This window comes from Puma concolor, chromosome C1 (genome assembly GCF_028749965.1).
Source record: "Puma concolor isolate L17-30 chromosome C1, mPumCon1.1.hap2, whole genome shotgun sequence".
In the NCBI taxonomy this organism is placed as follows: domain Eukaryota; kingdom Metazoa; phylum Chordata; class Mammalia; order Carnivora; family Felidae; genus Puma; species Puma concolor.
The window spans coordinates 95,616,279-95,677,226 of record NC_141674.1 but is presented as its reverse complement, the minus strand read 5'-3'; the positions used below and the strand labels follow the sequence as shown (position 1 = coordinate 95,677,226).

Sequence of the window (60,948 nt, the reverse complement as noted above, 5' to 3'; positions counted from 1 at the left end):
TCCATCCACGAAAGGGTGGATCCACGAAAGGGTGGGCATGTGGTCTCTTCATTCCGCTACCACCCAGCAGAGTCGGGGCCTTCCTTCCACCACGGCCAGGTGGCCTATTTGCCCTTCTCTGATGCGCGTGCCCTCAAGTCCGTGCATCTTCCTCCCACGGCCTCTCCTCCCGTGTCCCCACACCCCCACCCCAGCCAGCAGCTGCCCTGGTCTCCCTGCAGATGTTTCCAGTTTACAGATTGCATGGAGGGCACGTTGGTCATTTGTTCCATTTGCTCAGAAACAACAGCCAGCATTATTGGCAGGAAATGCAGAGGTCGTGCCAAACTGCAGGATGACACAAAACACCCTAGTCATGGGCACTGGGCGCGCTGGGGGTGGGGGGAGGGAAGGAGCGCAAGCTGGATTGTCTCGCCGTGACCTGGAGCTCTGTTGTCGCGGTCACTGAAGCAAGGTCCGGCTCCCCTCCGGGAATGGCCCGAGCGGCCCGTTGACTCATCGTGGAGGGACGAGGACAGAGCGAGATGCTATCTTGGATGCTGGGAGCAATCGGGGCTCGGCTCCGCAGCCCGGCCCTGAGGCTGAACCTCGACCAAGAACAAATTCTATTTCTTTGTTCCTGCGAAATCAGGAAAGATTGCAGGGGTAATGAAAGATTAGATGATGTTTGGTGTTGAAGGTCGAGAGCAAACACAAATAAATGTAATGCAAACTAAATTGTGGGCCTCATGGGCCCCGGATGTTTGCCATGCAGCTATTCTGGCCAGAGTCGGCTGTGTGTTCAGCAACCCTCACACCCTGCTCAGGCGGGGGCCCCTTCATAGCAGCAAGTAGTGCCAGAATGAATGGCACACGAGAAACGGGCACTATGATTATTGCTCAGCGTCATCTGGCTCTCGAGACCCAGGCTGGAAGAGTTTCGCTTGCAGCAAATTGGGAGCCCAAGCGGCTTTCAGGGGGTAGTGAGCTGGCAGGCTGCCTTTCCCCAGGCCCAGAGGAGTCATGGGTGGGACTGCTGGTGAACCCACCGGGCAGGCCTGCTGATGCTTTCCTGGGTAAGCAGGTGCCACCTCCAGTGTAGACAAACCACTCAGAATGGCATAAGCAAGGGACTTCCTGGCAAGTGTGACGAAGGGAGAGAGAGGTATTGTAGCCTCTGGAAATCTCCTTTGCACACTTCTCATTTCTGAAGCCTGGGACACATCAGGCAATGGAGAAGAGCCCCTTCAGTGAAATACTGAGCATTGCACTGGAGAAACAGGATCCACGGGGCACATCCTTAATGGATTCCCAACAACCCTGTATCTCACAGTTTGTGGCAGGGTGGTAGGTATGGAATGTGGGGTTTTTTTAATGTTTTTTTTTTTTTTTTTTTTTGAGAGAGAGAGACAGAGAGACAGAGCACGAGCTGGGGGAGGGCAGAGAAAGAGGGAGACGCAGAATCCGAAGCAGGATCCAGGCTCTGAGCCATCAGCACAGAGCCCGACATGGGGCTCGAACCCATGAACTGTGAGATCATGACCTGAGTGGAAGTCAGATGCTTAACTGACTGAGCCACCCAGGCACCCCAGTAGGTATGGAATGTTCTAATTCAGTGTTTACCAGGTACCTCCTAAGTGGAGCTCCCGTCTGGGTGCTGGAGAGGCCCTGACAGTAAAACAGCTCCCCCCACCCCACGTCCCGGAGCCCTCACGCACACTGGGCAGAGAGTGGAGAGCCAGCACCATGGACCAGTTTCCGTGACACCTGCTGTGCCTATGTCACTTCACTTGGTCTTCACTCAAGTGTCTTTGTTACCTATCAAAGGGGCAATTGGAGACACAGAGAATAAACAATTTGTGCAACATCATCCATGTAGAAACAGAACTGACAACAAGAAAGACGGGTGTAGTTTGAAGCCCATGGCTGGCACTGATAGCATGGAGGCAGGAGCGCGGCGGAAAGGGCCTGCCCCTGTGTGAAGAGGCGTCTGGCTGTGGCTGAACACCCATTGGGCGCATCTGGGGGGCTCTGGTGTGGAAAGGCACTGTCAGTGTGGGACAATGTAACTTGCAGCACCCACTATTCCCCCGCTGGCGAGGACTGACAGGAAGACAGTCAGGAGTCAAGCACGGTGAAAGACCAACCCACCCGTGGGCTTGGTTGGAGGCTCCCAGGCTGCGTGGCTGGGGATTCAGAGAGTTGTGGACCGGGATGACCGAAGAGCCAGCAAAACGGAACAGGCATACAGCCCCTCCAACAAGTCACTGAGAGAATCAGCCCTGCAGAATCACAGGAACTGGGGAGGGCATTTTTATGGATTCCCAACCATAAAGGTCCCTAACCATTTCCTGGCTGCTTCTCCAGGTCTGACCTTGAACTAGCCACTGCGGGCATCAGTTTCCCACAGTGCTCCATCCCTCCCCAAATCCCCGTGTCCTGGGACCCCTACACTGAGCACAGCGATCCGGGGCCAGTCCCCCGACTTCCTGAGTCCTGTTACATCATGTGTCAGAATGAAGTGGCCAGCCAGGGCCAGAGGGGGCTCTGGGTCCTGCAGACAGAGCAGTGACGAGTAAGGAGGGGATGAACTAGTTCTGATGTGAAGGGGAAATGAGCAGAGTGAGACAATGAAAAACACGTGTGTGAGCTTGTGTGTATGTGTGTGTGTGTGTGTGTGAGAGAGGACACACCTTAGATCTACCACAGAGATGAATGGCACAGGCCGTTGCACGTACAAATGCAGAAACCACAAAACGCAATGCAAATATCAGACATTCTCTCTGAAGATCCCTTTCACTAGAGCTAACTGGTCACACTCTATTTTCTATCTGTACTGGTTTGAGACTGAAGTTAGATGCCAAGAAAACTATTTCTGCTGAGGAGGAGGGCTCCCTGCGTGCCTCCTGATTCCTCACTGGACGTTGAGAGGTGCGGTCAGCACTCTTGCGGGGCGAGGAGAAGACAGGCTCAAGACTAGCATGTTATATGTGCCGCGAGGATTTATCCCAGGTCTCGTTTGGGCCAGGTTCTATTTTAGGCTCTTGGTACTGTGGGGAGAAGGGGAGTGGGAAGGAGATCTAAAGATGAGGAAGGCATCATTTCTTACAGCGTTTGCTTAAGGAGTTTACTAGCTAGTGGGAGAACAGTCATATAAATAAAATCACTACAAATGGTGTAATACAGGCTCGAATAGAGAAACGTGTCAGCTGGCCTGAGCGTACAGAGGAGGAAGCTATTAACTCAGTCTGGTAGTGACTTCAATCCTTTGTGGAAGTGGGTGGGGTGTACATAAATTAAAAAAAAGTCTACCTGGGAGAATCATAATATTAGACCCTGTACAGCACCATTCCTAAGGGAGTGTTTACTAGATAGCATTTGCTGGAGAGAGATGCTTCAAGAGTTGTACTGAAAGCTTTTCTCCAAGAGCTCAACTAACCCCAGGGAGCATTTTCAGCCCCATCATTTTTTTTTCCCTTTTGTCCAAACTGATCATCTAAAATAATTGCGGGGGCGCCTGGGTGGCTCAGTCAGTTAAGTGTCCGACTTCTGCTCAGGTCATGATCTCGCGGTTCACGAGTTCGACCCCCGCGTCGGGCTCTGTGCTGACAGCTCAGAGCGTGGCGCCTGTTTCGGATCCTCTGTCTCCCTCTCTCTCTGTCCATCCATCCATCCATCCCTCTCTCTCTCTCTCTCTCACACAAAAAATAAATAGAAATTTAAAAAGTAAGTGAAAATAAAATAGGATTGTGGACCACCTGTTGAGGAAAAGAACCTCACTCCAAAGTCACAGAGGGACTGGCGAGCATCTTTGTACAACAGCCTGGAATGATCACCCTGCAGACCTGCCTCCGAAGTGAACACCAGTGCTCTTTCTAATGTTCTACGTGTTTATTATTAGTACTTAGCCTACTTCCAAACAGGATGGGAGGTCGCTCCCAGTAAACGAACAGGGTGTGACAGAATCACTCCCACAGGGGAAGCCCAGGGATGACGTGGGACCTCAAGATGCCTCAGGAAACCACAGCCAAGCATGGTCACGGAGACAATACCAGCTCCAGCCTCTTGGCTGCCCCTGCACACCTGAGTTACACAAAGCTCCCCCAGTAGGCAGTTACACAAAGCAAGCTAGTTTATTAAGAAAAGCCCCCTCCTGGCTAGCACTCAACTCCTCAGTGAAATTTACCCTAAGAAACTTTCTACAAGGAACAGGGCAGCAGACCATCCCCCTCGGTCATGATGAAATGCTGAGACATACTTCTTATGACAGCTTTCTATATTTACCTTTAATAAGCAGCGGAGAGAATCAGGTTATCTGGGAAGGCGTTTAGCAAGGAACGAACGTAATATGGTTTCACGACGCTGCTGTCTGATCACGGGCTGGGTGCAAGAGAGGCACACGGAGAACGCAGAGGAAGAGAGGTCGGCTGCCCACAGCGGTCCCGAACCACCGTCTTCTAAGCGGAGCTGGCGGGGGGTGGGAGCCAGACGGTTGGTGTGATAACACACTGCCCCTGATAGCTGGCCTGACCTAGGACACGAGACTTACCCCATTGGGACACTGAAGAATTTCTGCCTCAGATGACAAACTGGGTTTTGGCATAACTGATACAGTATTCTTCTCGTGGGGTTCACTGGGAAAAGCCAAGGCTTTGAAGCCAAGACAGACTTGGGTCCGGGCCACGGCCCTGTCGTTCACTGGCTTTGTTGCTCAGGTGGCTCACTGGCCAAGTCACTCAGGTGTCACCGCGCCTTAGTTTCCTCCTCTGTGCAATGGATCCAACAGTACTTACCTCCAGGACGGCTATAGAATCGTCAGCGACACCTGGCAAAGTGCCCAGCCCATGGTGGTTGGCGTTGTCTCCATGGCAGCCGTCATGAGAATAAATACGAAAGGCCTTGTGGAGTAGGAGGGGGAAGACACACGTCAGCAGGAGAGGGAGGTTGCTCATCTCCTGCCATGGCAGGAGGGTTTGCACCCGATTCGTTAAGGAGTGGCGCCACATTTGTTCGGTGGAAGGTTTAAAAAAAAAAAAAAAGAGGGGTTGGGGGTAGGATACGGCCCCGCTGTAAACATTTAGGATCAGAGTTCGTTCCTGCACGTTCTGGTGTGTAGATAAAGGGTTTAGGATGTACAGTTGGCTTCTGAGTCCTGCCCGCTTTAGGACTTGGGGGGGGGGGTGACACCCCGCGTGGGTGATTAGAAGAAGCCGGGGGCTGAGTTGTGAAGACACCCAGAACGTTTTGAGAAATCACGGGACAGGAGGCTCACCAGCAAAGGCCAGCAAAACTGCCCACAGAAGGGAGATGACTGGTCAGAGCCTGGCAGGTGCCAAGGGAGGGACCGGTGATATAGGTATGGTGGGGAGCGAAACATCCCAGCGGGACCTCACCTGACAAGCCCTCTCCCAGTCTTCACTGTCCTCTCCTGAGGTGAGGAGGCCGGTGAGAGGCTCCTGTCCCCGAGTCCCCTCTGATGTTGGTACAGGGACAGTCCTGAGCAGACCCCTCCAGCCTCCGGGCCTCAGCTTCTTCTGCTGTGGGCAGAGATGAGTAAGATGGGCCTCTCGGGTGGTGGTTTTGCTGAGTGAAGCAGAGTGTGTGAGCGGCGTTGTGCACTCTACAGAAAAACACAGATACTGTTTTTCTTGGAATACTCACAAGCTTGAATAAGTAGAAGCAGCTTCTCAACCTTCTTGAGTCAAGAGCATTGAATTTAGTGCGGCCCAGAAATATTCCATGGGATCAGGTTGAACTTAGGCAGTTGCCAATCTATCCCTATCTCCTTTGCCCTTCATTCTCGATTCCTTCGTGTTCGGCACCATCTGAGGTCGCTCTAAGCAGCGCTGAAAGGGGGTGCCACCAACTCCTCCCAGCTTCTTGTTTTCTCGCTCAGCCTGCGGTCTGGGAGGCAGTGGGAACGTGCTGCCACCTGGTGGTCACTGCTGAGCACAGAGCCCCTGCCGACGCTCGGGAATAAGCCTTGTGGACACTGGAAGCTGGTGCGGGGAAGCCTCTGCCCTCACTAAGAGTCTTGTAGTATGAGCATCTCCTTGCTTTCTGAGTGCCTAGAACCTGGAACCCTAGAACCTAGAATCTAGAACCTAGCTGAACCCTTCCCTGGACTCTCCATTAGGGCCTGGAGGCCTCCTGACACACGAGGTGCGGTGGGGTGTCTGGAGGGTGGGGCGTGCACCCCCAAGGAGTTTTCCTTTGTTGAGCAGGATTTCCTGTTGCTCCGAGTGAAGGGACCTTGACCTCCCTCCGCCCCTTGTACTGGTTCTGAGTATCCCGAACTCGGGCCACAGTTCCTGGCTCCTTGGCCAAGCCGGTGTGGCTCAGGTCAATGGGCCCTAGTAGGAAGCCCCCTGGGGACAGTGCCTCCAGATCAGCCCCTAGAGGAAGGCTTCTGGAAAGGCCCAGTCTCCTCCTCCTGTGCTGACCGAGAGCAGGGAAGGGAGGGGTGCTGGGAGAGGCCACCTTCTTGGCCACCTCACTCTTTTTAAGCCTCCACTGCTGGCTAGCAAGCAAGAAGCTTTATAAAAATATAAGGTTTTGGGGAAGTGGTGATGGGGCCAAGAGGAAGCGGACAAACTGATTTTGTGCAATTCTGCAGGCAGCAGTGGAGTCCATGTGAGCCAACCCCAGGCGGGAGCCCCCACCTCCCAGCTGCCTGACATCGTGTCTCAGCAGCCTCCTGGACCAGTTTCTAGGACTCCAGAGGGTGCCCCCCCCTGCCCCCCCCCGGGCTCCTGCTCAGACAGCATCTTGCTGTGAGTGCAGGGTGGTTGCTGGGGCTTCTCAGGCTTGTCTGGGAAGCTGCAAAGGAGCAGATGAACATCTGTCTGACCAGCCTCTCCTGACATTAAGCAGAACCCCAAGGGCAAGGTTGCAGCCTTGTGGCTAAGCTGTGTCCAGGGGTGTCGGGCCAGGGTTTGGGACAGGTGAGGCCTTTCCCTAGGACTCAGATGCTTTTCCTGTGGTTCAGGTTGATGGATTCCCTCCCCGATCCTTGCCTCTTCCATGGAGTCCATGTTCTTTTAATAAAACCGAAACAGACATGGCCCTTCTTTTAGATGGGGAGATTCCCTGAGCCACATCTCACTTACAATTTATTATTTAAAAAAATTTTTGTCGGCGGGGGGTGGGGGGGAAATGGGTGTCTCAGTCAGTTAGATGTCCGACTTCAGCTCATGTCATGACCGGTTTGTGAGTTCGAGCCCCGCATCAGGCTCAGAACCCGGAGTCTGCTTCAGATTCTGTGTCTCCCTCTCTCTCTGTCCCTCCCCTGCTCACACTCTATCTCCAACTCTTTCTCAAAAATAACTATTAAAAAATGTAAAAAAATTTTTTTTGGCACTCTGGTCCAACAAAAGGTTTTCTTTCTATTCCAGATCTCCCCCTGAAGCCCTGCCAAGTGCCCTGATCATTCTTTCACCTGTCTGTAATTCAGAGCAGCTACCAGACCTACACTATGCTGGTGCTCTGTTCCCATGATCTTGGTCACCTCTTTCTTCTCCATGCGTTGAGGCTAGAACCTCCCAATGATAATATGGCAACGTCAAGTTCAGGGACACCTTGTACTTGTGAAAGCTTCACGTGGCTATTCACTTGCCCACTCATTTACCGTAGCCAGGAGCCTGGGTTTGAATGCCGGCTCTGCCACTTTCTAGCTGCGCAATCCTGGGCAAGTTACTTCACCTTTCTTTTCTCCTTTCTTTCTTTTTTTAATGTTTACTTAATTTTGAGACAGAGAGAGACAGAGCGTGAGCAGGGGAGAGGCAGAGAGAGAGGGAGACACAGAATCCGAAGCAGGCTCCAGGCTCTGAGCTGTCAGCACAGAGTCCAACGCGGGGCTTGAATTCGCGAATCACGAGATCACGACCTGAACCAAAGTGGGACGCTTAACCTACTGAGCCACCCAGATGCCCCACATTACTTCTCCTTTCTGAGCCTCAGTTTGTTCAGCTGTGATTATAGTAAACATTTCATCAGAGAGCATTGAATGAGACCATGAAAGTAAAACCCTCACCATGGCAGGTGGTATGAGAGAACATGCTCAACCGGTCCTAGCTGATTCTATGCTTAGTGCCAAGCTGATGCCCCCTGGTTCACTGAGGAGCTTTCCTATTCATTCATTTATCAGAAGTATACTTGAGCACCTGCAACCTGCCAGCCATGGTGGTGGGGCTAGAAATGATGAGTGGAGACCCCTATGCTCCAGGGGCGTAGATAGCAGGGGAGGGGCTTATAAACACAGCATAGTGAGGGGATGTCTGGGAAATTCTCTTCAGGGTCCTGTTCGAGAATAGTCTTGAAGGAAAAGTGCTTGTGTTCTAGGTGGACACAGGGAGAAGGGCTTTCTAAGCTGGGCACACGTGGGGGAGGAAGAGAAATCATGGTGGTGCTTGTGGTTTTGGAGAAGAGGGGGATCCAGGCACCAGGAGGCTGCAGGGGGCTGGGACACCCCACCTCGAAGGGTCTCGTTCGTCATTCCAAAGGGGCCGGACTTGATCCTGAGGGCCGCATAGAGGCTGTGGGGAGACTTGCTTCTGGGGATGGCTCAGGGGGTTGAGACGGCGTGTCCATGAGAGATGAGGGAAGTTACCCAAGAGCAGCTGTGGGGCGTGTTGGGGGGGGGGGGAAGACAAGATGACCATCTGTCCTGGCCTCTCTGTCTTCTTTTCCAGCCTTCTCTCTCTTCTTTTCCAGGTTGCCTTCTGGCACTCGGTCTGGAGTGAGAAGTTGGCTCAGGGCCCAATACTAGGCAAAAATGCTAAGTAATGTGGAAACCTCTCTCCTCATCCCTCCAGTCACGCCCCTGAGCACGGATAGGTTCAGCCTTCCCTTGGTTCCTGGACAGGAAATGTCCAGAGAATTCAGGAGACACAATTCCCAGGTGGGAAAAGGGGTCTAGGTCAAGGTGTCTCAAGTGCGGCCCCAGCCTCTCCTTTTCCCCCTGGATTATTCTCTCCCAGGCTATTCTGCACCCACCACACTGCTCTTGTTACAGGTGCAGGGACACAAAGCCCTCTCCGTGGCTTCTCTAACACAGCCGAGATGGGCTGGTTAGAAAAGGACTCACTCAGGTCCTAAGGGAGGATGAAAGGGGTAAAGATCAGGTTTCCAGCTCTAGCTGTGGAATCCATCCCCAAAACCTTGCTCCGCTTTCTGTGGCTGGATCCGTGGCTCAGGTACTTTCCTGGCCTCTGCCATCTTCTCCCTCCCCCAGCTTCTGGCTCATAATGACACAGCCCCCCTCACCCCACTCTCTCTAAATGTGGAAGCTGTCTGTTGCCTGACCAGCTCTCGAACGTGGAGCGAGGCAGACCTGGGTGGCCAAGCACCCCCCTGGAAACCGCTCCCTTACTATACATTCGCCCCAACGTAGCAATATGACTGGTCCCTACCCCAGAGTGTCTTGCTCTCACATATTGGCTGTTTGGTCCTACCGGGTGGCAAGGGGCCAGCAGAGAGGGTACTTTTTTTTTTTTTTTTACACCCTGTCACCAAAATTCAACCATTGCTTTAGGGTGAGAGCGACTTCTTTCGGTAGCACGCAGCCTCCTAGAACTTGCTCTCTGTGACTTCCTCCCTGAAGCAGAGATAAAGAAAGCAGTTGCAGTAGATACTCTTGTGAGAAGCTGCGCTGGAGGCTGGCGAAGCTTCTCAAGTTCCCACGGTGCAGGGATGTGGGCATGGTTAACACTGGAAAACGTTGGAAAGGCAGCGATGCTGCTGGACAGGGCCGCCGCCCCTTAATGTCTGGGGGGTTGGGCCAGGGTGAAGTGGCAAGTCCAGGAGGCATGGGCAAGGTTATTCAGACTTGGGCCAACTTGAGATGGGGGGAGGGGGCGTGGGGGGAGCAGAGGGTGACGTGGAAATGCCACGGCCCCGAGGCGTCTCACCGGTGCCCTGGCAAGGATGTGAGCAACGCTGTTGTCGGTGTTGAATTTTAGTTCTGGCTGCGCATAGATTGGGGTTATTTAAGGCAAATATTATAAACCTTCCAATCCACTGTGTGAGCTCGGGTCCACCCATCCCTTCTTGCTGTGTCTCTAAATAACCCCAGTGGGCAGGACTGGACCTTAAATAACAATTGCATTTAAGTGTCTGATTTCCAGAAGCTTCAGACCAGGTGATGAGCAACTTCCAGGGAAGCAGTTTGGTTCCTCTTTTCATGCGGGGGGGGGGGGGGGTGGGCGAGTGGGAGGGGTATGCTGTGTGATTATGTACACGCGTGGCCCTTTCTCTCCTTTCTGCCTGGCCGGTCATCCTGTTGTCCTGTTGTTCCTCAAAGAGATTTGTCACAGGGGTGGTTGCTGGTGTGAGGGCATGTGAGACATTGGTGGGCGTGTGGGCTGACAGGGGGAAATGTGGAGTCAGCAGATGTGATGCTTGTGGGAGGTGCTGAGTGTTTTTGCCTTTCTGAGCAGGTGATCTTAGCTTATCCTCTGGCAACGGGTCTCTCTCTCTGTCTCTCTCACATGAGGGAGACCGACAGTGCAAGTGGCGGAGGGACAGAGAGAAAGGGAGACACAGAATCCGAAGCAGGCTCCAGGCTCCGAGCTGGCAGCACAGAGCCCAACGCGGGGCTCCAACTCACCGACTGCAAGATCATGACCTAAGCCAAAGTCAGACGCTTAACCCACTGGGCCAGGAGCCTGGGCAAAGGATCTTTGATGCAAAAGCTGGATCCCAGCTGGCCTCAGTGCTTGCTGTCTGCACTGTCTTAGTCTGTTCAAGCTACCGTAACAGAATACTGCAGACTGGGTGGCTTATAAGCCATAGAAATTCTGCTCTGGAGGCTGGGAGGTTCAAGATCAAGACACTGGCAGATTTGGTGTCCGGCGAGAGCTAGCTTCCTGGTTCATGAATGGCAGAGGGAGTGAAGGAGCTCTTTGGGGTGTCTCTTATAAGACACTAATCTCATGCCTGAGGGCTCTATCCCCAAGACCTAGGCACCTCCTAAAGACCCCACCTCCGGGGGTGCCTGGGTGGCGCAGTCGGTTAAGCGTCCGACTTCAGCCAGGTCACGATCTCGCGGTCCGTGAGTTCGAGCCCCGCGTCGGGCTCTGGGCTGATGGTTCAGAGCCTGGAGCCTGTTTCCGATTCTGTGTCTCCCTCTCTCTCTGCCCCTCCCCCGTTCATGCTCTGTCTCTCTCTGTCCCAAAAATAAATAAACGTTGAAAAAAAAATTTTAAAAAAAGACCCCACCTCCTAATGCCATCACTTTGAGGATCAGATCTCAACATATACATTTTGCGGGGACACAAACAGTCAGTCTATAACATACGCTAAAAAAACAAACAAACAATAAATTCTGGCTAAGGCTGCCACCACAATCTATTTCTTGTTCCCCTGTGGCTCCCGTTTGCTTCCTTGTCACGGGATCTTTCTGCTAAGTCAGCAGAAAGCCAGAATAGAAGAGTCTGTGTTTCCACTGCTCTCCCACCCGGCACTACACTCCTATCCAGTCCCCCAGTGAATGAATTCAGAACCTTCTCCCTGCCATTCACACCCCTCCTCTTCTCTTTCCATCTTCTGGCTGAACGTCCCTGGTCTCTGCTTCCTCTTGGCCCATCTTACTTCCTGAAACACCCCTGAAGAGGGCTGCTTATCTCGATGGAGCTCAAGTGGCCCCCTGGGGGAAGGAGGCAGAGGTCTTGAGCGTGTTTGTCTGGGGAACTAAGAGCTGCAGCACTTTCAGATTCAGCCCACAGAGAACTGTCCTCCACGCTTCCGGGAGCCCAGGGATGTGTGGCCCACAAAGAGGCAAGAAGTGATTGCCCCTAGATGGGCTCTCTCTAAGAAAAGGTGGGGGCGTCTCCAAGGGAGTGTCCCATCGGAGAAGAGAAGGAATGAGCGAGTTGTGAGTTTCAGACTGCTGCTGCTGCCCCTGAACCTCAAGTGAGGTGCCTGGCAAGAGCTCGACTCACCGGGCTGCACGGATCCCGTCAGCACACCTGCTACTAGGGAGGCTCCTTGGCGAGAGCAAGATGGCTGTCAACAGCACTGCCCTGTTGTTGGCCAACGTGACCTACATCACCGTGGAGATTCTCATCGGGCTCTGTGCCATAGTGGGCAATGTGCTGGTCATCTGGGTGGTCAAGCTGAACCCCAGCCTGCAGACCACCACCTTCTATTTCATCGTCTCCCTGGCCCTGGCTGACATCGCCGTTGGGGTGCTGGTCATGCCTTTGGCCATTGTCATCAGCCTGGGCATCACAATCCACTTTTATAACTGCCTCTTCATGACCTGCCTACTGCTGATCTTCACCCATGCCTCCATCATGTCCTTGCTAGCCATTGCTGTGGACCGATACCTGCGGGTCAAGCTCACAGTCAGGTAAGAGGGGAGGTGTGATGGAGGCGCCTGGGACATGGGGCTACAAAATTCAGATCCCAGACGAGTTTTCAGTGAAAACAAATCCAGACTGGCCTCTGAACTTGAAAGAGGGCACTACATTTCTTTGCACCATTTGGTGTGTGAGGGGGTTAACGACGCTGAGCTGGGACTCTGGAACAGAGGAATGCTCGATCTTTCTCCACTGACAGTGGGCGTGTATGCTCGGGCCCCCGGGGCAGCTCAGGATGATGAAAGCTTGATGCATCTTTAATTAGTAAAAACTGTTCTTGAGTTTTAGAAATGTTGGAAACCTACCAGATAAAATAAGGAGCGAACAGAAAAGAATAGGCGGGGATAAATGGATGGTTCTGTTCTTTGCAGATGTAGGTTATTTTAAAGTTGCTTTAACTTTGCTTCCTCTTCCATGTAGAGACGGGGATCAAAACGTTCTCCACTGCAGAAAGCAGTAACAACCTTTCCTGTGACCATGTGAATAGAATAGGCCCACCAGTGGAGACATCTCATTCCCCAAGAGTCCTGAATAGCAATTATCTCATATTCCTCCTGTCTGGTCTTGGGGAAGAGACGTGGGGAGAAACCTGCAAACCTGCAAACAAGCCAGGGGTCAAAGCCCAGATCTTGAGCTCTGAGCTGGGGCAAGTTGTTTAACTTTCTCAGCTTTGGTTCCTCGTCTTTCCATGGTGGGTAACTTTGGAACTCTGAACTCAGACTTACCTCGTTTCCATTTTTACCTCTGCCGCTTCCAGCTCGTGCAGGTTACTTGCCCGTTTCTTTTTTTCACCTATAAAGTGGGGACAGTGACTGCAACTTCCTCATGTAATTCCATAGGTCGGGGCGCCCTGGGTGGCTCAGTCGGTTAAGCATCTGACTCTTGGTTTTGTCTCAGGTCATGATCTCACAGTTTGTGAGTCTGAGCCCCCATCAGGCTCTGTGCTGCCAGCTGCGGAGCTGGCTTGGGATTCTCTGTCTCCCTCTCTCTCTGCTCCTCCTTCGCTTGCACTCTTTCTCTCTCAAAATAAATAAACTTAAAAAAAAATAGCTTTCTAAAAAAACGAAATGCCTGCCCAGTCTGTGCTCGATCAATGGTAGTTCAAACGACTGTTATCCTCACCCGTCACCAGCAATGAAATGGACATTATCATAGAGATAGCTTTTGTTTGTTGTGAGATTTTTTTCATTTTATTTTTTTAATGTTTATTTATCTTTGAGAGAGACACAGAGCACAAGTGGGGGAAGGGTCAGAGAGAGAGGGAGACACAGAATCCGAAGCAGGTTCCAGGCTCCAAGCTGTCAGCACAATCCGACGCGGGGCTCTAACCCACGAACTGTTGAGATCATGACCTGAGCCGAAGTCGGACGCTTAACCGACTGAGCCATCCAGGCGCCCCGTGGTATTTCTTGAAAAAAACAAAAAACAAAAAAGAAGTCCCTGGAGAAATCTGCAGGAATGCCAGCACTCTCCAGCCTCATCTTCCCCTCCCCCACTCCTTTAGCAATTCCTACTGTGAACTCACCCATTCTCTTCCATTCAAACAGATACAGGAGGATCACCACTCAAAGAAGAATATGGTTGGCCCTGGGCCTTTGCTGGCTGGTGTCATTCCTGGTGGGACTGACCCCCATGTTTGGCTGGAACATGAAACTGACCTCCGAGTACTACAGAAATGTCACCTCCCTTTCATGCCAGTTCCGTTCTGTCATGACGATGGACTACATGGTCTACTTCAGCTTCTTCACGTGGATTTTAATCCCCCTGGTTATTATGTGCGCCATCTATCTTGACATATTCTATGTCATCCGGAACAAACTCAATCAGAGCTTCTCGAGCTCCAAAGAGACAGGCACGTTTTACGGACGGGAGTTCAAGACGGCCAAGTCTCTGTTTCTGGTTCTCTTCCTGTTTGCTTTGTCCTGGCTGCCTTTATCCATCATCAACTGTATCACCTACTTCCATGGTGAGGTGCCGCAAATTATACTTTACTTGGGCATTTTGCTCTCCCATGCTAACTCCATGATGAACCCTATTGTCTATGCTTACAAAATAAAGAAGTTCAAGGAAACCTATGTTTTGATCTTCAAAACCTGTATGATCTGCCAATCCTCTGATTCCTTGGACCCAAGCACTGATCAGACTTCTGAGTAGTTATCCATGAAAGACCCCTCTTCACCCCATTGACCTTCGGATTCGGCATCAGTAAACACTTGAAGAACCACCCATCTGAGCCAAAGGCTTTCATGTCCTTAATTCCTTCTACTGAGTGGGGAGCATTTGACTGGCTGCCCCCAGTGGTACCTCCCCTAACACCCCCTTTCTATTATCCAATTTTTTCCTTGTCTTTCTTTGATTCTATGTTCTGGATGACTGACTTGAAGAAAGCGTTCTACTGTTACTACTGCCTCCTGTTTGGGAAGGAGGAGAAGTCAAGGTATCTGAAGGATGCTTTGTTGACTTACTGATGAAAGGTCCCGATCTGGATGTGTGTGGTGGTGACTCAGTTCCTTTCTGTCGTGGAACCAAGCAGAGACACCTACACCATCAGATGCCAGGGAGATGGTGGGAGCAGAGTTTAACAAAGGGGGATTTAAACTGCTGAATTCACCAGTATTTGAGTAAATGTATTTGAGTAAATAAAAGATGACGGCTAACTGTTGTGTAGCTCTCTGCTGGGGGTCAGGGTCACTTGGGGTTGCAGACCCCAGCTGGCTGCTCATGGCACTCAACCTGCTTGCCATGTTCACCTGTTTGGACTCTGGGGACCTCACTCCTTGCCTAGAATACCCTGTTCCTTTTTCCTGGGTTGATCGGAGCATTTGCCAACTTTATGAACCATTCATCAATTGTTAGAGAAGGGTCAAAAGAGGCAAAAAAAGAGAGAGAGAGAGAGAGAGGGAGAGACAGGATAGCTATTCTTTGCTTAGCACTTTCTATGCACTACCTACTTTGCATACATTGGTCCAGACACCCTCTGGGGTAGGTCCCACCATTACTATCCTCTTCACTGTGCAGAAGAAAATGGAAGAACAGAGAGGTTAAATAATTTGTCTATAGTCAAACAGTTAACAAGTAGTAGAGCCAGGATTGAAACTCAGCCTTGCCTTCTGGGAGATCCCAAGCTCCTCTCCACCTATTCTCAGACAGGAAGAGGGGCTTGTAACTTCTCCAAAGTGCAAACTCTCAAGTTCATCTAAGGTACAATCAGCAGACACATGGATACAAACTATAGCTTGAATGCTCGAGCACGGCCGTACTTAGGTACGCCAGGCGGGGACAGAGTTCCAGCCACACCTTTCAAACACTGAGTGTGGCTCTGGAGATTCAAGGGCACATCTCTAGTGTGGTCCGTGCACACTTGCAGCTGTGGACTTTCCCCAGACAATGAATATATAAACTTGATGAGAGCAGCAAGATGGGATTTCAATTAAACCACTTCCAAGAGGATAAGTATACTGAAAATGGTTTATTATTATCATCATTATTAGTTCTTAGCCGATTCTGAAAGTTTATCCCGACCGCAATCTTGGGCCAGGGCACGATAACCATATTTATCTAGTTAACATTTCATTTCAGTAAAGGTCCCCGCTTGTCTCCCCCTATCACCCCAGGAAGAAGAACACTGTCTGGGAAGTTGAAAAACTTCCGTCTACTTTCCTACTAGCCCCAAACTGAGCTGGTCACCCACCCACCCACTTCCCTGCACCGCTCACAATCTATCTTAAAGGCAAATGGCTGGACCGCGGCGCCACTGTCCCCGGAAGTGTGGGAGGCTACCTTCAGCCCAGCAGCCTCCCCTTCAACATTTGGGGATCTATTTTCTTTAAAAATCCAAGCGCCGGCCCCAAAACCTCCACCAAATTTCCCCCTTAATGGCGTCCCCTTGTTTGATTTAAGGCTTTCCCCCCTGAATTAGTTTTTGTGCTGAGTTAAAACGCCCCTCCAGGATGAGGCCCCGGGTTTACTGTGGGATTTTCTGGTGACCCTGTTGCATTCCGCTGGCCAGAAACCACCTCCGCCCCGTCGGACCCTTGAGGGAAGGGCTGATCAGTTTTCAGTCCCAGATACAGGCGCTTCATAATTTACAAACAATCTGTAACATTGCAGTAGCAACATTTCACACCTACTGTTTTTGAAACTCGAGGGGCGCCTGGGTGGCTCAGTCGGTTAAGCGGCCGACTTCGGCTCAGGTCATGATCTCACGGCCCGTGAGTTCGAGCCCCGCGTCAGGCTCTGTGCTGACAGCTCAGAGCCTGGAGCCTGTTTCAGATTCTGTGTCTCCCTCTCTCTGACCCTCCCCTGTTCATGCTCTGTCTCTCCCTGTCTCAAAAATAAATAAAACATTAAAAAAAATTAAAAAAAAAAAGAAGGAAATTTCATTTAAGGGGACTACTTCCCTCAAAACAAAGCAGCAATCCGTCCTGGGTCATCGCTGTGGGAAGATGAGTTTTCTGAGTTTCAGAAAAAACAAACTTTTCTTCTTTCTTTTCCCTTTCTCCTCCTCCCCACTCCCCACCCCCCTCTGAAGTCCACTGCTTAGCAGATCCACTGAGGGTTTTCAGGGAGTTCAATATTTTTTTAATAATTTTTCTATGTTTATTTATTTTTGAAAGCGAGAGAGAGCGCGCGAGCACGAGTGGGGGAGGGGCAGAGAGAGAGAGAGAGGAAGACAGAATCCGAAGCAGGCTCCAGGCTCTGAGCTGTCAGCACAGACCCCGATGTGGGGCTCAAACTCACGAACCTCGAGATCATGACCTGAGCTAAGTCGGATGCTTAACCGACCGGGCCACCCAGGCGCCCCAGGAGTTGCTTTTTTTTTTTTATGTTTTGTTTTGCTTTGTTTCAGTGAAATGGGAATGTCCTGAGCTAAGATGTTACACAGCCCAGAAGAAGCCCTTAAAATGAGAATGCCTGTTCGAGAGGACTCAGAAAAGATGAACTAAGAATCCCTGGTGAGGGGCTCGGGTAGAAGTGGTGAGCTCCACCCTGGTTTCAGGTTTAGAGATTAGTGTCACCGGCGCTTCCTCCAGGCTGTCTCCCGGCTAGCTCCCTTCAGCTGAACAGTTGAGGGTGGCTGTTGGGCTTTTGTTCGCAAGGAATAAGGAAAAAAAGACTACCCAGACAAGACCAAAGTTTGCTTCCTCCTCCTCCATATGAATTCGTTGGAATGAAGGTAGGCGCTGAGTAGCTGGGTTTATTAACCCATTTATTATTATTATTATTATTATTATTAAGTCAACTGTGGAAATAAGCTAGGACCAGATGGGAACAGGCAAAAGCTATCCCAAGCTTGCAGTAGCCAGGGAGTCAGTCACTGCTACTTGGATTTTGGCAGAGACTTAAAGGTGTGCAGAGGAGGGGGGCAGGCTCTACAGGGGAAACTGGGAGGCTTTAGTTGTGCCCTGCCTAGAGGCTGCTGGCTCCGGGGAAGCTGTGGGCAGGCTAAGTAGCAGTGGGCATCCTGTGGGATTGGTTAGGAGAGCATATTTGGCTTTCTCTGGTTGGTCCCAAGTTGGAAGCAGGACAAGAATTTGGGAAGCTGTCAGTTATCCCTGGCCATTTGGGGTTGGTGGTCACGGGGATTATCGATTGGCTCTCTGGACTTCTGCTAGAGATTACGGTCTGACTTCCTACCAACTGGACTTCTGGCAGGCCGGCTTCCCCGGCCAGTTACTGTAGATAAGATGCTGGTTTCCTGGTCCAGAAATTCTGTCCAGAGGTCTGTTGTCATATGTGATCTGGCCATTGCCCACTGGTGTATTCAGTTTCTTACAACCAGATGCGTATTTTCTAGAGAAACTCTGCCCTTTGATGCCACACCGGGTGTGGTGGCAATGGGAAAACAGGCTGCCTCTTGCCCTGACCACTCAGGTGATATGTGTAGGTCACGTGCCCTTGTAAAACGTAAAGTATCTATAATTTTGCAGTGTTGTTACTGTTGAGGAAGAAGAAGAGTGTGATGGAAAGAACTCTGTGTGTGTGTTTGTGTGTGTGTGTGTGTGTGTGTGTGTGTTTTCCTCTGGATTTAGCATCAGATTATCATGGCTGTACTTGGGCATGTGAACTTGGGGCAGTTTCCTAAAACTGAACCTTGTAATATCTGTGTCAGAGTTTGTTTGTTTGTTTGTTTGTTTGTTTTACTTTTTATTATGGAACACTTCAGGCGCACAAAAGTGGAGAGACCAGAAAAATGACCGCTCCGATATCTATTATGCTGCTTTAATAATGGTCCACTTACAGCCAATCTTGTTCCCTCTATGCCCCTAACCCACCCGCTTGCCCTACCCTGACTATCTTGAAATTTGGGGACATCAATTTATTTCCTCTGCAAACATTTCGGGTTTTATTTCTAAAAGGCAGTTTTTAAATGATCAGTGGGCTTCTGCTTCTTACCCATTCATCTTCTTAGTTTGCCCATCTAAGGAGCAAAAATTAATTCTACCCTTATGAGGCACCAGGAGAACTAACTGCACCACCTGGGAGTCAGGATACTGATAAGACACATCTGTCCATTCTCTATAACTCCGGGCCTCTCATTTGCTTTAGAACATCACCTTTTCATGACTTGCGCACTTCACTGACGTCTGGGCACAATCCATTTCTCCTTCTGTTGGTGCTTTTCTTTGGTTTCATGGCACTTTCTCCGAGCCGTTCCCAGTGCACGATTTGCACGCAGCTTTCTCAGAAATAATACTGATTTTAAAAACTATGACCACACAAATTATCAATTGCTATCTAATTTTCATTGGTTTTCTTGATCACACAGGCCAGCCCTGATTCGGCTGAAGAGGGAACAACAGCATGAATGCCGGGAGCCATCGGAGAGGCTGGTTCTTGACGATGTCAGGATCCCCTCTGAAACAACGTAACCATAATTTCTTAGCATCATCAACTATGGAGCCACTGTCTAGACTTTTCTCAACTGTTTGCTTCAATCAGGATCCAAATGAGTTCCATATATTGTAGTTTGTCATTATTTCTCTTAAGCCCTTTTAAACTATAGATTCCTCCTTCCTTTCTTCCTTTTTTTTTTTTTTTTCCCCTCCACCTTGCGGTTTGTGTGTTGAACTCGTAGAGGTTTGATGAGGAGTAAATGAGGCAATATGGGTAACACAACCAACATGGTGCAGGTGAAACTCGGCCTAGAGCTGGCCGACATGCTGACTTCGTGTGGATGAGAGAGAGGTCCCTCTGCTTCACAAGAGGACATGATTGAACACCCTGGACGCTCATCCACCTCTGGCCATTGATGGGAAGTGTTGGCTCTGGGGTGTGATAAGTAGTGCTCGGTCTAAATTCACCTGGGAGGTGGTTCCACAATTCAAACCCTAAAAGTCATTGGTCGGGGGGCACCTGGATGGCTCTGTCAGTTAGGCCTCTGACTTCAGCTCAGGTCATGATCTCGTGGATCATGGGTTCGAGCCCTGTGTCAGGCTCTCCGCTGCCAGCACAGAGCCCACTTCAGATCCTTGGTATCCCTCTGTCTGCCACTCCGCCTCGAGTGCACGTGTGTGCTCTCTCTCTCGCTCACTCGCTCGCTTGCTCAAAAATAAATAAAAATCAAAATCAGTGGTCAGGCCAGGAGTCCCCAAAAGAACCAAGAGAAGCTTCTACCTCTGCATGGACAGATACCCTTCGTTTGCCCCAGCTCTGCCCGGCAAGCTCTCAAGAGTTCTGGAGGCTGCGGCCCTGCCTGCTGACACTCAGACACTCACGCCGACACCACTCCGTGCTCCAGACACCAGGCACAGCTCATAACAGCTTCGTGCTTTGCCCCTGACCCCGCTCCCTGGGTGAGGCTTCATGGTCCATGCGGGAGTCAGGGGAGGTAATTTCCTTACTGGTCTTCCTCTCAACTAGACGAGAACGTGCCTCTGAGCGTGTCGTCCTCTGGCAATAACCCGGTCCGCTGGCGGGACAGGGCACAGTTGGGACACCTGAATGTGTGTCCGTGCTGATGTGTGTGCCTGTGCCGGTCTGCGTGTGTATAAGGCTTTGTTGTAGCAGGGTGGATTTATCCAGGAGGGGACTCTCCGTTGCTGTTTTGGGGGTGCCAGAAGCCCACAATTTTTTTTCAGTTGCCCATATTGTTATAAAAGTAAGTTTATGTCCACGAATGGCATCCCTCTGATGAGGTACCCTTGTGCAGTACACAACCTGGATAGCTATACATAGTAGCACTGCTTGGATTGACTGGTCGTTTTGCCCTGGTCTCTTCAAACAGGATCAAACCGGCTTAAGCTCAAAGATATCTGTTTCCTTTAAACAGATCCAGGATTCCTGAAACCCTGGGGCGTATCACCATTCCAGGTGAAGGTTCACTTCCTTCTAGTCATAGGGCTCTTCATTCTGCTTCTCTTGACTGTCTTTTCAGGTAAGATATGGGGAAAGAACATCTGCAGCCTCCAAACTTCCCAGACACCTTGCATTTCCTTCTCCCCTCCTGCTTAGTAGCTCGAACCACCCAAGAAGTGGGATGGGAAAATAAAAGGAGAAAAGAGATCCTGTCCAAATTCATCCTTGCTGTTTGCTCTGCTAAGAGGGTTGTGAGGAATTTGAAAGCCTCGGCGAAAATGTGGGGCTCTGTACTCTCCCTTTCAGTGTAAGGTCCCCTTCCTTCCCCCTTCTCTTCCTCAAAGTGTTTGAGCACATGGACTAGGCTGGGACTTTCCACTGTCTGCCGGTGCCTGAGCCTGAAGGTGGGACTCGGGGGACCAGTCCTGGCTCTGCTGCCCCCCACCCCACCCCCGGCGTGCTGACCTTGACGGCTGTTGTGTCTCTCCCTGGGTCAGGGTCCAGACCTGTAAGCTGAGCATCACCCCATCTTCCTTGTGGGGTTGATAGGAAAACAAGATATCAAGTCACATCAGTTGACATCAGCGACGTGAGCCTGCCGTGCGGGCTGGTTGTTGGCGGCATCTGAGGGGACCTAGCTGAGAGATGCCTGCTGCTCCCATCTCTGCTCCTTGTTCAGATACTTCCCCAGCCACCTTCTAGGGGGACACGGAGTACATGACTTCCTCACTACGCAACACGCTGAGATGATGGGGCTGCCTGCGCAGGTCTTGTCCGGAGGGAATAGGAAGCTCTCGGCTCCTAAGAACAGAACGTGACTCCCTCTGTTCCCAGCCCTCTGCAGCCCGCAGAAGCCTCCACACCTTCTCGGTTTCTTCCTGAGGGGTCCACAGTGGCGTGGACACAGGGGATCTGCTAACAGTGATCCTCGGGCTCTTCCAGCCCCCCAACAAGCAATGGGGAGAGGCCTCCTAAGTTCTTGATGCCCTGGCCTCAGGCCAGGGGACAGGACTTCTCCAGTGTTGCTACATTAGCTTGCTAGGCCCACCGTAACAAACGCCACAGACTGGCTGGCCGAAACCACACAGGTTGATTTCTTCACATTTCCAGAGGCTGGATAGTCTAAGATCAAGGTGTGGGCGGGTTTGCCTTCTGCTGAGACCTCTCTTCTTGGCTTGCAGAGGGCTGCCTTCTCACTGTGTCCTCACAGGACTTTCCCTCGACCTGTTGTCTGTGTCCTAAACTCCTTTTTCTTTTTCTTTTTCTTTTTAAAAATTTTTTTAATGTTTTATTTATTTTTGAGAGAGAGAGAGAGAGAAAGACAGAGTGTGCAAGCAGGGAGGGGCAGAGACAGAGGGAGACACAGAACCCGAAGCAGGCTCGAGGCTCTGAGCCATCAGCACACAACTTTGCTGATAGTGGGACTTGAACTCACGAACCGTGAGATCATGACCTGAGCCAAAGTCGGTTGCTCATCTGACTGAGCCACCCAGGCGCCCCCTAAACTCCTTTTTCATAAGGACACCAGTCAGGTTGCATTAGGGCCCATTCTTAATGACCCCCTTTTAACTTAATTACCTCCTAAAGGCTCAATCCGTCACATTCTGAGGTACTAGAGTTAACACTTCAATGTGTGAGTTTTAGCGGGACCTCTTTCTGCCCAAAGCAGTTGCTAACCCAGAACAAGCAAAATAAAAAATCAGCCTCCAGTGCTTAAACTGATTTTGCTCCAGTGTGGCGGGAGCTGCAACATGTTTAAAAGGACGGTGGTGTGTGTGTGTGTGTGTGTGTGTGTGTGTGTGCATGCGTGTCATGCCCTGAGGGACACAGGAAGCCAGCTCATCATCACTCTGTCCTGCCTGACCAAGGAGGATACAGGCTGGTACCCGTGTGGCATCCAGTGGGACTTTGCCAGGGACAACTTGGATTTTACAGAGCTGGTTGTGACTGACGACAGAGGAGGCCTCGCCAGTGATTTTTGGTCTGGGAAAGGTAGGGACCCTGTCAGGGATCTAGTCAGGGGTAACCCGCAGTTGTGCATGTTCATTGGTGTGGTACATACTCGCTGAGGCCAGTGAGGACCAGCTCAGGCCCCCCTTAGGTTCCTTGGGGTGCCCTGGTATCTCCTTCTCTCCAAGGTAGGGTCGCTGCTGATGGTGCCGGGGATTAACTTGGAATTTGGGGAAGAGGAGGGTGGGTGGGCGCAGGGGTGCTCTTGGAACCTCCCTTCCCTTGCAGCGATCTGGCCCATGGCATTTGGAGAGGCTCATGGGGGCTAACAGGTGGGAGAGCTTTGTGTTGCTGGCCAGGAAAGGCTCAGAGGTTGTCATTACACGTCTGTGCTCTGTGGCCAGCCTAGTAGGTCTAGAATCTTGAAGATCCATTTCTTGAGAGGTGAGTGAAGCTGTAAAAAATGACCCAGGTGTCTGGAAGAGGACCTTCAAAGACCGTCCGCTAACTAATTTCATCATCCACAGGCGTAACTATCACGGCCAAACTGGTTAGGAGTGCAGTTTACACGGGGAGGCCACTGGGTGGGTGTAGGTTGAACTTGAGCCTGTGGTGGGAGGAGGTCTATCTAAGCCGGTCAACTGCTCCTTTGGGCCAGGGCTGAGACACAGCTCTCCAGATGCTCACCCAAATTCTTCTGTCCAATGCTGAAAACCTTTTTAAATCAGAAAGCCTCTGCTCGGGCAAAGAGCTTATGGAAAGTACCAGCCTTCCTCTTTTTCCTTCTGTGGCTTCTCAGTGTTTCCATTTCTAGAAGCGATGCCTTTCTATCATAATCCAGAACACAATGTCAGTAGGAAAACAAACCGAGGACTTAAGGGAAGCTACAGGAAGCCTCCTGGGGCTAGAGAATCTTGCTCACACTTGACCAACTAGTAATTTGTTTAGGAAGCATCTTATTGAATGTGTGGCATCCTTCACACCTAAAATGTTTCTACTGCACTGTTTTAGGCTCGGGATGAAAGAGGCCTCGCCTAAATGTGCTCCTTAGTTTCAGTGAAACAAAGACCCCTGCCCCTCCCCAACGAGATTTGCCAGAGACGGCAGTGTGGGTGGGCCATGGCAGAACTTCCCCCATTGGGTTTCAGTGGCTGCCATGAGCACAGTGTGGCAATGATGCCACCTATCGATCCGTTCCTTAAGGATTGGACTGGCCCTCTTGTGCCTCAGGTATCATAGCCTTCAGCCTGGGACTCTCTAACCATGGGCCACATCTAGTCCACACAGGGCTTTGGTGCACCTCTGGAAAAGTGGCCCTTCCTCGCGGTGCCTGGAGCCCAGTGGCAGGCATATGGCTTGGCCAGCAGAGGGTGGGCTGGATTTCAGCTCCTACCTGTTCCCTCCAGCCTGTGCCCTGTGCAGGGCGCATTTATACAGCTACGCCCCGTGCCTCTGCTCGACCCAGCAGAGTTGCCCAGAGCACTCGTTCTCTGGGGATTGAATGACGGGCAGAGACGCAGAGATGCCGAAGGCAAAGGGCAGGCTTGGGGGCTGGCCTCACTTGACCCCCCAAGCAGTCCTTTCTGCTGCAGACCTATCAGGCGACAGGAACCGGAGCTGCAGGGCTTCCAATGTGGCGCACAAGGCCAATCCCTCCAGGTGAGTCGGACCTTGGGGAGGACAGGCCGGTGTTGGGGGGCTGGGGGGGGGAGGCAGGCGAGGATAACACAGCGTGGCAACTGATTTGCACCTGCTGCTCTTTAGCTGCATGTCGTTGGTTCTCGTTCTCCACCTGAACTGTGTAGCTTCAATGTGACCATGTGGTTTCTTTCAGAAAAATCTAGTTTAGGACTCTTGAATGTAAATAGCAAAAATGCCCTCTCATGATGTTAGTTGAAAAGGAGGATCTACGCTAAGGGGAGAGCAGTGTTGCATGCATGAAGGGTGAGACATGGCACCCTCAGCAATGGTCCGGAATGTCTTTGGGACTTTGTCTCTGTCTCTGATCCACTGCTCTCATGTGTGTTTGCTTCCTCTCTCTCTCTCTCTCTGCACTGCCCTTTTCTGTTTCGTTGCAGCCACTTCTAGCTCCGGAGTTTATGTCTCCCCTGTTCAAGAGGCCATCCAGTCTGAACACTGGATCCTCCTGCTCTGGGTCCATGTTAGTTTCTGAGGCAAGGGCTCAGCCCCGCTTGGTCAGACCGCCAGCCCGGGTCCAAACAGGCGTGGGCTGAAGAACACGGGCACTCTGAAGGGACGTGGTGGCCAGGAGCTACTGGGACTAGGTGGGGTGGGAGCAGGGCAGAGGGACAGATCCCAGGAATGGGGATCCTGAGCACGGAAATGAAAGGTGGTTTCTTTTCAGTCGACATGAAGTCTGTCTGTGATTCCTTCCAGGATGTCCATTCTCATAATCTGCATACTGATCACAGGCTTGGGGATAATCTCTATAATTAGTCACTTGTCCGAAAGGCAGAGAAGCCAGATGAACAGAAGGAGTAAGTGGCCATTGGGGGTGGGGATTAAGGAAAATGAAAGGGCCAAGGAACAACTTTCACACGAGTGAATGTGCCCCTCATCTGTTGCCTGGACCCATGGAGGCCAATGCAGTCAGCCCATAGACAGGGGTAGATTCTGCTTCATGGTGACAAAGGCCCCGTGAGAGGCCACAGAGAGGACACAGTAGCCTTGGTAAGTGGAGGTATGTGTAGACTAGGGAGGAGGGAGGCCCTGAGATGGTCACACCACGGGTCCCAGTGTGTGCGAGGGCCACCTGCCCCCCCCCCCCCCCCCCCCCAGCACACAAGCGTTGGGAGGCAGCCTTACTCTTTGAAACTTTTTGTTCATCTGGAGGGATTTACCAAAGGACCTCTGGGGCCACTGGGTAAGCAGACATAGAAAAGTCTCCTTGAGAAGGGTCAGGAGCAGAAGAGGACAGGCCCATGGCCTCAACTGTAGTCTTAAGCCAAGGGAGGAACAGCCCTTAAGCTTTGTGTCTCCTTCTGCCCTTGGGCAATTACAGGTAAAGGCCCAGCTAGAAGCCAGAGAACCAGTCAAGCTCCTTCTGTGATCCCCATGCCTCTGGTAAGTTCCTTCCTTGGCTCTTCCTGGGCCCTGCGCCCCACAGCCACCTGACTTAGGGATCTCCCTTCCTAGACAGAAAACAGGAAGTTTGTTCAGCAGGGACTGTGTGGATCTGGGCACCTTTCCTTTGGGGAAGCATCAGAAAAACCAAAATTCTTAAGACAACCATGTGGTGGTTCTGCTAACCCCTCAAGTGGACACAGGCTAGAAAGAACGTCGTATACAAGTGCCACTGCTTGGCCAGTAGGGTTTCTTTATTTTAATTTTCTTTATGTTTATGCTCAGAAGACACAGAAGTACCTTGGGCAGTGGAGAGACTGTAGGCATAGGTACAAAATAGACTCCCCCCTCCTGTGGGTGTGGAAGTGCAGAAAAACATTTCAGAGAATGACGGAAAACACAGGCACGCACATGCACACACGTGCACGTGTGGCAACACCTGCTACGGAAGCACAAGGGTAACGCCAGAGGAATCTGAGAGTCACAGTTAAGGCTGTGAGGTCTCCTAGTCTCTCTGTGATAACGTGGCCCCAGGTGGAGCAGGAGCCCTAAGAAATCAAAGCCATGGCTCCATTTTGTCCTCTTAGAGCTTTGGGAACCATGGAGGTGAAGAATATAGGCAAGGCAACATCTTTCTCTGTTCTACCCAAGACTGCTCCCTTCGGGACCCAATTGTATTCTAGGTTTTTTTGCTAAGACAGACAACGTCACCGCCTTAAGGCATGATCTTGGGTAACTTGTCGTTTCTCTGGGCCTGTTTTCTTCTCTAGCGATTGAGGACTCCATTCTCATACTCCCCACGAGCTTTTAATTCATACACTCATTCATTCTTTCAAGCACAAGGACCGTGCTAGATGCTGGGGATACAAAGATGAGCGAAAGACATAGCATCTGTCTTCATGGCACTTATAAGGTAGAGTGGGAGGAAGACAAACTACCGCACAGATGAAAAATGTGTCAGCTAACATAAGGACGGTACGGGAGAAGCACATGGTGTCGTGGAAGTTGAGGCAACAGAATCCAACCCCCTTCCCTTGTAGCCAGGGGCGGTGCAACCTGTTTCAGCCCCAGCCTGCTTCCTCACACTCAGCCCGTTGAAACATGGCAGCTGGAATCAAGGGCCCTTCTGGCTTTGACGTTCCTGGGCTTTGAAGGGGTCCGGTTGCGTTATATCACCGAAGCTCGGTGGGAGGTGAATGCAGGCCCCATGTGCCTGACCAATGGGCTTTGAAGCAATGACAGCTGATTTCTTCCCTGAAGACATACTTTGGTGTTTAGGCTCGTAAAGCCACCAGGAGAGAGTTTGCAACTTCTGTGGCAGAAACCACTCGGCAGAGGTAGGCAACACATCTCAACTCCATTTCCTTTGTCTATTCCCCACAAAGTAGACGACTCTTTGAAGCCCTCCTCCTGGTGTCCTGGCTCCAAAGATAATGGCTCATCCTGAACAGACATGACTGAAGATCTCTTTCATTTAGTTTATAAATAAAGTGGTGCTGCCATAGTCACCGTGACGACCGGCCCACACCTTGGGGATGGATTGTGATCTCTCAGGTGTTCCAAACCCCCCCCCCCCCCCCAGGTTGCCGGCGCTGGCTTGCAGCTAGGTAAGAACAGTATTAGCCACGGGAGCTGTGCTAGGCCATGCCAGAGCAAGGCTGCCGCTGCGGTTGACAACATCTCAAGATCTTAGTTTCCACACCCTCGGCTAGCTGCCAGGTGAAGAGAGGGCAGCATCTTGGTCAGGGGATCAGGAGATCCCTTGTGTTTTATTGGTTCGCCCATGAACTCCTCACTGGTGTTGAATAAACTCTGAGGCATGACTAACGTCTCCTGGGATATCACTGGAAATGGATTTCTGGGAAAGTTTAAACTATGATATTGCAATATCTGCTTCTACATTGGTATTACACGCTGTCCTACCCCCATGAGGCGAAATCAGCATTTCTCAGATCTTCTTGGTGAAAAGGTGGTCCTCTGTGGGAAACCGCCACCAGACTGAACGGATGCTGCTCTTGACCGGTGAGAAGCCGAGGCGTGGTGGGTGAAATATTCGGTCAAACCAGGAAACACAAATCAAGACCGAGGCATCGGCAGCCGTGGGTGCAAGTGAAGCTATACCGTCATTAACGGCAGAATTACCTAAGCTCTCGGCAACGACCTGCACGTCTGCGCCTTCTCTCCCCATATAAAGTCTTTTCCTGCAATTTCAGGGGGTTCCCAGGGGCTCCCCATCACCGCCTCTGCCACCCTCATAAAAACCCCGCTCTTCTGGTATCTTGCAGTAGGGTGCCAGCCAGTGTCAGCGCTCAGGGTAATCAGCAGTCCTGAGGTCAGCGTGGGGCGGGGGCAGGGAGAATGGCTCGTGCCACGATTCTGCACGTGCCCCACACATTTAGGTCCAGGCTTTCACGGTGTCTTCCACCCAAACCCCTCTGTCGGTGGGGAGCTCAACGCTACCCAGAAGCCCGATGAGAAGGGGCAGGGGTGTGGGGACCATCTGTTTCCCGCCATCCTCCCTGTGTCCTTGTGGCCAGACCCCCTCCCTCCCAGAGTCTCAGAGCAAACAGCGTCAAAAGTGTTGCCTTTTCCCTCATCTACCAAACAACTCCAGGCCCTCCTCCGTGGCCATGTTCAAGCACAAGCCTGCCGATTCTACAAATAGCAATCCAGTCTGGGCCCCGTGGGGCCATCTTACTGCACGAGGCAAGACAGCAGGCATCAATCTTCCGTGACAGATGAAGACATCTATCGCTATGCTTGGAAGATGTATACTTATGAATCTGGAGAGCCATTTCCCTGAGAATCCTACAGGTTGGCTCTGATTCCATGAACCAGGGTTCTAGAGCCTTTTTTTCCCCTCCCGTCCCTGGCACTGACCTTTTGAACCTCTGGTCAATTATTTAATGGCTCATTTCATCCAGCAAGACCAGGTGCACACCAGTTTTCACGACAGGGAGACAAAACCCAAAACTTTGTAAACGTACGGCTCTGCTACTAAAAATGGGGAAGCTTCAAGAAAAAAGCAAGAGCAATTAATGCGATATTTCATGTCCAAGTGGGTGGCCCTGAGACAATGCTTACTCCTCCTCTTGGAGCCACGTAGAAAGCACTGGCTCTCGACTGGAAAGCTGAGGTGGCTTCTAGCTTCACAGGCCTATAGAATTGTTTGCTGTCAGCCCCGAGTTTGGGAACGGGTGACAGCTTGAGAGACCTCCCTGAGGTGCTCCCCACAGCCAACGACAGAAGGGCCTCGGCTGCCCTCCCGGGGCTGGCCGCTCTGCTGTGCTGTGGCCTCTGCACAAGACTCGTCCCCAAACCGTCTTTCTCCTTGGTTTGTTTGCTCCCAAACTGGGCCCACTCTTCCACTGCCTTCTCAAAATCCAGCTGTCAATGGATGCTAAGGTGGCTCAGGTGAAGCGTTCGACTTCGTGGTTTGTGCGTTCGAGCCCCGAATCAGGCTCTATACGCTGACAGCGTGGAGCCTGCTTCAGATCCTCTGTCTCCCTTGCTCTCTGCCCCTCCCTCTCTCTCTTTCTTAAAAATAAATAAACACTGATTTTAAAAAATCCAGCTCTCAGGAGCCACTGCTCCATCTCAGAATGCACACGCTCTCGATTAGGTCACCTGACTTTCCCTTGCTAGTTTCTCTGCCATTCTACCTGCTCTGGGTGGGCCAGCTTAGCGTGCAGGCAAGATGCCAGGAATCGGAAGTTGGAAGACTTGGATTTCAATGTTGCTCTGCCGCTTACTAGATGCGAGACATTGGCTAAATTGATTTCTTTGAATGTTAATTTTCCTACCTCAGTTTCTTAAAAATATTACCTAATGTATTTTTTAAAGCTTATTTAAGAGAGAGAAAGAGAGCGAAGGAGGGGCAGAGAGAGAGGGAGAGAGAGACAATCCCAAGCAGGTTCTGCAATGTCAGTGCAGAGCCCGATGCAGGGCTCAAGCTCATGAAACGTGAGATCATGACCTGAGCCAAAACCAAGGGTCAGATGCTTAACTGACTGAGCCCCCCAGGCACCCCTTACCTAATGTTTTTTTAAAAGAGATTTGTGGAGGCTGCTTGCCTCCCATTCTTGCTTCCTTTGCTGCAGACTGAGCTCCATTAGGGTAACACTCTTCAATGATACCCCAACAGAGAAGAAGTGACTTATCTGATGTGAGTCTATGGGTGGGACGCTGGGTGTACCCGCTCTGCCCTTCCTCTTCTTTTTTTAATTTTTTAAGTTTATTTATTCTTGAGAGATAGAGACAGAGAATGAGCGGGGGTGGTGGGGGGGAGAGAGGGGAAACACAGAATCCAAAGCAGGCTCCAGGCTCTGAGCTGTCAGCACAGAGCCTGACACGGGGCTCAAACCCACAAACCGCGAGATCATGACCTGAGCCGAAGCCGGATGCTTAACTGACCTAGCTACCCAGGCGCCCCTTCCTCTTCCTTTTTTAACCAGCAAGGGAAAGTCTGGGTGCAGCTTTCAAAGAGCACATGATCTCTTCTGCAACTCCTGGGGGCAGCTGAGCCACTGGTTGGGACGTGGGGAGGGGAGGGGACTTGCCCAATTCTCTGACGACACACTTTTTCTGTGTTCTCCAGTGCTACGTTTGTAATAAAGATAGTACTTTGTTCTTTCTCTGCTGAGTCCTCTTGTTTCTCGGTTCAGAATTCAGGTGGAGACGGGAGCACTGGGTATCAGGTCCCCTGAAGATCCTCATCAAGGTAAATGAAGAACTTCAAAAGTCACAGAAAGGATCGGGCACCTAGGTGGCTCAGTTGGTTAAGCGTCCGACTTCAGCTCAGGGCATGATCTCGAGGTTCAAAGGTTTAAGCCCCACATCAGGCTCTGTGCTGAAAGCTCGGAGCCTGGAGTCTGCTTCGGCTTCTGTGTCTCCCTCTCTCTGCCCCTCCCCTGCTCATGCTCTGTCTCTCTCTCTCTCTCTCTCTCTCAAAAATAAATAAAAATATTTAAAAAAAAGTTACCGAAAGGCCTTTAAGGGACAATACCTCCTCCCACCCTTACCCTTCAGTCCCTCAGTTATCAAGCTCCCAGGGGAGCAATCACTAAGACCAGTTCATGGTGTTTTCTTTCAGAGACTAGATATGCACAAATACAGGTGCACACCCGTGCAGGCACACATGTGCATACACACACACACACACACACACACACACACGTTCTCTACTGGATGTGGATAGAGTGTATTCAGAATTCTGTTCTGCAGCTGGCACTTTTCATCTAACATAACTTGGAAATCCTTTTTTTCTTCGAACATAGAGTGGCTTCCTTCTTTTTAATGGCTACGTTGTACTCCATTAGCCAGTCCCCTCTTCAACAGACACTGAGGGTTTTCTCCATCTCTCACTGTTTCAGATCGTTGATGATAATGGAAAAACGGGCAAACTCCGGAGCCAGCCTCCGTAGGTGTGAGCCCCAGCGCCCCTATTTACTTAGCAGTGTGAACTCGGGCAAGTTACTGGGCCTCTCAGAGCCTCCCTTTCTGTTCTAAAACGGGAACAGTAAAACTGTCACCTCCTAGTGTTTTGTGAGGCTTCCATGAACATGTGCCAAACACTTAGAATACACTTCGAGTATAACAAGCCTTGCTAAGTGTTAGGCGATCTTATGAACTGCGATTTCAACTACATAGGCGACTTTCCATAGGATGTGTTTGCAGCAATAGATTTTTTTTTTAATATAAAATTTGTTGTCAAATTGGTTTCCATACAACACCCGGTGCTCATCCCAACAGGTGCCCTGCTCAATGCCCATCACCCGCTTCGCAGCAGCAGATTTTAAAACATCACCAGCTCTTGCCAAAGAGCAAGAGTATGTGTGCCTTGGGTCTCCACAGTCCTGCCCAAGCTGTTTGTTAGCAAACTTTCTGAAGGTCGCCAACCTCACTGACAGAAAAGATCTAATTGTAGTTTCAACTACTGTTTCTCTCATTACGAGTAAACTTGCGTACCTCTTCATATGTTTAAACAAGCCACTTACATTTCCTTTTCTGTGACCAACAGACCTATCCTTGGTCTTCTATTTTCTACTGAGTTGCTGATTTCTTCCCTGTTGACTTAATGTATTAGGAGCCCTAATATATTCCGGAGGTCTTAATATATTAAGAAAATTAGCCTTTTGGCTATAAGGTGCTTTGCAAATATTTTCCAAGCTTGGCATTTTGAAGAGTATTTTGTAAGCCCAGTTAATCAGTCTTTTCTGGTTTATTGGCTCCAGGTCATACATTTGAGGCATGCACCACTATGTTTTAAAAATTCTCCTATATATTCTTCTGGTACTTTAAAATTTTTTATTTATTACTTTAATTTTTTTAAATGTTTATTTATTTTGAGAGAGAGAGAGCGTGCGCCTGTGTGCGAGCAGGGGAGGAGCAGAGAGAGGGAGAGAGAGAATCCCAAGCGGCCTCCACACGGTTAGCACGGAGCCCAATGTAGGGCTCAAGCCCACGAACCGTGAGATCATGTCCTGAGCTGAAATCAAGAGTCGGACCCTCAACCGACCAAGCCACCTAGGCGCCCCTCTTCTAATACTTTTATAATGTTTTTACAGTTAAATTTTTGATGTATCTTGAATTTATTATGATTTAAGAAGGGAGGTGTGGATTCTGGTCTTACTTTCATCCATATGGCTACCTACCTGTCTAAACACCGTTTATGAATTAACCAATTTCCCCCAAATGATTGGATATGCTATCTTCGTCATACTCTAAATTTCTTCGTGGATTTTGATCTTTTTTTAGTCTTTTTACTCTATCCCATTTGTTTGTTCATGAACCAGGAACATGTTTTAGTCTGTCATGCTTGATAAAATAATACTTTTAGTTAGCTGTGAGGACTAGCCTTCCCAGATTACTTTTATTTGCTTCTTTGTATAGATTTTCCTGGATTTACTTTCTTGTTTATTATCTATACAGGAACCTCACTGAGTGAAAAATAACCTTATTGGTATTTTTACTGGGATTATATATGGGATTATCCATTAGGATTTAGGGGAGTTAACATTTAATCCTTAGTTCCATGTAATATTGCTTGGCATATCTTTTATGCTATAGCAAGAAGGTGATTTGAATAGCACTTTACACAACAGGGACCTTGTATTTATGTAAAACTCTGGAACGTATGAAGTACCTAAGTAGATGCCATCTCACTTATTCTCACACTAAGAGGTAAGTATTATTCTGTTTTCAAGATGAAGCAGTTGAAGCTTTAAAAAGTTTAACAACACACTTGGGGCGCTTGGGCGGCTCAGTCCGTTAAGCATCCGACATGGGCTCAGGTCATGATCTCAGGGTTCATGAGTTCGAGCCCCAGGTGGGGCTACGTGCCAATAGCTCGGAGCTTGGAACCTGCTTCGGATTCTGTGTCTCCCTCTCTCTCTGCCCCTCCCCTGCTCACGCTCTGTCTCTCTCTCTTTCAAAAATAAACATTTTAAAAAATAAAAAAAAAAAAAAAGTTTCACACACTTACCCAAAAGAATGCAGCTAGTTGGTGCAGAGCTTGAGACCTGTGCCCCAATCAATCCTGAACTTGATCTAGAGTCCCGTCACCTCTGTTAGGCTTCTGGCTGTGCATGAGCTCTGCGTCTTTGGAGGTGACGGGGACAGACAAATGCATGATGCAGGAGGGGCCGGCTTTGCAGGGGGTTTGCTTTTATTTGTAATTCTTGCTAACTTGCCCAGTTGGTTGACTTCTCCCAAACTGATCAGCGGCCCTGAGTGAACACTCTTTGTGCCCTGAGCTCTGTACTACCACACTCGTCGAAAGGGGACGAGCGAGGCAGTCTCAGCCCTTGAAGGGCTATCAGACTGTCCGTTCAAGCGGCCGGGCCAGCAATCTTTTCTCAGGCCAAGGGAAAGATGGGCCCTTGGTCTTCAAACATGCTGGCTAACATGGCCAGATCACACCCCAACAACTCCAACTGTAGTCTGGTCAGGCTGTGGTCCCAAATTTGTCCAAAGGGAAAGTGATATATAAAGACGGAGCTGAGATAAGAGGGACTGGCGTCAAGCCTCACTGGAAAGGTCAGGTGAGTTTGTCACTTTGATCTGAGAGTAGACAACCGGATCCAAGCCTGCAGAATGTTTCTCAGTCAGGTGATGATTCTTTTCTGCGATTTGGAAAGTCATGCTAGCATAGGTGAGTGCTTCCTCTGGGGATGAAAGCTGCAGAGGAAGGAGGAGGCAGAGGAGTGAGTGAGTTGGATTTGGAGGAAGGTGTCTCTTTACAAGCCATTTGGAAGCTGTGGTCACAGAGGACCAAAGAGATCAGAAGAACCCTTCCAAGATGCACTTGCCCAGGGTCCCGGAAACAACGTGGTCATCTTACCTTGGCCGGAGGATCTTGGCCAGAGTGAGGATCGAAGGGAGGATCCAGGGCGCAGGGACTAGAGTGACCTGCCTCAGGTGCCAGGAAAGAGAGGGACAAGTCTCAGCAATGGGGTCTGGAAGAATGGGAAGGCTTTCCCTGCAGGCTGGGGTGAAGGCTGGGTGTTGGAGGTGGGAAGCGTGGAGGGTGGGAGGGCAGGTGGAGAAGTCTGGGGATTCAGGTCCTCAGTCTGCAGACAGGGTGAGCTCCCTGCGTTCTACTCCCCCTCAGAGCCACGTCTGTTCTCAACGGCTGGGCAGTGAGAGCCGTGCCGTCTCTCGGAGACCACTTACGTTTCCTGTAGCTCTTTATGATGAAGAAGATAAGGGCCAACAGCAGCAGCGTGAGCAGGACCCCAGCAAAAAAGGCCAAGAGCAAATACTGTATGCTGTTTTGGCAAAGAAAGGGACGAGACGGACCACTGGACTTTCTGAAGGCCTTTGCCAGAGGCCAGAAGGTCCTCTTTCCCACCCGTGCATAAATCCCTGCTATAGCTGCCATGTTGGTTAGGTGACTTTCACTCTTACCCACTGCTTTTCAGCTTTTTGCTTTTGGGTTCCAGAACTATTTGAGGCCTCAGTGGAAACTGTGGGCTCTCTTCCCTCCCTAAAATCTTCATAGGTAACCCCCCCCCCCCCAGAGCAGATTTCATCTATCCGCCGAGGGGATTCATGGATCTCTTGAGGGATCTCCCCTCCCTGGGCAACCTGGGGTTAAGAACCACACTCTGAAAATAAAAACACGAGTTCAGTTCTTCAGCTGTTTCTGCTCCCTTTTCCCCAGACCGCCCTCCTAAGTTCCTCCTAAGTCACGCTCCTAAGCTGGCAACGCAAAATCCGGGGCCTTGGGGTACCAGACGAAATGGGTGGAGCACTTACTTGGTGCGCTCCCAGAAGGAGAACGGAGGTGTTGGGGCTACTGTGTTGGTGCTTTGTTTGTCTGTGAAAGAACAGAAAGGGGATTAGTGTCCCTGTCCCGTCTCATGAATGTCCCCAGGCGCCCCTCCCTATCCAAGCAACCCGTGGAGATAAATGCTGGGGGTGCTACACTCTGCAATAGGGGAGGGGTGACTGAGCGGCTTAAGTGTCCGACTTTTGGTTTCAGCTCAGGTCACGATCTCACAGTTCAGGAGTTCAAGCCCCGCGTCCGGCTGAGCGCAGAGCCTGCTTGGGATTCTGTGTCTCCCTATCTCTCTGCCCCTCCCCTGCTGATGTTCTCTCCCTGTCTCTCAAAAATAAATAAACATTAAAAAAAAAAAAAAAGAAGAGAACAGTGTTTCCTAGATCCTCGATCCTTTCATGTGAAAATTAGAGTTGGAACTCAAAAAACAATCAGCTAGGCGCACCTGGGTGGCTCAGTTGGTTAAGCCTCCGACTTCTGGTCATGACTCACAGTTTGTGAGCTCGAGCCCCGCGTCAGGCTCTGTGCTGACAGCTCGGAGCCTGGAGCCTGCTTCAGATTCTGTCTCCCTCTCTCTCTGCCCCTCTGCCACTCATGCTGTCTCTCTTTCTCTCTCTCAAAAATAAACATTAAAAAAACAAACAAAAAAACCCCATCAGCTAAACCAATGAAAGAGAAGCCTAGCGTTTTTGCAGTCCCATGTGTCCCTTTGACAAACAAACAAACAAACCTCTCCTGTGGCCCCTCAAAGATTTAATAGGACCCCTAGGAGATATGCTCCCTGGGACTTAAGCCAACAATCTCAAGGCCAGGGAGTAGAGAACCAAAAGCAAAACCCAGAACTAGCATTTCCCAATGTTTTAGGGAACTTGGCCTTGTAAACTGCTACCTATTTTAGTTTGTTCCTTTGTTTGCAGGGCAGCTTTTCACAGTGACTAGCCAAAGGCAGTGACAGGGCAGGGTGTTAATGCCTGCACCATAAATAGGGGACCAGGAAGGGAAGGGAAGTGTATTGCCATAAACTACCCAGCCCGTCTGGTACCGAGCACAGAGACATGCTTCACTCAAATTGGGAGGACCAGATTGTTCTCTCTGGTTCCCCTTTTCTCTCTTCCTGTCATTAGATTCTGCGTCAAGGTAAAATTGATGGTGGTGATGCCAGTCCAGATTAACTCAGCAGTGGGGCAGGTAACGGTTCCTGCCCTGGACTTACTGTTGTTGCATTCAGGTTTGGAATGACCTCCTCCCATGCCGTCTTCCCCTGAGAATAAAAAAGTTTCCTCTTAGAAAGCCTGGAAAGGAAAGGCAACAAAGGGGCAAACTCTGAGAGTGTGATTTGAATATCAGAGCGGTAGCAATGAGAGAGAGGCAAGTCAGGGTGGGTGTTCTGGTGAGGCCAGGGGTCACAGACTTCATATGGTATGGTTACCACACCTCAGCAACTAGTCCTCAGCTTTGCACGTCCGGAATTAATCTTAGCGGGGCGCCAAGAATAGGCTGATTGGTCCAGAACCGACTCACAAGCAAGTAACTCACAGGAGACTGATGTAGACACTGAAACGACATAAGGAACGTGTTGTGTCACCAGTGTGTTCTATCAGAACATATAAAAAAGTCAGTTAAAACCAGTTTTTCTTGGTAAACATGGAATCGAACTAAGTATGGGAGAAGATGAAAGCATGACTTTAAGACTGAACGTCATATAGGTCTGATGTATTTGCCTCACTCCTCCCTGGCGGTGCTGGGTAAGCCTGGGCCCATTTTTTCTTCAAGGTCCTTCCTCTAGGCTATATCAGAGCTTTTATTCTGTCCACATATTGTCTTTCCAAGTATGTCAGTGTCCTTATCTAGGCTATGGTTCTGCTTGTTATGTGAAACTTTCTGTATTTCTCTTTTATTTATTTGTACTAAAAAGATAAAGTACCTAAAGGCAGCAGAGTAAAATAACCCCAAATCCCACTATCAATTATTAATATTTTGGTGTATTCTTTTTAGTTATACTTCCATGCATTTTCCTAAAATCTGGTTGAGCCTTCTTCATGTCTCCTTTTTTGTTATTTTTACTATGTTTTTTTTTTAATCATAAACATCCCTCCCATGCCACTCAAAACTCTCCATAAGCATTTTTAGTGGTGATAGGCCTTTCTGCTACAGCTATGTACTATAGTGTGCTTAACCAGTTTCTTCGCTGATAAAAATGGTTTCCACCTTCATTTATATAAAATAATAAAACAATTTTAGAAGACCACAGTTCTACTTCATATTGAGGCATGCCCTGACAAGAATTTTTGGCTCTCTTTATACCTGCTGTACTTTAAGGTCATGTATAGACATGACAACAAATGTCATCGATTATTTGTGTTTAATTGTTCAGCTTTCAAAAGGGAATGAATTTCCAAGTCCTTGAACACGGGGAGGGGCGGGAGAAGGATACCTCATCGCCATGTACCAGTTACAACCGCAACAGCAACATTAAGTGCCTTACAGTTGGCCAAAGAGTGTAACCTAGGGTAATAAGAAAAGCGCCGACAGGAAAATTTGGTGAGAATTCTGAGACACGAGATACAGGACGCCCACCATTACAGCAGAATCACCGGTGATAACAATTTTTCTAGCATTTGTGGCTCCTTTTCTAATTTAAAAGTCAACAGTGCTCTTTGTAGAGCACCATAAAATATTTAGTACAGAGTATTTTCGAAATATCGAAATATGTGTCTGCCCCTAAAAAGACTCTGATCCCCGGGGCGCCTGGGTGGCGCAGTCGGTTAAGCGTCCGACTTCAGCCAGGTCACGATCTCGCGGTCCGTGAGTTCGAGCCCCGCATCGGGCTCTGTGCTGACAGCTCAGAGCCTGGAGCCTGTTTCAGATTCTGTGTCTCCTTCTCTCTGACCCTCCCCCATTCATGCTCTGTCTCTCTCTGTCTCAAAAATAAATAAACGTTAAAAAAAAAAAATTTAAAAAAAAAAAAAGACTCTGATCCCCTAGGAATTTATACTGAACCTTACCACTGGGGAGACGAGAGGGAGAGGTTCCGGATCCGTAGGATTCTGTAAACTCTTAATCTTCACTCGAATGGCTCTCAATTTACCACCATCGCAAAGAAATGTCACCGTTGCCACCTTTAAAATATTTTGGGCCACCCCACCCTGAAAGACAAAACCCTCACACACAGTGCTGCAGGGAAATAACTACTTACAGATCCAGGCCAAGAAAAGCAGGAAACACATTTCCATTTGAAAACAACACTCCAAACAAACATTTGACGGAGCATAAATTAAAATAGAAACAGCGTATCTACTTTCCCACATTCCACCCCCCCCAGACTCTTCTGATTGCCACAAAATCGACCAGCTAACTGCAGCTACTCAAAATACAACCCTCCCCCCACCAAATAAAATTAAACAGAAGAAAAAAAAAAAAAGGATAGCAACCACTAAAAATTAGATGACATTTTCTTTTGGTGAATGATTATTTCATCTAGATTAAAAGCATGGGGGTAAAGGCATTACCTTCTAAGAAAAAGTCCGGTCACAAGACGCCAATCGTGTAAGACTGAACTTTTCACTTGCTTCCGTGACTTAGTACTACTTTTCAGAAATGACGAAACGATTACTGCTATTGCCGCCATCAGGCTGTATGTCGCAAAGATCTTATCTGAACCTGAGGGCAGACTTCCTCTTTGAGGCCAACACTATATATATATATAGATATAGATATAGATATAGATATATCTATATATATATATATATATATACTTTTAATTGTTTTTTATAAGAGCATATATTTTTGAATCCCATAAACAGCTTCTTTCGTATCCTTTGACACATGAACACCAGAATGTAGGGGGTTAAGACAAGTTTATTTCTAATGAAGTGTTTCTTATGTATTTAACCACCATGCTAGATAAGGTGGAGGTCACAGCAGGATGATATTATCACGGACACCAAGCATCTTAAAACCTCGTTTGTTCTAACCAGAAAGATGAGGTCAATAAGGAGAAACGGAGAGCACTATCAAGGGTGAAGGGCCGGCTGGCTGGGCACACATGAAATGTGTTGACAGTTATGGTGATCCTTTCAAAGGGAAGACGAATCATTTATTTCTTTTTAAAGTTCATTTTTTTATTTTGAGAGAGAGAGAGAGAGAGAGAGTGCACAAGCGGGGAGGGGGAGAGAGAGAGGGAGAGAGAAAGGATCCCAAGCAGGCTCTGCACTGTCAGCGCGGAGCCAGATGCCGGGGCTGGAACTCACAAATCGTGAGACCATGACCTGAGTGGAAACCAAGAGTCAGATGCTTAACTGACTGAGCCATCCAGGCACCCCACGAATTATTTCTTTATAAACATGTATTCATAACATAATGTTAATAAAGTACCCTGCCTCTTTTTTTTTTTATATAATGTTTATTTTTGAGAGAGAGCACAAGTGGGGGAGGGGCAGAGACAGAGAGAGAGGCACAGATTCTGGAACAGGCTCCAGGCTCTGAGCTGTCAGCACAGAGCCCGACGTGGGGCTTGAACCTATGAACCGAGAGATCATGACCTAAGCCAAAGTCGGATGCTCAACCAACTGAGCCACCTAGGCACCCCTAAAGTACTCTCTGCCTCTTAAAAGGGGTAGTAAAAAGTAGAGGGAAGATGAATTTAGAAAAATAAACATAGGGATCTAGAAATATTATCCAAAATGGAATTTATGAAAGATGTACTATTATTAATTCACAGATATTTAAGAAATTTGGAGCATGGCAGTTTCTAAGAACACCATCGAGGTCCTGGTCACTCTTGTGTTTTGTGTTTGACATTATAAGAAAACAACACCTTGAGAGTGAAATCTGATATTTAAAGGGTTCAAGAAGTGTGAAAAAAGAAAATAGCCCCTGAAATTATTATTTTTTAGGTATCTTTTTTTTTTTTTTTTTTACAAAAGAATGTCCTCAATTTTGGAGTTTATGGAAAATAAAGCAAGAATTCTCATGCTTATGAGGCTAAAGCAATCAAAGAGAGGGCTCAGTGGATTATCCTCTTAGTATAACTCAAAGAAACTATTGAAATAGAGGAAAAACACCTTTTTTAAAAATTTTTAATGCTCATTTAAAAAAATTTTTTTTTACATTTATTTATTTTTGAGAAACAGAGTGAGACAAAGCATGAGAAGGGGAGGGGAAGAGAGAGAAGCAGACACAGAATCTGAAGCAGGCTCCAGGCTCTGAGCGAGCAGTCAGCACAGAGCCTGATGTGGGGCTCGAACCACAAACTGTGAGATCATGACCTGAGCTGAAGTCGGTCGCTCAACCGACTGAGCCACCCAGTTGCCCCTTAATGTTCATTTTTGAGAGAGAGACAGACAGAACGCAAGTGGGGGTGAGGCAGAGAGAGAGACACACACAAAATCTGAAGCAGGCTCTAGGCTCTGAGCTGTCAGCACGGAGCCCGACGCGGGGCTCAAACTCACAAACCGTGAGACCATGACCTGAGCCAGAGTCAGACGCCCAACCAACTGAGCCACCCAGGTGCCCCAAAAAACACCTTTAACTTGGAATTACTATCTCCGGATTGTTAATCAAGAAATGCACACTATTTTTTTTTTTTTTTGGTATAGTATTTGAAAACAACATTTGAAAAATGTTGAAAACTAACATTTGATAGTTTGGAAAAATATATAAAATATTAATACATATAATCACTAACAAAAAAATAGTGAACTGGGTGCAGTGGATATTTCAGAGAACAGGGCAGAAAATCTCGTGAGGCCTACCGTCTAACTGAGAAGAGAGATGGTAAGAAAACAACAGACTGATTACAGATTGTGTTGAGGGCCATGAAGGAAAGAAGCCGAGTACCATGCTAGAGAGTAAATGATGGGAGAATGTCATTAGATGAAATGGATGACCAGGGATGGTCTGTCCAAAGAGCAAGCACTGAGGACAAGAGGACGGGAAAGATGGTTCCAGGCAGAGGGCAGAGCAACTTGTGGGCCTGGACAAAGGAAGAGCTGGCGGAACGGGCAGAGCTGGTGAAATCAGGCTGGGCTTTGCACAGGTACGCCTGGAGCTGGGGCTCTGGGGCCTAGATGGGGTTTGATGGAGGGGGCAGAAACAAACCGGAACCGTGTATAAAGAGTGCCCCAGGCCTGGGACTGGTTGCTGGAATTCAGGGGATGTGTTTCCGGGATATCAGCAAGGTTCCAAAGTGGGGCATTTGGAAGGAGGGGGAAGTAGGAAATAGTTCCACAGATCTGAGCCAGACTGTGGGGGTCTTTGAATCCAAGCAAAATACATATTTTAAGTAATAATAAGGAACCACTATAGGTTTTTGACTTGGGATATAATACGATAAACATGGTCTTTAAGGAAGATTGTGCCACCTCATCTAGGATAAATTATGGGTAGAGAAAGAGACAAGGAAATCAGCTAGGGGAATATGGCAATATTTTAGGTATCTAATAGGCACATGAGCATTGGGGATGGGGAGGAACCCGCCTTCCAGGTGTGAGGAGACTGGAAGTTGTAAAAGTTGGGACCTGGATACAGGGAATGAAATGAGTGACTATGTCAAGGTTTTGAATCTCGGTGGCTGAGAGAATTCATTTTTTTCATTCGCTCCAAAATCATTTGTTGAACATTTACTGTGTGCCATGTACTTACATCCTGAGGACATAATGGTGAGCCCAAAACAGCCTTTTCATGTCTCCGTAGAACTTTCAGGCTAGTAAAAGAGGCCTATACCACACAAGGAAATGATAAATTGCAATAATTCCATGCGCTGTGAAGGTGCAGGATCCCCACTGTATATGCCTATGATATATACAGGGAACCAGGGAAGGCTTCCTGGAGGAAAAGCAAGCCAAAATTCTAAGTGTGAGTTGGGGTTCCACTAGGCCAAGATGAGACAAAGGATCAGAGAGAACAGAATGTTAAAATTCAAAAGCCCTGTGCCAGAAAGGAGGGTAGGAAGTTCAAAAAGGAAAAACAAGACTCCTATGACAACAGCCTAAAGCAAGGAAGCCTGTGACTCTGGGGTTGGGGGGTGGGGTGTGGAGCATGGTGGTGGGGAGGGGGGGGTTTGAAGAGGCAGGAAGGGGTGGCTTCCCTCAGAACTTTTGTTTTTATTGTAAGATAATTGGGTTGATCTACACTAGAGGTATATAAGCAAGGGTGACACGATCAGACTTGCGTTCTCAATCACTCAACCTGGGGGAGAGGAGCAAACTAGAAGACAGTGGATTAGGTATGAAAGGACAGGCTGTGAGGTTACTGCAGTGACCCAGCGGAGGGATGGATAATAGTAACTCGGGCTAGGGCAGTAGCAGTAGAGAGATGGAGAGGCCTAAGTGAATTTGAGAGATATCCAGGAGGGTGGTGGCAAAAACAAAGAAGGGCAAAGTCAGACTGTGAGCAAAGTTGTTACCAAAGTTGTTACCAAAGGGCTGACAGAGGAAGAAGAGCCAGAACGGGAAACAGCAGTAGCTCAAGACTTAAAGTAATGAATTTATTTATTTATTTACTTACTTACTTACTTACTTATTTATTTATTTATGAGAGTCAATGGGAGAGGGGCAGACAGAGAGGGAGTCAGAGGATCCGAGGCAGGCTCCACACCCCGTCAGCCTGAGCCGAAGTCGGATGCTGAGCCACCCAGGCGCCCTGAGACTTAGAGTGATGATTTAATTAATTAATCAGACATTGACCGAGCGCCTACTATGACCCAAATGCACTGCCAAGTTCTGGAGTCGACAGTAAAATGAAACATGGTAGATGCTATGCTGGCATCTGCACAGGATGGAATGGGACCCAAGAGAGAAAAGGCCCAGCTTACAAAATAAGGAAGAAAAGTGAGTGTCACCAGAAGCATGATAGAGGAGATGATGTATGAGCTGCGTCTGGAAAGATGAATCACATTTTCTAGGCAGGCAGAGGAAGGAAGCGTATTCCAGGTAGGGGGACTGCATGAGCAAAGACATGCTTTGTCACGCTGGTTGCGGTCCAGGAAATGCAAGTGTTTTACGTGGCTGGTGCAGTGGGGAGTGAGGCTCAGGTGTGGATGGGGAACAGAAGAGGACAGGCTGGAGACGAAGGGCAAGACCAGGTGATGGAGGACCTACACAAACCTTACCTTACAGGAAACGGAGACACTGCTGAAGAGGAATCACATGGTCACATTTAGGTGTAGGCAACAGAGCGCTGGAGGGACTGATTGGGATCCAGGAAGTGGGCGCAAGTCCTCTGCCACTGCAGAGCTCTGGCCAGAGGAAATGAGCACGGGGAGGAAGAGATAGGGCAGATAGACGGGATTATTTATCAGTTGTGAGAGGAAGGCACGGGAGAGGAGCTCAGGGTAACTCCCAGATTTCTGCCTTGTATCCCTGATTAATAGTGCAAATATAGAAGAAAGGGGTGTGGGAGTGGGGGAATAACACATCACTCTCGGACACGTTGACTTTAGGGTGGCTGGGGAACATGAGGTAGTTGGATGCACAGGTCTAGGGCTCGTGAAAGAGATCTAGATTTGTGTGGACAGTACTAGTTCTCACCCACAACCGGTTCTCCTCTCCTGGCCCAGAGCCTCACCTGTAGTTGGGTGGTGCCATGTGACTAGTTCTGGCCAACATCCCATGAATGAAAGTGATGTATTCTCTTCTAGTTGAAGCATTTACTTGCTTAAGTAAGACCTCCTCTGACCCCTTCTCCTGCAGGGTGATCGTGGAGATTTTGTGGTGAGAAGGTAAGGCTGAAAGCTCTAAAGCTGGATCACTATGTCATCATATGGAGGGCAGTTTCTCTGGAGGGTCGCTTGGACCTGCGGTAGATTCTTTAGGAGCAAAAAAATAAGCTTTTCCATATTGACACTATGGAAATTTTGGGATACGGACTTCAAGCTGTATTACAAAGCTGTAATCATCAAGACAGTATGGTCCTGGCACAAGAACAGACACTCAGGTCAATGGAACAGAATAGAGAACCCAGAAATGCACCCACAAACGTATGGCCAACTAATCTTTGACAAAACAGGAAAGAATATCCAACGGAATAAAGACAGTCTCTTCAGCAAGTGGTGCTGGGAAAACTGGACAGCGACATGCAGAAGAATGAACCTGGTCCACTTTCTTACATCATACACAAAAATAAACTCAAAATGGATGGAAGACCTAAATGTAAGACAGGAAGCCATCAAAATCCTCGAGGAGAAAGCAGGAAAAAACCTCTTCGACCTTGGCCGCAGCAACTTACTCAACACGTCTCCGGAGGCAAGGGCAACAAAAGAAAAATGAACTATTGGGACCTCATCAAAATAAAAAACTTCTGCACAGTGAAGGAAACAATCAGCAAAACTAAAAGGCAACTGACGGAATGGGAGAAGATATTTGCGAATGACATATCAGATAAAGGGTTAGTATCCAAAATCTATAAAGAATTTATCAAACTCAACACCCAAAAACCAAATAATCCAGTGAAGAAATGGGCAAAAGACATGGAGATTTTGGGATAGTTCTTATCTCACATGTGCTATGAGAAGCCAGGGAGGAAAGGAAGGAAGGAAGGAAGGAAGGAAGGAAGGAAGGAAGGAAGGAAGGAAGGAAGGCAGGCAAGCAGGAAAACTGTGGCCAACAGTGCCAGATGCTGCTGAGAGGGAGGTGCAGTAACATGAGGGCTGGAAAGAGTGGATTGGATTAGGAAATTAAGAGATCATGATCTCTTCTGTGAATGTAGCTTAGGGTTGGCAGTGGCGGGAAATAAGACTTCAGTGGGTTGCACAGTTGAACAGAAATCCCAGGACATAGAGCAGATTGGATCTTTAAAGAGATCCTCTTGTTAAAGAACACCAATAAGTGCTGGATAAAACATTTTAAACACCATCATTTAAAAATGCATGGCTGAACTAGATGTTGGAAATCCTGAAAGGTAGAAAGGAAGCCCGCTGGGTGAGAGCTGGAGCTGGTGTTTGCTTGGGGAATAGCTGGTAATCTTTGTTGAGCCAGAGCTAGGGTTGAAATACCATGTGCATAAGATCTGGAAACCAACTCTAAAGCCTGCACAAAGGTGGGAATTTGCATCGGACCCTCTGAAAGGGGACCCACAATGGGTAAATGAGGAAAAGTCATGCCACAGATGGAAATGGTAGGGATCCTTGTACCAGCTTTCAACAGCAGCATAACAAATGGTCACACAATTAGAGGCTTAAGAGAGTGCACATTTATTATCTCACAGGATCTGTGGGTTACAGGCTTGGGTACAGCTTAACAGGGTTCTCTGCTTCAGGCTCTCACCAGGGTGCAGTTCAAGTATTGGCTGGGGTCTTGGTTTCATCAGAGGCTTGGCTGGGGGGGAAGATCCACTTTGAAATTTGTTTCCTTTTGGCTGTAAGACCCAGGGGGCCCCAGCTTGTCACTGGCTCTCTGTTGGAGTCCGCCCTCGGGTCCTAGAAGCTGTCTGCAGTTCTCTGCCGTTGGCCCTGTTCATAGGTAGTTCAAAACACAATCTCCTGCTTCTTTAAGGCCAGCAGGAGAGTCTTACTAGGCTGCTGGGATGGTCTTACACAGCGTGATGTAGCAGTGGGAGTGACTTCTCATCACCTTTGGCCCCATAAAGTAACCCGATCAAGGGAGGGGCACCCCACCATCTTTGCTATATTATATTGATTAGATCCAAGGCACAGATTCCATCTGTGCTCAGGGGAAGGGATTTCACCCAGGGTAACACCAGGGGGCGGACACTGTGCCGCAGTGTAGAATCCTGCCTACAACGCTGGCTTATTCCAATCTTGGCTCTGGGCAAGAGGAGGGCAAAGAGAAAAACAAAACAAAACTTCTTTGAGGATCCTCTAACTGCAAACCCAACTTCAGCAAGTTTTGGGCCAGATTTTGCACTCTGCGGTTCTATATCTTCTATCATTTTTACAATACTCTTTAATTTCCTTTCTGATTTCTTTGATGCATGGATTATTTAGAAAGGTGTTTCTTAATTTCAAAATATATGTAGATCTCCTTATCTTTTTGTTAACAACTTGTAAGCATAATTTTTCTGTGGTCAGCAAAAATACTGGGCACGATTTCAATCCTTTAAAATCTGTTGAGACATGCATCATGCATATTATATGGTCAAGTCTTACATACTATTTCGTATGTACTTGAGAAAAATTGTACAGCCTGTGGTTATTGGGAGTGGTGTTCTGTACCTCTATTAAGTCTAGTTTGTGTTTGTGTTTGTTCAGACTCTATATCCTGCTTCCTAATTCTTTAGTTACTGATGTAATTATGAATCTCTCTCTCTCCATATATATATATATATATATATATATGAATGTATATATATATACTTTTTTTTTTTTTTTTTTTGAGAGAGAGAGAGAGAGCATGCACACGAGTAGAGGGGCAGAGGCAGAGGGAGGGAGAAAATCTCAAGCAGTCTTCATGCCCAGCGAGGAGCCTGACACAGGGCTCAGTCTTGCCACTGTGAGGTCATGACTTGAGAGCCTAAATCAAGAGTGGGATGCAAACCATTGAGCCACTAGGGCACCCCCGAATTTGTCTATTTCTACATAAAAATATTTTAATCTCCAAAGGTTTTATATTTATAATATTCATTTAGGTTTACTCACATATCTAACAGCTATGTTTTTCTTCCTTTTCCCTTGTGTTTCTGGCATGTTCTATGGGATCATTTTCCTTAAGAATAGCTTTTAGTCTTTTAATGAAGTGCTACTTACTGGTTGCTAACTCATTTTTAGTTCTCTTGAAATCTTTCTCTTTCATTCTTAAAAGAAGATATTTTTGCTGCTATAGAATTGTAGTTAGGTACTTTCCCCCCACACACTGATCATTTCCTTTCACGATCTTCTGGCCATAAGCTCTTTAAATATTCCTTCTGCCTTGTTTTCTCTCATTTTCTTTTGGGACTCCAACCGCATTTTTAGACCTTATTGTATCTTCTCTCCTACTCTCCCTTTTGTGTTTTTCATCTTTTTGTCTCTCTTCTTCATTCTGGATGTTCTCTTTTAAGTTATTTCCAGTTCATGATTGCTCCTTTCTAATCTGCTATACAAAATGGCCAATTGAGCTAATTTCTGTATATTTTTTCAGTTCTAGAATTTATATGTTTCAAAACTTGTTTAAGAGAGTGTCTCGTTCTCTGTCCACATTTTTTTTTAAGTAGGCGCCACACCCAACGTGGGACTTGAACTCACAACCCTGAGATCAAGAGTCAGATGCTCTACTGACTGAGCCAGCCAAGCACCCCTCTGTCAACATTTTCGGACTGACTTTTATCTCCTTCACTACAATAAGCATAATTAGCTTATGGCTTGTTTAGTCCTGGCTTACGGTATCTTACCTTCTAATTATCTGATTACCTCTTCCTCTAAAATTGGGTTTGAAAAATCATTTGCAGAAGAAAGAGAAGACTAGGATCATGTTTTCTTCCTCCAAACGAGGTTTCATGGGTTTTTTTGGCCAGAGACCTGGGGGCATCAGCAATCTGGGATCACCTTAATCCGAGTTCAGGGCTGAGTTCACTGAGTGGGTCCACTCACAGCAAGGCATTGTCAAGTGTAAGGCCTGGTGTTTTCTGGCTTCACCTGTGCTCTGAGCACGGCTGACTGTGTGCACAGTATGTGGTGATGGTGGGCAGTGGTGATGTTTACTTGCGTTTCATCCTCGATGGGTCCTGGGCTCCGTCTTTCATTCCTCAAGCTACCAGAGGCCGGTGAAGCCACCAGAAGCATAGCGTAGTCCCTTGGCTATCTCCAGATTGGCAAATGCTTCCAGGGCAGAAGTGGTCCCGAGGGCTACACTCACCTCTCTGAATTTCCACCATCTCTCGGTTCTTGGCCTGACGATTTCTCATTATCTTGTGGTGCTTTTATACCCCTAAGATAGGTTTTATGTTTCGCTCAGATGTTAAAAATTTCTTCAGGGGCGCCTGGGTGGCGCAGTCGGTTAAGCGTCCGACTTCAGCCAGGTCACGATCTTGCGGTCCGTGAGTTCGAGCCCCGCGTCAGGCTCTGGGCTGATGGCTTGGAGCCTGGAGCCTGTTTCCGATGCTGTGTCTCCCTCTCTCTCTGCCCCTCCCCCGTTCATGCTCTGTTTCTCTCTGTCCCAAAAATAAATAAAAAACATTGAAAAAAAAAAATTTAAAAAAAAAAAAAAAATTTCTTCAGTCAGACAGTTGGTCTGAATTACCTTGTCTACCACTAGTGGAAGCCAAAGTTTCAAGATTTTGCAGTTTAATTGTATTTGAATCCCAACAACAAAGCTCCAGGAGTCCACATCTTAATTGTACTTCGTGCTTCAACAGCAAACAGAAAATTTAAGCAAGGTACATTTTATAATACTAATAAAGGACAGATAGCATTTAAAATAAGTGTTATAAAAGAGGTATAGGACCCTAATAGAGAACATCAAAAAAAATTTAAGGGAAAACACAAGACCTAATATATAGAAAAACAATCCTTAATTTAATTACTTCCTTTAGTGTCATTTATCTTGTTCCTCTATCTCCTTCATTTCCTGGAACTGGAATTTATATCTTAAGCCTTGATAGATTCAAGTTAAATATTTTTAGCTAGATTAACATCGCAGGTGACATTGTCTAGTTTACATTTAGTCCCATCAGGAAACATTTCTGGTTATCTCACCATGCGTGTTGCTAAGAATAACCACTGAATTAGGGTGACTGACTTGACTGGAATGGTCTTCAGATTATTATTAGTTATCGTTGATAATAAATTTTCTTATGGTCATTATCACATTTATAACAAAAGTAAAGAATCTAACAACAGTTCCCTTTTCTCACTGACATTGTAATCTATTTCTTTTGCTAACACAAAAATACTTCAAGTTCAACTGGACTTTTTCATATCACGTATTTAAAAAATAATCACCCTACTCTAACTTGCAGACTGCACAGCCAATCACCACGCGGCCAGTTTGCAAGTACTAAACCACATCTACCACATAGAAATAAACGTCTGGTAATTTGAAGGTGGAGATCTGGAGCTGTAGTCTGTGGAGTTTTACCTCCAGGAACCCTGTTCAGCTTATCACCTCCTCTTTCCTGGCTGGCTTCACTTTGGGCCGTGACACCACACTCCTGGGGCACAGGTAAATAAATTCCTCCATCCGTGGCCTCTTGCCCAAGAGAAGCAGCATGTGCTCCTATAACTGGCTACGGCTAAGGTCTAGGTTGGCAGAGCACTGTCTTGGCAATGTTTCAGTGTTGCTGAGTGCAGGACGTCACTCATCCAGCTCTCTGGTTCTGGGGACTATGGGGCATGCTTTCAGATTCTGCTCAGATCAGGTGGCCCTGTGAGAAACCCAGATGCTGTTCTCAGCCTGAAATCATTGGCCGACGGCTCGAACAGCCCGGCTGCTCCATGTATTAAGGAGAGCAGTATCTCCTGGCATATTTGCCATTCGTGGTAACCTGTCTGGGAAGCTCTAAGTTTGTGCCAACACTGCAAACTGGAAAGGTTTAGACGTCTGAGGAACAGCAAAGAAAGGGTAGCCAAAGCAGAATGAACAAGGAGTGGTAGATGAGGTCCGAGAGGCTGCTGGGGATCAGATCATACAGTATCTTGTAAATAATGGTGAGGACTAGATTCTACTTAAGTGTGATGGGGCATTACAGTTTTATGCAGGGGAGTGATGGGTTTAGACTTACATTTGATAAAGCTCACTTTGGCTACGGAGGCTTGTTAAGAGGTGCAAGTGTGGCAACAGAGAATTGTAGTAGCCCGAAGTGTAGTAGCCGAAGCAGCAGCTTGGATTAAGCAGCGGGAGGAGTGGCCAGATCTGAGAGAAGTTTGAGAGTAGCGGTAACAAGACTTGCTGATGGATTGGATAGGGAAAGTGAATGGAACTTAAGATTGACTCCCAGTTTTTGGCCTGAGCAGCTTGGGTGAACGGTAGTGCCATTATCTGAGGGAAGGGCAGGCTGTGGGCAGAGACTGAGAGATCTATTTTTGACTTGTTTGAGATGCCTTTAAGTTGGGAGGGTGAGTAGCGTTCTGGAAATTATTCCATGAAGGTCCATTTCCTCACTGCCTTTCAGTCCTTTACCACCGCTGTGATCTTCTGTCCCCACCATTCAACCAAAACTACTCTAGACAAGGCCACCAGAGACTTCCAAGTGATGAACTGTGATGGGCGTGAAGTCCTCTTAATCTCCCTGAAAAAGTGGCTCTTCTGACACAGAACTCGCCACCGTCCTGATTTTATTCTATTGTCTCCTGGTTTTCCTCCAGTAAGTGGCTATTCTTTCTTTGGCAGAATCCTCCTTATCTACCATTTCTCAAACACCGATGTTCTTTCATGGCTCTACACTGAGCCTTATTCTTCCCTGAATCACAGTTTATCCTGTATTCCAAATCACCGTGAGAATCTCTCCCTTTCACTTCTCTTTCAAGCAAGAAAGCTGTGACTCACGTTTTTCCCTTCTTCCATATTCTCTACACTCAATCCCACTGTTCCCTTTAGTGTTTCTCAATTCCTTTCCGTCCACACTGCCAAGGCCTTAAAAGTCTTCAATGTCTTTTCGCTAGAACATTCCAGCAGCCGAACTAGCTTTGCCTCTCCAAACTGTCCTCTACTGTTGATAGTGACTTTTCTGAAATGAAAGTTAGCATTCCTCTGCTTAAAACCTTTCACTGGCTTCCCTCTCCTCAGAACAAAATCCAACTTCTAAGCACAGCATTAAGAACTCTAATATAACTCCTATGCATAGTTCATTCAAGTTCTTCAGTTTTAAGAATGCTGCTCTGTTACATTAGCTTCTCTACAATCATGAATGCTGCTCCTTCCTTCTGGACTTGAATCCCTCACTCTTCTGGCCAACTTCCTCTTTCAAATGCCAGCTCAGCCTTTCTTTTCTGACTTGTCACCTTTCTGCTGTCTCCATGTTTTTTTAATTTTTTAAAAATGTTTGTTTTTGAGACAGAGATAGAGCATGAATGGGGGAGGGTCAGAGACAGGGAGACACAGAATCTGAAGCAGGCTCCAGGCTCTGAGCTGTCAGCACATAGCCCGACGCGGGGCTTGAACTTGCAGTGTGAGATCATGACCTGAGCCGAAGTCGGATGCTTAACTGACTGAGCCACCCAGGCGCCCCATGCTGTCTCCATGTTTTATTGGAGGTTCATTGAACTTCCTGGGATTAAAGTTTTTGCTTTCTTTACTCAGGGTAACATTTATTAACAGGATAGTTATTGTGGTGGTTCTTAATGTGTCGAGTGGGTTAGGCTGAACTACTTTCCAGAATTCTCTTCCCTGAATGTTTTGCTTAGAGTGAGCCATTTGATTCTTGAGCAATTTCAGAGGGCAGGTGTGAAGGAGCGACTGTCCAGTGGCTCGTACATGTCGCTGATCTGTGGCTCAGCAGCTGCAGCTGGGCCTTCCCCACCTTTCCCGCATCACCCTTCAGCTTTTCTAACCTTTGGACAAGGTATGTGTGAAAAAGGACCCGGGCTTTTTGAGGAAATCATACCATCAAAGTCAGAGGTAATAAAAACGGACAAGGGTTTCAGTCTGTGCTTGCGATTTCTACTTGTTCCTGTGTCTCCCACTTTACATCCACCTTGCCTTCTTTACTGCCCGCTCTGTGGACTTCAAGCTCCTGCATCAGAAACCAAGGTAAAAAAAGACTTTCAGAGACCAGCTTAACCAGCTCCCACAACAGCAGTCAAATTCCTTACAAACATATATCTTAGTTCTGCTTCTCTGAATGCTGATAGTTATATACAAGAAAAACAATGAGGCTAGTGAGACTATCTAAAATGGTACTTGTCATTACACTCTCAAAGTACCTGTGCTAAAGGCTCTATTGTTCACATATTCTTACTGCCTTTCCAAAGATTTTTTAACTTTTTGATAGGGGATTCTCTCTCTGTATTATCAGTACAGGATGGCGCTTAGCACCAACTAGGTTCTTATAAATCCTTTGCTAAATGAATAATTTGAAACACCTCTGTTGACCCTAGCAAAATCTCTTTAAGTAACAATAAGGGTATCAATCTAATTTATATAGTAAGTGAATATATTATCCATCAATAAATACTGAACTGATATCTATTGTTTCATAAATTAAAATCCTAAGTCAATGAAAATAGCAATTATCCATATGGTACATATTTTCAAATATTTCCTATTATGTAAGCTGTCCTGTGTACAAGGACATCCTTATACAAGTATGGAGAATTAAAAGCAGACAAACCTATAGAAGGGAAGATTTTTTAAATTTATTTGCTGGATTCTTTAGAATAATTTTATGACACATTGGGTCCATATTTTCTGTAGACATATTACTAAAATAACAAAGTCAATAATGTGACTTGATACACAAGATTTCCTTTAGTTATTTTAAGAATACTAAAAAAGCTTTAAATTTCCAATAGCCTGTCAGTTGGCCAGGAATAGCTTACACTAAATTATCAGTTCAATGACATGTTTGATTTTTACCCATGTGACAAATGTTGAAATATTTTAGAATATTACACAACTTGAAAAACCTAGTCTCAGCTGTCACTTTAATGCAAGATGGTAGAATTAATTACAAATTTAAACTCTAACTTGGTAATCTTTAGTCAGGCAACAAATTTTATTAAAAGCAAACTGCTTATTCAAAAGTGATCATGGAACAACTCAAAATACAGAGCAAGAAGGATGAAAAACATCTCACTGGCCAACAGGCTGTTTTCATTCTCATGTGAAATTCAAACTTCACTTTTGGGAAAGGTTAAGTGTAACTTCAGTAGACAGCAATACAGAAAGACTATGCCACATCGATGAGTCTCCTTGGTCAACTGCTTCTAGCTGTCTCCACAGAGATAGATGCATTTACAAAACTGGCTGTGCTTGAGCCTTCTTTGCAAGGAGCTTCAGATCTGCAATGCACTTGGCAATTGTCTCCTTCTCCTGTGATAAAGAAAGAGCAATCTGTTTAGACATCTCCAGATCATGGAAGGGTATAAACATTGTAATTCTAAAGGATACCTCCTACAAGATCTTGAGGCTCCTACAGAATCTCAAGATGGATTACTGGCTTGATATGATAGACTAGGAATTCTTTATGTGACATAGGGGAGATACAATTTATTTAAAGCAAATCCCAGAAACTAGTTAAAATCCCCTGGCTTACAGCTTTTATGAGTGAAACCTACATAGAATTTGAAGCCAGACATTCCTGTAACCACGTGTCACCGATGTTACACAGCTAACAGTTGCTTGAAAACTACCAACCTTAGTAACACAGAAATGTTAAAAATGAGAATAATTTTGTCTCTTTTCTGTATTTTTTGTTTTCCCCGTTTCTTAAATAAACGTGTTACTTTTACACAAGACAATTTGTTGAGAAAAAAATCATTAAATGTTGATAGACCCTGTTTTTCTAGTCCTTGAGTGTTACACAGAAAATGACTAGAAATGCCTACATATACTATATATTTGGGAAAGAAGAAATCAAGTAAAAAAAAAAAAAAAAAGAATATAAACTTTAAAAAGGAAATCAAATTTAGGTAAATAATAAAAACATTTCTTTTCCATTCATGACCAGTGATTTAAGTGGCAAGGAAGAGGAAATGGAGTAGAGATCATGGAATGAGGAAATGGAAGGGACTCAGAAATAGCTTTACTCAGTCTGCTGTACAGAAAAATGAAATCTGTTGGTTGTTTCCCAAATGATGGAACCTGAATACAAGTCTGCCACAAGCCGTGCCAACTACCTCCCGCTGTCTCTGATACTGAGAGATTCTCTGATACCAAGTTCTGAGTGAAGAGGAAAGCCACCAAGGCAGGTGGGCAGCGTCCTCCAAGTTACCACTACCCAGAGAAACAAAACAGGGCGACCCCATCGTCTGGAGCCTAAAGACTCCCCACCAGCGGGGTGCCTAGGTGGCTCAGTGGGTTAAGCGTCTGACTTCGGCTCAGGTCATGATCTCACGGTCCGTGAGTTCAAGCCCTGTGTCAGGCTCTGTGCTGACAGTGCAGAGCCTGTTTCAGATTCTGTGTCTCTCTCTCTCTGACCCTCCCCTACTCATGCTCTGTCTCTCTCTGTCTCAAAAATAAATAAACGTTAAAAAAAAAAAAAAAAAAAGACTCCCCACCAGCAATTCCTAGCCTAACAGCGCATCAGCAGAGGCTCGTCAGAAATGAATACAGCTCCAGAAGTTTCAGAACATCATGTACCTGCTGTGCAGAGATGCTCTGCACCACATGCCTCTCCACCCAGTTTATCATGTGCTCTTGTTCCTTTCGACGCATCATGTTCTGCACAGAGATGTGATAGTCCAGGCGATTCTTTACCTCCTTGTATACTCTATGCAGCCGTTCCCGGTAAGTAAGTTCCAGTGCCATAGCAATGTTATTCTGAGGCAAAATTAAGAATTGATGAAAACTGTTTGCATAGTTGAAGGATCATTTCCACTCTGCGGATTCTGCCAGTCAGAACACCCCACCACTTTCTTGTACTTTACACAAAATTATTTTATTTAATATGAGTAAGAGACACGTGATAAAAAAATTCTAATAGCATATTTACAGTAAAAGTATGTTTGAAAGTATATACAGTAAGCTTCCTCCAGTCCCCCCACAGGCCACCATCTTCCTGTATATCCTGTATTTCCTCCCAGAAACATTCAATAAACAAAATACAGGTAAAGGCAGGCGCACGCACGCGCACACACCCACACATCCCTTTTACTAATTATGACACGTAGATCCACCTCAATTTTAAGTTACATTGAATTCTACCATACTGGTGGTTCCATAATGCAGTTTAATTAACTAAGCTCTATTAATAGATTAGACTGCTTCCCGTTTTTTTCTACTACAAATATTGCTGCATCTGCTGCGTATGTCTGCACTTGTGTGTCAGTCTCTATTGTAATAATAACATCTGTTGAATACCTACTATGTCCTAAACACTGTGTGTCAATTCAATGAAGTCTTATCACACCATGGGACAGTTACTATTACTATATCCATTTTATGGTAAACAAACTGAGGCAGAAGCTAAGGAACTTGTCCAAGGTTACAGAGCTAATAAACTGTGAAGCCAAGATCTGAATACAAGGAGCCAGGCTCTAAAGCCCATGCTCTTAAACTGATCAACACTGTCAAATTCCATAGAAACTTGTACTACTTCATTCTCCTACTGGCAACACAAACCCTGACCAATGATGTTTAGAAAACCTTTTACCTCATGCTATTCTCATAAGCAGAAAAAATGAACTCTGTCATTATCTAAGGAGAAAATTTACATATTTAGGAACCATTTACATGTACTCACTTATCAATGGTCCATGTCCTATGCCTAGTTTTCTACTGGGATATTGGTCTCCCCTAAGGTAACTACCCTTTTGTGTCACATGGAACACACACAGTCTTCCCAGTTGGTCATTTAACTTTGTTTATGCTAATTTGTACATGTAAAATTTTTATGAGATCAATTGAACAACTTTTCCTCTTATAATTTCTGGAGTTTTGCAGTTTTTCTATTTTTATTCTCTTTCAAGTTTTTATTTAAATTCCAATAAATATGCAGCATATTAGTTTCAGGTGTACAATACAGGGATTCAACACTTCCGCACATTATCCGGTGCTCATCACAAGTGCCCTCCTTAATCCCCATCACCTATTTCACCCAACCCCCTGCCCCCTCCTCTCCAGTAACCACCAGTTTGTTTTCTACAGTTAAGTGTCTATTTCTTGGTTTGTCTCTCTCTTGCTCTTTTCCCCCTTTGCTCATTTGTTTTGTTTCTTAAATCCCACAAGTGAAATCATACAGGCTGTCTTTCTCTGACTTATTTCACTTAGCATACTACTATCAACTCTATCCACGTCGTTGCAAATGGCAAGATTGCATTATTTTTTTTTATGGCCGAATAGTATTCCATTGTGTATATATACATCTTTTTTATCCATGGATTTTTTTTAAACTGAGGTATAATTTAATTTTTATAAACTGAAGTATAATTTCAAGTATATAACATAAATTCAGTATTTTGCATTCATTGTGAAATGGTCACCAGAGTAAGTGTAGTTAACATCTGTCACCACACAGAAGATCCTGATTTTGTTATCTTTATTAGAAAGGCTTTGCCAACTCCAAAGGAATTGTATTTTTTTTCACGTTCTCTTTTTCCACTTTTATGGTTTCATTCCTTAGAAAGACCTTTAATTCATTTGAAATTTATTTTAGTAGAAAGCAAAAGGTAGGAAGCCAACCTCATGTCTACACAGGGGCCCAATTCTCTCCCCTCTATGATGAAACTGGCACGTCTAAATTGCCTTAGCGTTTAGACCTTCTCTTCCGTGGCACCACCCTGACCTTCTTTTCATGCAATGCACATACTACGTATAGTTTCTTATAATCTTATAATGGGTTTTCATATTTGGCAGGATAGGTTCTCACTACTTCTCTTTTCCAAAATATTCCTGGGTATTCTGCTTCTATTAATAATCAATTTGTCCAAGCCCCAACATCCCCTACCCTCAGGCTATCAGTATTTTCCTTATAAGAATGTGTTAAATTTAGAGATTAAAGCAGGGAGAGTGTATGTCTTTATAATATTGAGTCTTCCAATCTAAGAACAAGGTTCTTAGAACCTTAAACCACATGAGCATTTTCTATTTTTTGAAGTAAAAAGTTTGTACTTTTATAGCGAGGTGTACTCGATGCATCGCTTCCTAGATGGTTTATCTTCTTCCACTGTATTTTCTAACTGACTGCTATTTGTATACGGAGGGCACTGATTTCGTTTCTTAGTAACGTTGCACCCGAACAGCTGACTGAATTTGATCATTAAAATTTTTTAACATTTATTTATTTATTTTGAGAGAAAGAGCACACGCAGAAGCAGGGGAGGGGCGGAGAGGAGAGACAGAATCCCAAGCAGGCTCCACACCATCAGCGCAGAGCCCGATGTAGGAGTCGAACTCACAAACTGTAAGATCGTGACCTGAGTCAAGATCAAAAAGTAGGATGCTTAACGGACTATGCCACCCAGGCGCCCCGAATTTCGTTACTAAAAGAGTTATGTTGATTCTCTTAGGTTTTCTAGGTATATAATTAGGTAAGCTTTAAATTATGATAACTGCCTCTGCTAAATTACAGATCTTTTATTCCTTTCTCTTCTCTAATACCACCTACTACCTCTAGATTAAGATCAAATCAACAACAGTGACAGGGACACTGTTATCTTTTAGTCTGTAGTGTGAATCCTTACAGATCTGCCTGTTACACAGAGACATTAATCTCAAGCAGGCCCTTAATACCTCTAAGTACATTTCTTTAGTCCACTCATCTTCCTGGCCTTCTTTCTCCTAATCTCTGGTACCTCCTTGACTACTTTCACTCTCAGCAAATGACCTTCATCCTGCTTCACTGAGAAAAGGGGAGCAGTAAGAGAACTTCCACAAACTTCTACCACCACATAACCTAGTACACCTGAATCCATACTCGTGTACTTGCCTTCCTTTCTGTAACTGCGGCCGAACCGTGGATGCAGCCCATCCCCCTGCACGCTATGTCCCAAGCCCTCTGGCCTACTAAAGGACATCACTCCAGCAAACCTCTCTCCCCTTTCCTTGCATCAGTTTTTCTCTCTCTCCTAAATTCTATCAGACACTAACATGTAATCATACTTTCCATCTTTTAAAAATCTCGATTCCTACATCCTCCCCTCCTAGCTGCTAATTTCTCTGCTCACTATTACAGTAAAACTCCGTAACATTTTTGAGTTGTCCTTACTGACTCCACTTTCTTCTTTCCACTTTTTCTTCAACCTACTCCAATCACTTTACTAAAATAGCCCTTACCAAGGTTACCAAGAACCTCCATGTTGCTAAATGTACAGCAAATTCTTAGGCCCTTTATTTCCTCACCATAACTAGGATGACTACAGATTGACACTGTCCTTGTTTTCACCTGTTTTGTTTTGTTTTTTTTCTTTTCATCATGTTCTAGTCTTGTAATTTTAAGTACCATCTGTCAGCTCACGACCTCCCCAATCTCCAGCCTAGAATCCTCCCCATAAATTCCAGACTCCTACATCCAATGGTCTGTACCTAACAACTGTACTTGGCTAACTTGTAGGCATTTCAAACCAGTGTTACAAGACTGAAGGCTATTTGCCAACAAAGCAATCAGAGTGACACTTCAACAAAAGTGGGATTGTATTACTCCTCAACTTAAAAGCTTCAATGACTTTCTCATTCAGAGGACAAAGTCCATAGAGAAGCCTACAAAACTTTACCTGATCCAGCCCCTGACCACTATCTACTTTGCTACATTTTCTCCTCCTCACTCATTCCTCTTCAGCTACACTGGCGTCCTCACTCTTCCTGGACTACACCAAACAAGTTTCCAGGTGTAGGCCCTTGTGATTTTTCTTCCCTCTGCTGCAACGCTATTTTCCCAGAAGTCCACATAGCTTCTTCAGTCTCTGTTCTTCAGGTCTCTGTTCAAGTATCACTTCTTCAGGTCACTGTTCAAGTATCACATTAGAGATCTTTCTAGACTGCCTGATAAAAATAACTCCCCCCTTGTAAATCTCTTTTCCTCTAATTAGTTCCTTTTAACTCTATTCCTTTCCTACCTAGTTAATTGTTCTACATCTCACTTATTACCAGTTGGCATTCCCATCTGTTCAATTACTGTTTTTCTATCATTCTCTCAACCCCTGGCTAGAAAGCAGACTCCATGAAGGCAGACTTTCTTTTATTCCCAACACCTGCCTTGACGATCAGGAGCTATTAAGTATTTCATAAACAGAAATGTCGTGACTACCTATTTGAGTCTTATGAAAAAGCTGTATCTTCAAAAGTCAGATTTTATTTCATTCTCTGGTTGAAATCCAAATTATGTATAGAAAGGTTTTAAAGTTTTCTGAGGTTTTTAAACATTTACGTGCTTGAGAATCCTTATGAATCAGTTTTTAAAAACATAGCTTCTGCTTCCAGTCTTTGACTGGGTCCAAAAACCTGCACCAAAGACGACTGACACATGTGGAGACCACACTAAGAAATACTGGCCTACATCCTTAATATTTTAGATACTTGTATCTCATTTTTCATTTCATACATGCTTCTGTAACATAAAATATCAATATAAGGCCATGTCACTATAAATATCAGGCATAAAGCACTGGGCTCAGAGGAGATAACAATATGATTGTTAAAGCAAAAATACTTGAACGTGTTCCAAAAATGTTCCAGAAACTAAGTAGTTTAGCATCTAATGATGCCTTGACTGTAGTAAAAAGTTCCACTGTTTTCTGAATTTGCTTTGTAAACTGGAATATAAGGTATCAGATTTCCTCACAGCAAGCATATATGAAACACAGAGCACGTACTTTGCCTATGGCCTTAGAGAGCGAATACCATTTTTTAGTCAGCTATAATTTAATAACTACTTTCCTTCTGTGTGGATCCAAAATATGTTCTTTTATAACTTTTAATTTTAGAGTAGTAATTCTAATTATTTATCCATTTGACAGATATTGAATATCTAAATAGCTGTAATTGCCAACCCCCACCCAAATCTCTTTTCTTAATAAAATATGTTCAACATATTCAACCATTCCTCATAAGAGATTCTAATTTTTGTTTTAAATGCACACAAACGAGTAACCATTCTCCTTAGGAGGTTCTGAAACCTACCCTCTGGACATCAAAAAGGTAATGGCGCTTTTGAACCAGTGCTTGCTGTGACTTTTCCATATCAATTGCATCCTGGATCTGCTTGATGGAAGCCTGTTTCACCTCTTCTAGTTGGGCAATTTTTTGCTGCAATTATAATTTTACAACAAAGATCAATGAAAGCATAAAGGATAACAAGAATAACTTTATTTCATGCTTCTTCAAAGTTATATTCTTCATTTGTGAAAACACCCACAAAGAGACATACAGATACAGGAAAAAATGCACAAATTCTTAAAAATAATTGCCCACAATAGTTACACAACATCCTGTTGAATGAACAAAACTGGAAAAACTGGAGAAAGTTTGGTAGATTTAAAAAAATTTATCTCAAATTAGTAACTATCATTAACACAATTTTCCTCATTATAATTAAATTCACTTCTTGTTAATTAACATTAACATCAGAAACATCACTTGATGGCATTGATGCTTTCAATTTTTTTTAATGTTTGTTTATTTTTGAGAGAGAGAAAGAGAGAGCAAGCACAGAGCCTGACGCAGGGTTTGAAGTCATGAACTGTGAGAACATGACCTGAGACAAAGTTGGATGCTTAACCGACTGAGCCACCCAGGCGCCCAGCATTGATGCTTTCAGCACAATCTAAATTGAGAAATAAGGTTTATGATTCTTACCTCATTGAGTTTATCAGCAAATTCTCCAACAGAGGCACCGTATTTTTTAATTACATAGATAAGCAATCCTATTGTTGATATGGCAGTAAAGGTCTCTGCAGTGATCACATATATTTCTTTGGACAGAAAATATAAGATAAGCCCAGTTCCAAGCACATAGGGTCCTAAAAGAAAGAAAAGTTATTTTATGATGGATATACTGTATCTGAAAGGGAAGACAAAAACTTCTGCATTTTATTAGTTGAAGGTATTATATAATGATTTTAAGATAACTGGATTTAAAGATGACCCTGCCCTGAGGAGCCATATGGTAGAGTTGAAAGAATAAGGATGTGGACTCCAGGAAATCGGACTCTATAACACGTAAGAAATATTAATAATCTCTGAATTTAGTTTCCTCATCTGTAAAATGGGAATGGTACCTTCTTCACAGGGTGGATGAAACTGAGAAATAATGTATGTAAAGTGCCTAGCACAACTGCTTAACAAACCTAAACGTCAGGTTACTTCCAGAAGTAATTTGTGCGGCAAATATACAATTTCTTTATATTGAATAGGAAACAGACACTGGAAATAAGCAAAAAGAACCCAATATAAAAGCTGTATGAATTAAATAAATTGCAGGATTCTCAATTCTTACAGCACCTAATTGCAATGCTACAAACATAGCTATCTTTTT

General features: G+C 46.6%; 4 protein-coding genes and 2 long non-coding RNA genes across 14 annotated transcripts in view; 3 read left to right on the top strand and 3 right to left on the bottom strand.

The window, feature by feature from the left end:
• Window positions 1–259: 259 nt before the first annotated feature.
• LOC112872019 (uncharacterized) lies at window positions 260–5,852 on the bottom strand. 2 transcript variants are annotated; one of them, XR_003224639.2, is made up of 5 exons: window positions 5,373–5,852; window positions 4,773–4,877; window positions 4,264–4,446; window positions 1,698–1,797; window positions 260–619 (listed from the first exon to the last, which is right to left on the bottom strand). It is a non-coding gene; the product is annotated as an uncharacterized LOC112872019 (long non-coding RNA). The 2 variants fall into 2 exon arrangements; XR_003224640.2 differs by lacking the exon at window positions 1,698–1,797 and having other exon boundaries at window positions 5,373–5,850.
• A 5,582-nt stretch (window positions 5,853–11,434) lies between these two features.
• Window positions 11,435–14,995, top strand: ADORA3 (adenosine A3 receptor). Its single transcript, XM_025932773.2, has 2 exons — window positions 11,435–12,328; window positions 13,886–14,995. Exons 1-2 carry the CDS (start codon window positions 11,979–11,981, stop codon window positions 14,490–14,492), a joined length of 957 nt encoding a protein of 318 aa, XP_025788558.1. The 5' UTR covers window positions 11,435–11,978; the 3' UTR covers window positions 14,493–14,995.
• A 1,980-nt stretch (window positions 14,996–16,975) lies between these two features.
• LOC147578244 (uncharacterized) lies at window positions 16,976–19,355 on the top strand. Its single transcript, XR_015254982.1, has 2 exons — window positions 16,976–17,514; window positions 19,108–19,355. It is a non-coding gene; the product is annotated as an uncharacterized LOC147578244 (long non-coding RNA).
• Window positions 19,356–22,261: 2,906 nt separating this feature from the next.
• LOC147578243 (transmembrane domain-containing protein TMIGD3-like) lies at window positions 22,262–26,901 on the top strand. The gene is made up of 5 exons (XM_086715183.1): window positions 22,262–22,628; window positions 24,179–24,245; window positions 24,984–25,084; window positions 25,609–25,670; window positions 26,761–26,901. Exons 1-5 carry the CDS (start codon window positions 22,388–22,390, stop codon window positions 26,899–26,901), a joined length of 612 nt encoding a protein of 203 aa, XP_086571309.1. The 5' UTR covers window positions 22,262–22,387.
• Window positions 26,902–31,339: 4,438 nt separating this feature from the next.
• Window positions 31,340–38,577, bottom strand: CC1H1orf162 (chromosome C1 C1orf162 homolog). 8 transcript variants are annotated; one of them, XM_086717826.1, is made up of 9 exons: window positions 38,460–38,577; window positions 37,956–38,096; window positions 37,385–37,455; window positions 36,385–36,504; window positions 36,164–36,242; window positions 34,929–34,989; window positions 34,344–34,438; window positions 34,012–34,079; window positions 31,340–33,848 (listed from the first exon to the last, which is right to left on the bottom strand). In XM_086717826.1, exons 5-9 carry the CDS (start codon window positions 36,198–36,200, stop codon window positions 33,690–33,692), a joined length of 420 nt encoding a protein of 139 aa, XP_086573952.1. In that variant the 5' UTR covers window positions 36,201–36,242; window positions 36,385–36,504; window positions 37,385–37,455; window positions 37,956–38,096; window positions 38,460–38,577; the 3' UTR covers window positions 31,340–33,689. The 8 variants fall into 8 exon arrangements, with proteins under 8 accessions (XP_086573952.1, XP_086573951.1, XP_086573950.1 ...); XM_086717825.1 differs by having other exon boundaries at window positions 36,164–36,211; XM_086717824.1 differs by lacking the exon at window positions 37,385–37,455.
• Window positions 38,578–52,152: 13,575 nt separating this feature from the next.
• Window positions 52,153–60,948, bottom strand: part of ATP5PB (ATP synthase peripheral stalk-membrane subunit b) — a 14,959-nt gene continuing 6,163 nt past the window's right edge. Inside the window, exons 4-7 of the mRNA XM_025932249.2 lie at window positions 60,270–60,433; window positions 59,595–59,720; window positions 54,120–54,299; window positions 52,153–52,850 (exon numbers count right to left, since the gene is read on the bottom strand). Coding sequence (XP_025788034.1) covers window positions 52,773–52,850; window positions 54,120–54,299; window positions 59,595–59,720; window positions 60,270–60,433 — 548 coding nt within the window. The 3' untranslated portion in view covers window positions 52,153–52,772. The remainder of the gene's footprint in view (window positions 52,851–54,119; window positions 54,300–59,594; window positions 59,721–60,269; window positions 60,434–60,948) is intronic.

Excerpts from the sequence above, each read along its gene's own strand:
- ADORA3 (XM_025932773.2), top strand. The coding sequence starts at position 11,979 with ATGGCTGTCAACAGCACTGCCCTGTTGTTGGCCAACGTGACCTACATC. Across the intron at positions 12,329-13,885 it reads CGGGTCAAGCTCACAGTCAG|ATACAGGAGGATCACCACTC; the intron begins GTAAGAGGGGAG and ends CCATTCAAACAG.
- CC1H1orf162 (XM_086717826.1), bottom strand. The coding sequence starts at position 36,200 with ATGGGAGGAGGTCATTCCAAACCTGAATGCAACAACA. Across the intron at positions 34,439-34,928 it reads TCCTTCTGGGAGCGCACCAA|CATACAGTATTTGCTCTTGG; the intron begins GTAAGTGCTCCA and ends TTGCCAAAACAG. Across the intron at positions 34,080-34,343 it reads CATAAAGAGCTACAGGAAAC|GTCACTCTAGTCCCTGCGCC; the intron begins GTAAGTGGTCTC and ends CACCTGAGGCAG.
- LOC147578243 (XM_086715183.1), top strand. The coding sequence starts at position 22,388 with ATGTTTAAAAGGACGGTGGTGTGTGTGTGTGTGTGTGTGTGTGTGTGT. Across the intron at positions 24,246-24,983 it reads CACAAGGCCAATCCCTCCAG|GATGTCCATTCTCATAATCT; the intron begins GTGAGTCGGACC and ends GATTCCTTCCAG. Across the intron at positions 25,085-25,608 it reads AAGCCAGATGAACAGAAGGA|GTAAAGGCCCAGCTAGAAGC; the intron begins GTAAGTGGCCAT and ends GGGCAATTACAG.